Source organism: Chinchilla lanigera, unplaced genomic scaffold, assembly GCF_000276665.1.
Source record: "Chinchilla lanigera isolate Chin_1 unplaced genomic scaffold, ChiLan1.0 scaffold00103, whole genome shotgun sequence".
Classification (NCBI taxonomy): domain Eukaryota; kingdom Metazoa; phylum Chordata; class Mammalia; order Rodentia; family Chinchillidae; genus Chinchilla; species Chinchilla lanigera.
Window position 1 is genome coordinate 281,607 of NW_004955504.1, and position 70,474 is coordinate 352,080.

At 48.4% G+C, this 70,474-nt stretch overlaps 2 protein-coding genes across 20 annotated transcripts in view; one reads left to right on the forward strand and one right to left on the reverse strand.

Moving 5' to 3' along the window:
- Positions 1-23,574: 23,574 nt before the first annotated feature.
- Positions 23,575-54,185, forward strand: Cep72 (centrosomal protein 72kDa). 8 transcript variants are annotated; one of them, XR_001231552.1, is made up of 15 exons: positions 23,575-23,726; positions 29,695-29,822; positions 30,838-31,030; positions 35,159-35,267; positions 42,182-42,357; positions 44,221-44,430; positions 44,565-44,851; positions 45,850-45,985; positions 47,010-47,206; positions 47,345-47,419; positions 49,904-50,030; positions 51,914-52,025; positions 52,659-52,759; positions 52,876-52,931; positions 53,706-53,790. XR_001231552.1 is itself a non-coding variant. In XM_005407003.2 (13 exons), the coding sequence occupies exons 1-13, from the start codon at positions 23,648-23,650 to the stop codon at positions 53,910-53,912; spliced, it is 1,932 nt and encodes a 643-aa protein (XP_005407060.1). In that variant the 5' UTR covers positions 23,577-23,647; the 3' UTR covers positions 53,913-54,185. The 8 variants fall into 8 exon arrangements, 6 of the variants coding, with proteins under 6 accessions (XP_005407060.1, XP_013361364.1, XP_013361367.1 ...); XR_001231553.1 differs by having other exon boundaries at positions 51,914-51,921; positions 52,659-52,931; XM_005407003.2 differs by lacking the exons at positions 52,659-52,759; positions 52,876-52,931 and having other exon boundaries at positions 23,577-23,726; positions 51,914-51,921; positions 53,706-54,185.
- Positions 54,186-59,548: 5,363 nt separating this feature from the next.
- The window catches only part of LOC102024592 (tubulin polymerization-promoting protein), a 74,896-nt gene continuing 63,970 nt past the window's right edge, over positions 59,549-70,474 (reverse strand). For all 12 annotated transcript variants that reach the window (XM_013505879.1, XM_013505871.1, XM_013505880.1 and 9 more), the window contains 2 exons: positions 64,520-64,673; positions 59,549-64,195 (listed from right to left, as the gene is read on the reverse strand). In XM_013505879.1, the coding sequence (XP_013361333.1) occupies positions 64,001-64,195; positions 64,520-64,673 (349 nt within the window). In that variant the 3' untranslated portion in view covers positions 59,549-64,000. The remainder of the gene's footprint in view (positions 64,196-64,519; positions 64,674-70,474) is intronic.

Here is a 70,474-nt window from a genome sequence, read left to right on the forward strand (position 1 = left end):
GAAGGCTTATGTTTCCCTAGGAAACTGTGTATATTCACTAACGACATATTTATAACTAATATGTATCTATATCAGAGTGCTGCTGGATCTGTTATGTTCCCCTCTATAATGTCAGTTATCTGTATTTTCCCTTTTTTCATGTCAGTGTGTGGTTCATTTTCAAAAAAGCCAACGCTTGGTTCTGTTGTTGTTCCCATTACCTTGTTTTCTCCTTCCTTCCTCCATCTGTCTCCTCTTTTCCTCTTCCTCACTCTGGTAGGGTTGGGCCAGAGCCAGGGCTGAGGTGTCATTAGCTGCAGATTCCTTGGTGCTCTGGGTGCTCTGTGTTCTTTCTTTCTCTGTGTTTCCTTTCCTGTCCTTTGGTGGTTTTCTTTGTGGAAATCAGCCTCCTGGTTTCCCAATGGAATCATTAGAACAATGAGAACCTTGCCAGGCCTCTGGGTTCCAGTGGTCACTGCCATAGCATGGGTGCTGCAGCAGCGGTCTGACCTTGCAGGCCCTGACCAGGATGGGCTCAGCACCCTTGTCTGGGCTTGATCTATAGCCCACTCAAAGTTTAAAGAATAAGTGAGTGTTTTTCAGGCATTAAGTCTTGGAAACAGAAAGATACTGGGTTGGTTTATTATATCTCTTCTGGGTTTTAAAAAGAAGCAGAGAAGTAATTCTGTGTGGAGGAGTTGCCAGGGGGAGCACCCCCACCCATGGTGGCCACAGGCTGCCATCTGATCTTTGTCCAGGCGTGTGTGTGTGTGGAGAACATATCTTTCTGCAATGTGCACTACCCAAGACGTCTTGGGAAGTTTTGCATGTGAGGGATACAACTGTCATGGTCTCTGTCCATCTATCATCTGTCCCTCTCTGCCCCTCCATCCATCACCTATCATACCTTATCTGTCACCTGTCTGTATCCATCTGGAACTCTCTCCCATCTTTCTATGCATCATTCATCTGTCTTCTACCATCCCTTCTGTGTCTCTGTCTCTGTTTGTCTCTCCCCCTTTCTCTGGGTTTTTATATCTTCCTATGTCTCTCTCTAGCTGACATCTACCTACCAACTTATTATACATCCTACCTATCTTCTTTCTGGGTTTCTGTCTCTCCATGCCTACCTCTATCTCTAGCTAGTGTCTATCTAATGGCTGCAAACTCTCCCTGGTGGGAATGTTTTGGAACCTACTATGACTCACTTCATTGCTCCTCAGCCTGTGGTGGACCCTGCAGCTTCTTCCAGCTCCCAACTATGGCCACGGCTCTGTCTCTTCTTGGTTGCTGTGTCTTCCTGTGGCAGGAGTGCCAGGCTGTCCCTGTGGGATGGCAAGGCAGGGCCCACACCGTGCAGAGCTGGAGAGGAGGAAGCCAGTGGAAGGCCCCAGTGCTAGGTGGTTCCTTCACAGATCCTCAACTTGGAAAGCATGTGTTCTCTTCAAATCTCTCTTTAAAGAACATTATCATCTTTGTTTTCACTGGGCTCTTTCAACGGGGTTATAAGAATAACATTCTGAAGAAATATGATCTCTATCCAATCCTGAGATTCCAGAAAAGGAATCTTTGTTGTTTTGATAATAGTCATTCTCACTCATCTGAGATGGTAGATCATTGTAGTTTTGATTGCATTTCTCTGATGCCAGTGATTTGAACATTTCTTCAAATATGTGTTGGCTGATTGTATTTCTTCCTCTGTGAAGTGTCTATTCAGATCATTTGCCATCTTAATTAGATTTCTTGTGTGAATTGGTAGTGTGGTGAGCCTCCTGTGTGTTCTGGGCAGCCTCTGTCAGATGAATAGCTGGTTGACCTTATCCACCACTGTGCAGCCTGTCTCTTCTCTTTGTTGATTATTTCCTTTCCTGTGTAGAAGCTTCTTAGTTTGATGTGATACCATTTGTCCATATTTGCTCCCCCATCCCCAGGGCCTGTGGGGTCCTCTTCAGGAAATCATAGCCTGTTCCAATGTCTTGAAGTGTTTCCCTTACCTTTTCTTCAAGTAATTTCAGAGTTTTAGGACTCACACTGAGGTGTTTGATCCATCTTGGGTTGGTTTTTGTATAGGCTGAGAGGTAAGGGTCACATTTTAACCTTCTGCGTGTGAATATTCAATTTTTCCAGCATCATTCATTAAAGAGGCTGCCCCTTCTCTGATGTATGATTTTTGTACTTTTTTTGAGAATGAATTGGCTGTAGAGGTGTGGTTATATTTCTGGGATCTCTATTTTGTTCCACTGGCCTGTGTCTGATTTTAAGCCAACCCCATGATGCTTTGGTTACCATAGCTTGGCAGTATGTCCTAAAGCCAAGGATTTTGATGCCTCCAGTTTTGTTCTTTCTGTTCAGGTTTGCTGTGTTCTGAGACTTTTGCTGACCTATAAATTTTAGGATTTTTTTTCTAATTCTGTAAAGAATGTCACTGGTTTTTTTAATGGGGATTACATTTAACCTGTAAATTGCTTTGGGTGGTATGAACATTTTATCAACATTAGTTTTTTCAACCCATAAATACAGAAGAATGGAAGGTCCTTGTGCATGTGTGTGTCTACTTTAAAGTCTACTTTCATCCATGTGCTGTAATTTTCACTGTAGAAAGCTTTTATTTTCTTGTTCACAGGTATTTTATTTTAGCTACTGGAAGTGGGAATAGAATTGCTTTCAAGATCTTTCTCACCAAGTTCATTATTGGTACATACAAATGCTACTGATTAGGATGCAAAAGAAAAGTGATTCTTAACATGCTACTGGTGGAACTGCAAATTAGCACAGCCATTGTGGAGAACCACATGAAAGTTCCTCAAAAGACTAAAATTGAAACTTCCATATGATCCAACTGCCCTATGCCTGGGTGGCATGTCCACAGGAAATGGATCAACTCCCTAGAGTCACCTGTACTCCATGTTTACTGCTGCACTGCTCACAACAGCCAGGATATGGAGCCAACTGAGGTGCCTATTGACAGATGAATGGGTAAAGAAAATGTGTGTATACACAGTGAAATATCGTTCAGCCATAAAAGGAATGAAATCCCGTCATTTGCAGCAAAATGAATGGAGCTGAAGGACATTGTTAAGTGAGCTAAGCCAGACACAGAAAGTCAAGTACAGCATGTTTTCTCTCATATGTAGAAGCTAGGAAAAGTCAGCTGGAAGTGGAGTACCAGAGGCTAGGAAGTGGGCAGGTGAGTAAGGGAGGCGTGGCACTCTGTATGCATGGATAGGAACACCATGCTATATGCACGTTTAGAGGACTCCATGGAAAAGAGCGTCTTTAAACAACACAGGGTCAGAGCTCTTTCCTTGAACCCCATCCTGCCTCTCTGGGGTCTGGGGAACACTGGGCCTCAGTTTTCCCATCAGTAAGATGATGGTCCCTGGAGTCTCTTCTGACATTACAGGATGTGCCTGTGACATTGGCATTCATCTAGTTTCAAGAGGATGATAAGAAGGGGACCCTTCTGTCCTTGATGTCAGCTGCAGGGCAGGACTTTCCCCTGCAGGGTGGAGCAGGAAGACTAGGTGCACTTGCTCCTGAGAGTCCAGGCTGATGAGGACATGTGCTCACTCTCCGGTCATGCTGGACCTGGGGTGCCAACTATAGGGCCCTGAGAAGGGCACCCACATTCACACAGTGGTGCCCCTCTCCGTGGTGTCCTCCTGGGATGGTCTAAGCCCTGAACCCTTGAAGTGACTGCCTCTGAGTACACCAGTGACAGAGGCGCTGGTGACAGAAGGTTTGCAGACTCAGGTCTGCAATGCCTGGGCCAGACTCCTGAAGAAGGACAAGGTGCTGGAAGTCCCTGTGTCCTGGTGGCTGGGAGCCAAGGCCCCAAGGACAGGGTATCAGACACTTAACCACTAGCTTATAATTGAGGAGCCAAATGCAAAAGTCTTCAGGGGAGGCTGATCAGCTGCAAAAAAACATGCAGGAACTTTTAAAGACTTGAAGGACAGGTTCTACATAAATTAGTGCCAAGTATCCCATACTTCCTTCCCAGAAAGTATATGTGAAATGAAAGAAAAAGATGAAAGAAAGAAATAAAGGAAGGAAGGAAGGAAGGAAAGAAAGAAAGAAAGAAAGAAAGAAAGAAAGAAAGAAAGAAAGAAAGAAAGAAAGAAACAAGAAAGAGAGAAAGAAAGCAAGAAAGGAGGAAGAAAGAAAGAAAGGGCAAGCTCAGAAGAGGGCATTTGCAATTGGAAAACCAGACACAAGATTTATTGTATGTCCAGGAAGACAACTCTGTAACTCAATGTGAAAAAGATAATCCAAACTTTCCACTGGAAGTGAGGGTGTGATATTGTACCTCTCCTGTCCCTGAGCCAATGCAACCCTGTGTGTGAGATTGTACAGAAACCCTGGCAGTCTCCTGGGTGTCTCCCCGGCCTTGATCCTGGTCACACTTATCCTGGATCTTTGTACTTTAGGTTTGTATATTTTAGGACTAGCTGGTTAATTTCTATTAAAAAGCCTCATCAGGATTCTGACTGGAATTTTATAAAACTTATAAGTTATTTTTGGAATTCATCTCCAAGGAGCAAAGCAGGACTCACAGCTGATTTTCAGTGAAAACATGGAAGCCAGAAAAGAATCCAGTGACATCCGAAAACTGGTAGGAGGAAAGAAACCCTTAGTCTGGAACCCTGTCCCACTGAAAATATCCTGCAGACATGAAAGTGAAATTGAGATGTTTCTGGTGCAGACCTCTCTATCCCGCACAGGAATCCATTACAGGGCATTCTGCAGGCAGAGGAAGACAGCCCAGATGTGAGCAGGTAGGAGGAAATTAAGAGATCCAGACAGGGCGTCAGGAGACGGAAGAACACATTGCATACAGGGCGAGGCAGGGGCAGTAGTGGGATGAAGGCACAGAGGGGCAGCGTGGTCATCCCTTGGAAGATGGATGGACACAAGATAAGATCACTGCATTCGCTAGGCAGAAGTAGGTCTTTAAACTTAATCCGTTGAAAAGCACTGACTAGAAAAGTGGTTTCTTAAATTTACTCTAAAACCATGTGGCACTCAATGGGGAGCAGATGCCACATGAGCCATAAACTGGGCTTGGATCATCACTGCTCTCTCTTCTTCTCTATATCTTTGTAATCTCATAATATATTGTTAAAAGCACTGAGTGATTCATTGTATTGGAAAAAGACTGAACCCTGAAAATACTGACACAGTGGAAGAGTTGAGTGACAGGAGTGCTCCACACAGCTGAGGAGATGGAACGGCCAGGGCCCTGTATCCTGGCAGGGTCTCGTACCTCTGTGATGTCTTCTCAAAGGACCCCAGGCAAAGTGGGTCAGGACCCACCCACAGTGACCTCATTCAATCAACTCTCAAAGGCCTGGCTTCCAAACTGTCCCATTCCAAGTTTCTGAAGGTCAGGACTCAATCCACAAGTTCTAGGGACAGTTCAGCCCACTGCACTACCCAGGAGAAAATTTACCCACGCACACCATGAAATACAAAAAATGTCCGCAGTAATGTTGGAAACAACTGGACCAACAACCAACAACAGTGTGAATGAGTAACAGAGCCAGCAGGGGCGGCTGCAGCATTGTGCCCACATTCAAGGGTGTAGCTGACCCATTGCTGGGTTGGACCACTGCAGAGGATAAACTCACACGTCATCCAGCAACATGTCTCAACACACATGAAACCACATTCCCTGTGCCTTGTATGCCCACAGGGAGGACCAGTGTCAGGGACTGGAAAGGGAAAACCATCAGCTCAGCAGGGTGTCATCATCTGGGTGGGCATGGGAGGAGTGGGGGTGATGTACCCAGCTCCTCAGCCACTTGGAGACCCCACCCCACCCCTCAGCAATGTTCTGTGGAATGGCCTGTTGCAGATGCTGCCAGGATTTCCTCTCCTGCCCCAGCATCCGTCCAGGTCCCCCTCACCGCCATCTCTGCTCCCCCAATGCAGAAGGCTTCTGTCCACATCACAGTTGCATCAAGGTCATCCTAGGCTTCGTGGGACCCACCCTGCAGCTCCCCACTGGTTCTCCCCAGGTCCCACAGCAGACTGAGAGCTCCAGAAACTCCAGGCTTTTCTCTTCCAGCCCGTGAGGCAGGGAAAGGACAAGGCCAGCACCCAGAGCCCTGCACTGACTTTCAGGAGACCCCAGACCTCATACCTTGTAGACACTCGAACACCATCCCTGCCCACCCAGGGGGCTATGCTCCCCTGCAGAGGTCCATTCTTCCTGGGAGCCAGAGGCCACAGGCCAGGCTGATGGGATCCTCCTGCCTGCTGCCCTCTCCTGGGACCCTGCATCTTCCTTCCATGGGTGTCCTGAGCCAGGAGCCATCTCCCTAATCTCAATTCTGTACCCTTAATATAAGCCTGGACCTCAACTCCTCTGGACTTGGAGTTCTGCCCCTGCCTACTGCAGGAGGCCAAGACCCGCAAGCAAGGAGCTGGAGGGGCGAGGTTCACTGCAGGAGAGCAGGAAGGACAATCTCCCATTCTGAGCTCTCCCACATTCTCTTCTGAAAGTTTCAGTTTCACAGGGAAACTTCATTTATATTTAAGGACTAAGCTCTTCTCTGATGTAGGAAATGCTCTTTCTTGCTCCCTTGATACTGACTGATGACTTTGGAGTGTCCAAGCCCTCGTGCCTGCCCAGTGCCTGATCAGCGGTTTAGAGTGCTGATTCTGCAGGCCTCAGGGATACCTGGTGGCACGCTCTGTGTGTCACATGATATTCAGCAGCTCTGGCCACCCAAGCCACCTCAATCACAAGCACATTCACAGAGAGAGATGAGCAGACTGCGGTGTAGCCTGGCTTTGCCCCTGGTGATGGAAAACTAAGTGTTCGGCACTGCTGGGTGTCAGAGGGGTATGTGAGGGACAGAGTCTGAACTGGGGTTCCCTTGACTGGTTTACAAAACCCCAGGAAGAGAGAGTCCCAGGAGGAGGACCATGGCTGCCCCAGCAGGTGAACTGGAAAAGCAGATGGCCACATGTGGGCTTCTTCCACCAGGTGAGTCAAAAAACCCAGGCTGCAGGGTGATCCCTACTCTCCACTGCCACAAGCCAGGTCCCCTTGCAGGCCCAAGTCACAGGGCATATTCTAACTGTACCAGGAGGTAAGGACAACTGTGCCTTTTGGGGGCCTCGGGCTCTGTGCAGCCTCACGTGCCAGGTGACCCCCTCATCACTCTCCCCAACATGTCCCTGCAAGTCAGCCACTCCTGCCCTTAAGGTAGGACACAGACTTCTGTGGCCAAACCAGTGGACCAGGCCTTGCTCCTGGCACTGGGCGCCACCCCAAGTGGAGTGGGTCCCTGTGGAGGGTGGCAGCTGGAGTCGGGCTCCATCACCAACCCTTGCTCTTCCTCCTCATGAATTCCTTCTGCGAGACTGGCTCCTAGCTAAACTTTGACACCACAGCCCAATCTGCCTTGCCCTTCAGGGTGCACCCTGCCCCACGCACATTGTAGATTTAGCGCTGAGGTAGGTATGTGAAATCCAATGTAAAAATCCATACAGCAGTACCCAAGGCTGCAAGGGGACAGCTGACCACTATGCAAAGGACGCACCCCAGCCCATGGAATTTCTGCACAGACAGATGGAGCCAGACATCAGGGCCTCTTCCAGCTGCGGCTGCCACAGCGTCTGGGGCAGCATCATGGTGTGTGCAGGGGGCCATTTCATTTCAGTGACCCCGTAAAAACCCAGCAGGCTCAGGGCATGGCCTTCCTCCTGCTGACCTGTTGGCCGGCTAGGGACTAGAAACTGAGAGGGTATCCAGTCCCTGCAGCGCCTAGTGAAAGGGCACTAAATGAGCAGGGGGCTTGATGGCCCGTTTTCCATGTGGGAACAGCAGGGCCTATTGGAGCACTGTGATGCCCAGGAAGCATGAGATGAACCAGAAGAGCCCTGCTGCCTCAGCAGGCTACGGGCAAGGCTGTAACTCGCTCTGTGAATGAGAACAGAAGCCCCAACCTGACAGGGGCTGCTTACCTAGCTGGGCCGAGAGGGCCACCAGTGTCCACGCTGCGGTGAGGAAGGGGGCCTGCACGGAGAGCCACTGCAAACTGACCACCTGGAACCCGCTGCCATTCTGGGGGCTGGGAGCCTCCAGTCCTGGGCCGCGGCCCCCAAGCATGCAGGGATGGGCAGCATCCACCAGCCAGGCCAGCAGTGTGAGGGCACACAGGCCTGGTGCCCGCATCTGCATGCCAGGGTGTGCTCCTGATGAGGCGGAGTGTCCACAAAGGTGCCTCACCTGCACAAGGGCTGCCTCGGCCTCTGGTGCCTGAGTGGGGATGGCCAGCCCCTCTGCTGTCCCAGCTCCTCCCGCCCACACCTGGCACCTCCCCTTCGCTGACCACAGCCAGCCCTGTCCTGGGCAGCCAGGACCCCGCCATCTCCTGTAGGTCATCCTTGGGTGCCTCACTCCAGCAGAGTTCAAAGCCTTTGTCCACTGTCCTGAAATGGGAGATAAGCGGCCAACCACCCCAGAGATTAGGCTCAGCCTGTCACACAGAAGAAAGCTGGTGAGGAAGCAGAGTTTAACTGGTTCTTTATCAGGTATTTTCTTCTCAGCTGGGAACACTGTGTGGATGAGAGCTTGGATACACCCCAGCCACCCAAGGGCAGCACCACTTGGGGTCATAATGAGGGTGTATTCAAGGCGCCCCTAAGCTTCAGAGTGACCTCAGGGCCCTTGCATTAGGATTGGTAACCCAGAAGCGAGAGTGGGGGTATCCTGGGCAATCAAGCCAGAGCACAATGGCCTGGCACATGGCCTGTGGGGAATGGGTGCCAGGGAGGGGTGGGTGGCCAGAGGGTTTGGCCAAACATGCCCTGTGTCGGGGAACATATGGGCCTCTTACAGCCAGGGAAGGAGGCTTTCAACCTTCAAGGGGGAAAATGATGATAAGTTGCTGGGGATTAAACTGGAAGCTGCGATTTCCAAAACTACATAATGGAAGGAAGAAAGAAGTAACACTGTTGTTGCATGACTTACATGGAAAATTGCTGCCAGTAGGCAACTGCTTGGAAGATTTTAAATACTTTGCTAAATTCTGAGTTGGGAAAGACAGGCTGATCGCAGCCTGTGCTCTTGCTGTAGAAGGCTGGGGTCCTGGGGGTACTGTGACTGTGGCTGAAAGGGCCAGCAAGGCAGATGGATGCTCCAACCACAGCCCTGTGACAAGAGACTTAGACTCATCCTCTGGGGCCTGGTCCTCTAGCCTCTGTCCTCTGGGAGTCACCTTGAAGCTGCGAGGAGGACATGTGACACAGTGACCTTCCCTCCCTCGTCCTGGGGCGCTCTGGCCTCATGTCCAATGCTGCATGTCTGCCTGTCAGCTGTTTCCATAGGGTCAGAGCTCTTTAATGCCAGGAAGAATCTTCTGGCCATGTGGTTGCCTTGGGCCAGACATGGTGCTAGGCAGTCTGTGCTGGACATTGGAGCTTGTGTCTGGTGTTGCTATTGCTCCTCTGAGCAGTCAAGCACTGTCGGTGAAGGCCAAGGCCTCTGGAAAGCCTGCAGGGCCCAAGGGAACTCCCGGGAAGTGTGTGTGCAAACACAGAATTTAATTGAGTGCATGAGCAAACATCACATCCTTTTAACATAATCCTTAAATTGGCAGCAGAATTTCCTCCTCCGATAAGCTCTTCCTGGCTTTGAATCGCATCCAGTCTTATGTGTATCTGAGAGGTTTCTCCACATTCACCGGGCCCTCTTAGGCCCTCCCATGATACCTGCGAATGGTGCTCCTTTCTGTGCTGAGACCTCCCCTGGTGCTCAGTATCTTCCATTCCTAAACCTTCACACAGGTATCTCACTAATCTCCAGCAGCCCACTTACACTCCACTTACCACAAGATTAACTCAGGAAGGGTATAGGTAAGTGACGTGTCTCTGGCAGGCTCTGGTGGTCTCTGGCCATCAGCTTTCAGCTGCCCATCTGGGCCACCTGGGCTGACCAGCCTGGTCCTCTCTGCCTGCTGGAGCTGTCCAGGTCCTCTGCTGACCTTTTTTTGTTTTTGTTTTTTTTTTTTTCCCGGTACCAGGAATCAAACTCACAACCTCGTGTTTGCCAGGCAGGCGCTATGCTGCTGAGCTAAATACCCAGCCCCTCCCCTGACCTTTCAAGTTATCTTTGATGGTTATGGAGCCAGAACCTTCAGGGAAACAACCCAAGGTCCAGAGGTCTCAATCCCTGACTCCAGCCTGGCATGAACAGGTGAGAAAAGAGAAATAGACGGGGCTGAAGAATGCCTTACCACTGCCCATAACCTGAGATTTCCAGAGGGTCTTTCCATCGACTTCCAGTTCTGTTTTATCCCTTGGAAGGAAACTGGCTCAAACTTTTCTCTAACCAGGTCAACTAGGTGCCAGGAAAATATACTCAGAGTTCTTCCTGCAGCTTCCTTTCCAACTTCCCCCTACCATGGAACTGGTGGTGGCAGCGTCTGGATGCAAGGACCCACCTCAGCCAGCCCGGACCAGTGTCGTGGTGTCCCCGGCACTTGCTCTTCTATCCTGCAGAGCCTGTTGCCCTGCTATCACTTATGAACAGATGGGAAAACATTATTGCTTTAAGATCTGATTCCTCAGGAACACTCTGAGATGTTGGTGGGTATTGGATCTAAAAATAATGTGAAACATTGCACTGTCCCATGTCCTAAAAGTGCCACGGGGCAGCTCACTGCTGAAGTGTGGGCCAGCAGCCTGTGGCCACTGCTCTCCACAGCAGTGACAGAGCTCTTATCGGAATGTGTCTCTAATTCTCATCTCTACTTCATCTCACACAGTTCTAAAGAAAAACACACAGCCTTTGCCTTTAAGAGAAAGTATTCTCACAAAGATAAAGGCTCTTTAAATGAATGAAGACTCGTGATCTTGTAGTTTCCAAAACATTTCAGTCTCCAGTGAGCAAGCAAGAAAGTGTTAGGTATAATTAGATGTGTTCCTCTCATACCAAAAAGGGTAACTTTTTTATTAAGAATGTGGATTTCTTGTAACATGTTATAGTGGAATTTCAATTTATGTTTGTAGGTATGGATTACCACTCGGCCAGTGATAAGTAATTGTAAACTTCGTGTGTCAGAGATGGGGGCAGAGTCAGTCAGAAGCCACAGCAGTTGTTGAAAAGACAGTACTTAACAAAGGATTGTTAACTGGGCTTGAAGCTCACCAGGAAACAAGGAGTCATTTTGGAAGCAGAAACCACAAGAAGCTGCCGCTGTGCCTATGGCTGGGGGAACCGACAGCCATCCTGTGAGAAAGAACATCTTCCCCATCCACGTGCCACCATCCGACAGGAACGCATGTGCTGCATGTGCTCAGGGTAAAACCCAAAATCAGTGTGTCACTTGAGCCCGCAGGAGCCATGAGCAGACAGTCCATCCGTCCCTCTGTCCAAGGCCCGAAGACCTCATGCCCTGGGATTGTGGAGAGGAGGCCTTGCATCCTCAGTTCCCACTGGTCAGAGAACTCTGCACTGTGTCTAAATCCACAGGAAACCTTCTCTTTATGGCCAAGAGGGGACGCTGCATTTTTGCTAGGAGTAAGCCTGTGAAATTTGTGGGAGAAGAGGTTAAACACAGATGCAAGGACCATGTGTGGGTCTCCTGGAGTTGCACAGCAAATCAATGAACTAAGCAGCTTCCTCTTTCACAGTTTACAGTCATGGGGCTGGCAGGACTATGCTTCCTACAGCATAGTCACCAGGTTCACCAGGCTCCTGGCTCTCCCAGCCATGGAAGCTCTGTCAGCCTGTGTCCACTGGCTGTCTGCCCTGTCTGTGTCCCTCTTCTCATAGGGATAAGAGCCATGTTCCCCTCCAAGTGCAAACTCCTCTGAACTTAATGTCCACAGACCCTGCTTCCAAACAAGGCCAGGGTGCTGGGTGCTAGGACTTGGACAGACAAACTCCATGGCACAGCCCCATGCAGCCAGTTTCCTCTTTTGCACTGGGGTGGCTCTGCCTCCTTGGGACCTCATTCTGCTTTCCCCGAAGGACACTGCTGGACTGGCTGCCCCCCGGTCCACATGCATCAGAGAGGGCTATGCACAGTTGACAGATGTTCAGTGGAGCAGTGTTGGAAACTGCGCATCTGTTCAGGTTGTCTGACTCAGTGCCATGAAGCGGTAGGAGAGCAGCAATGTGCTCCCCATGGGAACCAGACCCCGGGGGCAGCACTTCCTCCTCAGATACTACCACATCTCCCCAGGCAGAATGTTTGAAAGGCAGAGCAAGAGAACTGGCAAGCCAGGACACACATCCTGCAAAAATACCCATCAGAAATGAACCAAGCTGGGCATGATGGCGCATGCCTATAATCCCAGCACTTGGGTGGCTAAGGCAGGAGGATCGCTGTGAGTTCAAGACCAGCCTGGGCTACAAAGTAAGCTCAAGGCCAGCCTGAACTGCATAGCAAGACCCTGTCTCAAAAAAGACAAAAAAAAAAAAAAAGTGGGCTGGGGATATAGCTCATCGGCACAGTGCCTGCCTGGCAAGCCCGAGGTTATGAGTTTGATTCCTGGTACCAATAAAATAAAAAAAAAAAGAAATGAAGTCAAGTAAAGGCACTCTCAGTAAAGAAACACAAGCAGAACCTTTGCCCCCACACCCACTGTAGAAGAGGATGCGAGGGTCTCCAGACAGGACATCGGAGGGGACAGAGCACCCGAAAGGAAAAGGCACAAGAAGTGGAAAGTGTCCGGTAAGCATCAGGGACGGCTTTTCTCTGCCCTTCCCCTGAGAAACTTCTTTGCTCCAAATTCTGACAGAGCCACTTGGGGTTTATTTCATTGGTGTTTGCCTGATGTATCATTTTTCATATTTTGTCTACTTTTGGTTTTTGAGACAGGGTCTTTCTCTGTAGTTCAGGCTGGGCTTGTATTCACTCTGCAGCCCAGGCTGACCTCAAACTCCCAGTGATCATCCTGCCTCCGCCTCCCAAGTGCTGGGATTATAGGTAGTGCCACCATGCCTGGCTCATCCTTTTATTTTTAAATGACTAATGTCACTGTATTTAAAATGATTTCTTGTAGCTAGCACATAGATGTGTTTGGAAAATACTTGGTGGAAAATACTTGGTGGAATGCGTAGTGGCACAGGGCACAACTACACATGGTGGCAGAAGAGCCTGTGTGTCACAGGCCTCTGTGCCAGCTCACAGGGGCACATGCTAGCTCTAAGTGGACTAAAGAGCAGGGAGAAAAGGTAATGGGTATAACAACCCTCATAATAATTGCTGAAGGAACCACAAAGAGAAACGGTAAAAACCAATCAATAAAGCAGTTTGGTGAAATAATAAAAAAAAACTCAATAATTCATAAAAAATCACAAAAGGAAAAAAAAAACAGAATAGAATACATAAAAAATAGCAGGCTTAGACTCAGATAGGCCAATACCGGACTCCAGTGAATGATCAAAACCAATGGAAAGATAGAAATTGGACTGCACAAACACAAGGAGTTCGATCTACTTGCTGCCTACAAAACCCACTTTAAATATAAAGCATGGGTAAATTAAAAGTGAAAGAATGGAAAGAGGTGTGTTGAGCAAACACCAGCTACAAGAGCTGGAGGGTCGCAGCAGACACTAGAGAGGCAAAAGGTACTGGAAACACAGGGGACACCACACAGCACACACAGGCCAGCTCACAGGAAGACCCCTCATCTGCCATGCAAACCACCTAGCAACAGAGCTGCAGGTGCTGCAGGATGGAAGGAAATGGATGCCCCCATGGGACTGGACCCTCAAGCCTTGAAGGTCTCCACAGGTTGCCACCCAAAATGTCCCAAATGGGCTGAGACAACACAAGCTGAGTCCTCACAGTTCTGCAGCCCAAGCCCAAGGTCAAGGTGATGGCAGGGCGGGTCCTGGGAAGGCCTCTTCCCATGGATTGCAGACACCTCCACTCACTGTGCCTTGTGCAGCCTGTCCTCAGTGCTCATGTGCGGAGGTCCTCTTCCTAGGAGAACTCATCCTCTCTTGTCAGGGCCACCCTTCTGACACACAGTGTCCACTGCCTCTCTGAGGCTCTGTCCCCAAATGCAGTAACTCTGGCAATGAGAGCTTCTGTATAAGGACACTGGGGACAACTCAGTCCATCCCAACTCCCCTCCCGCTACTGACAGCAAGATCGACCAAGAATCAGCTTACACACACAAGCGACCAGCACACAAACCAGCTAGATACCTGACACGTATGGACATTCCACCAAAGCACCCTGGGTCAGACACAAGACAGACCCACCCCAAATCACAAAATACACCTGGACACACCTGAAACAAGAACCCGTAGTGGAACTAAATTGCAAACAAGTAGCAGAAAACAATCCTGGAAGCTCCAAATATGTGGAAATTAAACATAATTTTAATAAGGCAGGAGTAGAGAAGAGTGTCCTAGAAGACTAGAAATTACCTAACAGATGAAAATAAAAATCCAACTTATCAAAACTAGTTAGTTTTACAGGAAACATATAGAATTAATTGTGTATATTGGAAGCATTTAATTAGGGAAGTATAAATGTTTATATTTAAAACAAAAGAAAAAGTTAGAGCTGGGTGTGATGCTGCATGCCTGTGATCCCAGCACCTGGGAGGCTGAGGTAGGACAATTGCTATGAGTTTGAGGCCAGCCTGGATGACACAGTGAGTTCAAGGCCAGCCTGAACTACATAGTGAGACCCTTTCTCAACAAAACAAAACAAAATTTGAAATCAATTCAAGTTTCTACCTTAAGAAAATATTTTTAAAAGGGAAAATTAAACAGAGCAAGAAAGAACAGATAAGAGAAATCAATCAAATTAAAAACAGAAAGATAATAAAGAAAAAATCAATGAAAGTAAAAGCTTCTTTGAAAGATCAATAGAATTGATAAACATTTAACCAGACCAATGAGAGAGAAGATGTACATAGCTAAGGCCAGCAAAGCAAGGAGACATGATTATTGACCCCGTGGACTCAGCAAACCTGTGTCAGGAGGCAACTTCCTTATCCTGAGGAAGCTCATCTCCTAAAAACACCTGACATCGTCCTTAGAGGAAAAATTGGGTGCTCTCTCCATGAGATGGGAGGAAGGTAGCTACTCACTGCTAACACCACATTGAGAGTCCCAGTGACTGCACCAAGCAGAGAAAGACACAGGCTTGCAGGTTAAAGAGAAGGCCATAAAGCCATCTGTCTGCAGATGGTCCATTGTTTATGTATTTTTAAAGCAAAAAAACACAAAAAACAAAAAAAGAAAAAAGAAATTCCAATGCATCAGCAACAACGCCCCCATGCTGAGCCAGTCCATGATCTCAAGGTCACAGAGTACAAGATGAGAACATGGAACGTGCCTTGTGTTAACACTCCAACAGTGAGCTCGAAGAGACAAGAACTGAACACCAACCACCATTGCTCCATCGAAAGCAAAATATGGACACCCTTAACAAAACATGGTAAGAAAATAATGGACAAAAGATCTGAACCACACATTCATCAAAGAACATAAGGTCAGCCACGAGGGAGATGAAAATTAGAACCACAGTGTGGTGCCACTGTGCATCTGAGAGACAGCACAAAAGGAGAAGGAGAAAGCCATGGTGAGGTTGCTGAGGCACTGGCACTCACCCACACAGCTGGCACACCCTGCTACCAGGATAGGCGGCGCAGGACTCAGCAGTTCCCTGCTGCGATGTCTGCCCAAAGAAATGCGTATTTCTTCCACAGGAGAATCTACACACAACTAGATGTGGCAGCACACTTCAAGAATTAGAAAATGTGCCACTTACAGAAATCCAGGGGCTGGGGATCCAGCTCAGGGGCTGGCGATCTAGCTCAGCAGCACAGCGCCTGCCTGGCAAGCACAACGTCATGAGTTTGGTTCCTGGTACCGGAAAACAAACAAACAAACAAACAAAAAACAAAATCCCCCAGAAACCCAGTTAATACTTCAACAAAAACACGAACCAAATTATGAGCAAACAACAAAATTTTCACCTACTAAAAACTGAAAATATCTGCTAACATGTTTCAGTAATTTGTCTAGTCTACCTCCTTAGAGTTCCACACCAAATCTTTATTTATTCTTCCAATACCTGTGGCTATTTCTTTTCAAGGACATTAAATTCACCATTTGACATTTTTAAACACAGTAACTGATGTGGTATTTAATTTTTTAAAAACTAAAACTAAATTGAGGAAATCGTGCTCAATAGCTGCCAGTTGGCTTGGCACTGTGAAGGCCATTACAAAATCGGTGGAAGAAACCAGGTGTGGTGGCGAGGGCCTGTAATCCTAGCATTTGGGAGGCTGAGGCATGATGATCACTGCAAGTTTGAGGCCAGCCTGAACTACATAAGGAGATCTTGTCTCAAACCAAAGCAAACCAAACAAACAAGCACAAACACAGAGGAAGACCAAATGCAGGGAAGATTAGGCGAGAAAGGGAACCCAATAGAGATCAGAAAAAAATCAGTTTCAAGCAAGAAATGAGTGGCAGAAAAGGTAGAGAACCAATTCATATTTGCTGTTTGGTCAGTGCTCCCTCCTGCCTGCGTGCTGCCCAGGGCCCAGCAGTTGCTGCTGCTGAGTCCTCTGCTCTCTCTGCTGGGATACTCCTCAGCCCGAGTGGGCTGCTCCCTGGCTCTGCTCAGCCCCCAACCCTTGCAGCTGCACTGACAAACTGCAGCTTTTGCAAGAGGTGGCTGCTGTCTGTTCCCTGCCCCTCTCAGCTCACTTAGTGTCCAGCACCCAGAGCAGAACACAGGGCACACAGCAGGTATCTGCAGTGAACAGGCAGGGCTCTTCCCCAGGAGTGAGCAAACAGAGTCCAGGTCCCTGCCTTCCCACGGACACAGGAAGCTGAGAGAGATGGTGGTCAGTGAACAGGGCAGCCATGGGACAACGATCATGGATGTGGGGGCTATAGCAGGAAGCTGGTAGGAGTGGGTCCATGCGATGACTGCTCCTTGCTGGCCTCCTCTCATGGGATTCCAAGCAGTGGGACATGCCGGCAGATTGAAAGCCAACTTCCAAAGGTTCCGCGGAGGTGGTGGGAGTTTAGGTGTGTGTCCCCGCCCCACCCAGGACCAGGTGCAGCTGCCCCAAGACTTCAAAGGTCCTGAGGAGGAAAGAGGCTGTGAGCCCAAACAGGTGCGTCAAGCCCATTGTTCTGCATATCTGAAAAATCAACTAGGGCCAAGTGAACACATTTATTCAATGAACAAAAATGTGTGCTAATTGGATTTTGAAAGGATATTGCTTCCGTCCAGCTCCTCAACACTGAAAAGGGGCCTTAGGAAAAAGTCCTTTGCAGGAAGTGAGGTTAAGTACACAACCACAGAAGACAGTACAGTCTTTCCCTGCGATGACACAACCCCAGTGGGAGGAGGCTCTACAGGAAACCCTCCGGGGTGAGCCAGAGGGGCTGGCAGGCTGTAGTGGGTGGTCCTGACTAGGCCTCCAGGTGTCTGGCAAGGGGTCTGGATCAGAACCAGGAAGGTGACCTGTGAGGTACGCTTGTGGGAGGGCACCCACATGGCTCTCCACCTAGACAACACCCACAATGCACTCGCCTCTGGAAACCCATGCTCAGCAAAGGCGGTGGCTGAAGTCAGCTGTCTTTGCAGTGTCCTCAGGGCACAGGCTCTGGAACCCTTGGTGGGTTCTGTGGGTTTGGTGCCTCTCAGGACAAATGTATCTTGACCCCAGTCATTCTCTGATTTTCCTGGCCCCAGGGACAAGGGCCAGCCACGCAGGTGCACAGGGCCTGTATGTTCCTGGCCCAGGCACCTGCTGGTGGCAGCTCCTGGGAAGCAGAGGGTCAAGGGGTGAAGCTGTCTGTCCTTGCCCACAAGTAGACCCAGGGCTCCAATACATGGGCTAGAGGAGAGCTCCTAAGAACAGCAGTTCTTGCATATGGAAACATAACCAGACCAGCTGTGTCTGGAACTTTGGGTGAGACCTTAACATCTGAGAACAGTTTTCAGTTAGGGCTTCGTCAAACTGATTTCGGTGGTCTTGTCATATGCTATTGGACTTGGAATGCGTGAAAGTTGTTGGAATCAAAATGGACTTGCTTGTGTCAAACCTAACAAAAATAAATTAACAAGCCAGATGGATGTAAAAGCAGCATCTCATGCATCTGTGCTTGATCATGACTATTACCATAAGGTACTCGGAGCCAATGTACCATGCACAGCCCACAGACATTTCTGCAGCAACATTGTCTTAGTTTTTTCTCATTACTGAAACAAAATACCCAAAGCCCAAAATTAAGGAAGGAAAGGTTTATTTAGCTCACAAGGCGAGGGATGTAGCTCAGCAGCGTAAGTGCCTGCCTGGCAAGCATAAGGTCCTGAGTTCGATTCCCGGTACAAAAAAAACCAAAAAACAAACAAAAATTTAGCTCAAAGTTTGTGGAGGTTTCAGTCCATACTCCAAGGCAGAGTAGCACATGGCTGGCTCCAAGGCTGGCTCCAAGGCAGAGTAGCACGTGGCTGAGGGCAACAGTTCATGGCAGTGGAAAACAGCAAAAGCAGCAAGAGCAAAAAGAGAGGAGCAGCAGCAAGCAGCCTCTTTCCCTCCCTTACATTGTATGCAAACTCTCCGCTCCAGGGCAGGTGTAGCACTAACACCCATAATCCCAGCACTGGACATGAATCAATCGTAAACTCTAGAAGCCTGCCCCATGACTGCATGAGGCTTTGCAGGGACATCCAGACATAAGCCATAACAGATGTGAAGCTGACTGTCCCACCTCTACACAGCCCATGTAACCAAGAATTACTGTTTCAAAATGTCCTGTGTAGTCCTCCTTGTCTTGCCTCAAATTCCTCGATTACGTCCTGAGTGTCCCCTTGTAACGGTCAGTGTAAAAATGTATATTTAGTCTTTGGAGGGTCTCTGCTGTTTATTTAGGTTGATAGGTGTGAAATAATACACACCTGCCATTGCTCAGCCCTGGTGGCCCCAGGCCTGATGTCCAGATGCGGACAGAGTGTGTCCCCTCCACAGCTCCAGGGAGAATGCTTCCTTCCTTCCTCCAGCTCCTGTGTCTCCAGAAGCCTCTTGGCTTTGTCTGTTTCTCTCCACCTCTGTCTTGTCTCCTTAGACTCCTCCTGGTGTTTTCTCTGTCTCCTACAAGGGCACAGGTTGAGATGGTTAAGCTGGGAGGTCAGCTTGATTGCCTTGGGAGCTGTCCAGGGGATTGATGGAACACACTTGTGGAGTGTCTCTGGGTGGGTCACCGAAGCATAACTTTGGGTACTTCCTCTGGTGGTTGGTACCTTCTTCTCAGGTGCCCTTCCCTGCTCTGCTTCCTGACCACCATGAACTAATGATGTATTGGAGCCAGCTGACCATAGACTGTATCCCCTGAAGCCACGAGCCAAAGTAAACCTCTCCTCCTTTAGATAGTGGGTGTTGGGTATTGTGTCTCAGTGACAGGAAAGCCAATCCACATGTGATGGCACTCAGGGTTACCAGGATAACCCAGAATAAACTTCTTAAGGTCCTTAAGGCTACCAAATCTTCAGTCACACAAGGTGATAGTCTGAGTTGCCAAAGATTTAACATGGTTTTTACTCTGGTGGTGGGGTGTCTTGGTTCAGGCTGCTATAACAGTGCCACAAACTGGAGCTTAAATAGATGTCCTTCCTCACAGTTCTGGAGCTGGTGTCCCAGATCCAGACACACAGAGATCTGGATCTGGCAAGAGTATCCCCTGCTTCCCCACTGGCGGGGGGAGAGGTAGCTAGCTCTCTCCTGTATCTTCCTTTGGGCAGCTCTACCTCACCACTTCACCACCAGAAACCCCTCCTCCTTTCCCTTCCCCGGGGTTGAGACTTCAACACATGGCCTTTTGGGGACATAAGGAGCCCACACACAGGGGCATGTCTGGGTTTCATGAAAGCTCTCACAAGGTAGTGAGAAGGTAAAATGATGTTATGTTTTAAAAGACAATACCTATGCTTCTACATCCAGGCCCTGCTAAGGCCTAAGATCTCATCCCAATTGTTGGTTTAAATATTGAAAACTGGAGTGACAAAGTATAGCCATGGATGTCCTGCTCTGTAGCTGGAAAGCCACGTGTATAAGCTTCAAGTGTCTGTCTGTTTTCCTTGTACTCACCCCTTCATCCACACAAAACTTGGGTGCTGGCCTGGGACCCAGGCAGAGGGCATGATATGCCCAGTGAACTTCTCATCTGAGCTAGGCATAGGGGCTCCCTGCCTCCCCAGTCCTCTGCCAGCTGTGGAGCCCCAAACCAAGCTCCAGCTGTGCCCCTCTTCAGGGCTCTGCCCCAACTTTACCAAGTGGAAAAGGACCCCACACCACGGGCTGGGGACTCCTCACCATCTTATAATCACACATCACCTATGGGGCTGCCTGGGAAGAGCACCTTGACAGACCCGTGGATGGGGCAGGAATGCTTCAGCCACACCAAAGGCCGATCAATCTGGTGCTTTCTCTCACTTGGCCAGGAGCCTTCTCGAGCAGGAAGTAGCACTGGTTTGAAGCCCAAGTTGGGAATGACTGTGCTGTCAACAGCATTCATCCTCCAGCCTCTGCATCTGGTCTTGGGGCTGAGGAGGAGCTTTGGACTGGGCTAGGAGCTGGAACAGGAGTGTGAACCTGTGCACCTGCATGTATGTGTGAAGGAGAGAGAGCTGTGTGCTTCCTTGAGATCAGGCCCTTTCTGTAGCTCCACATTTCCCAGTGGCAAGGCCAAGAGGCAGCTTCTACCCTAGGACAGACACTAGCCCAGAGTCCACTACAGAGCATGGCTCCTGCACACAGGCAAGACAGTTACGGCCGATGTACCTGCCTGGTCATGCTGGAAGGCTTGATCCCTCTTGACACCCTCATTCCACTTCACAGCTCCCCTCTTCTATGGCCACAGATCTTCATGGTTGAGAGAAAGGCAGAAACTCCCAGGTGCCAGCCCCACCTGTACCCTCCTCTCATGGGACTTCCTGCCTGGGACATCCTCAGGTCACCCTGCCTCCTTCCTGTGGCCTGAGCTATTCAGGGGTGACAGACCATGCAAATGGGATGAAGGCTTGGGTGTGGGGGCCCCTGCAAGGTTCTATAAACCTGTTGGGGCACCAGGTAGGGACAGTAACGCCCAAGGATCCCCTTCCACCTACATCCAGCAGATGCATGGTAACCAAGCTAGTGGGTCTGGGGCAGCTTTCCACTATTCCAGCCAGGCTCTCACCATCCCATCTCACATCTGACAAACACCAACTTCAGGAAACTGAGCAAGAGAGCAATGGGGCTGGACAGAGAATGTCCTAGGCTACAGGGTCACCTGCCTTCTTCTGGAGGGTGAGGATGGTAGGGGCAGAGCCAGAAAGGAACCCAGCAGTGGTGGCTCAGAGCTCCCCTTTCTGTGCTGCAGCATCACTCAAGTCTCACCAATTTAGCCAAGGTGACACAGACAAAGGGAAGAAGAACTTGCCCCAAGAAGCAGGACCAGAGCCTATGGGATGCTAGAACACCTGAACTGTCTCCTGCAGGTGGACACACAGAATGAGGAGAGGGCCTGAAGCTCCAGTGCTTCCTGGCTCCTGGGCAGCTCAAGGTGAGGCAGGCACGTCGTACTCTGCACAGCCCTGCCCTCCAGAGGAGATGGGTCAGGCTGCCCAGAGCCCTTCCTGCTGGGCCCCCCAGAACTAAATGAGGATCTGGGGGCCAGTGAAGTGCGAACAGCCTGCGACTCAGCTTTCTTGTCTCAGAAGCATCACCTGTGCCTGCCCCAAGGGGTCCTGAACCCAAACCTGGCAGAAAGACCACACGGTAGATTCTGCTGGGCCCAGTCCCCCAAAGCTAGGAGAGAGCCACAGGCCCATAGACGGTGTTGCTTCTGCTAGGGTGCCCCAGAGGGGTTGAGGGGTAGTCCCTGGCTTCGGCCAGTCCGAGAACCCAACTTCTGCCTGTACCCAGTGTCCCTTCCTTGCTCTGTGCTTTCATGGCATCAATTCCAATGATGCTGGCTCACTGCAAAGCACCCCAAATAGGACATTATCCAGCTAGACTTTCACCATAGACAGAAGCAGGTACAGAGTCCAGAATCAGATGGCACAAGTTAATCTGGTTCAGGATCTCATGTGACCACTGCGAATGATAACAAATGGTGTTAAAGAATATCTTGTGACAGGTACATGTATGACAATGTTCAGCACAACTTTGTTACTGCAGAATGCACACAGGCTTATAAAACTCAGTTAAAATGTGCATGTAAAGCTACTTTTCTGCAGACTACATGGCTAGTCTTTGTCCTTTTGTAGGGTGAAGATGTAGTCTTTTAGTAGAGCTTAATTCCAGTTGCTGTTTCCACTTCCATTACAGTACAAGGAAGGCCCCTTTGGCATTTCTGGGACAGGCCATCTACCTCAGGGCCATGACTCAGCTGCCTCACAAGAGGAAGCAGGAGAGAGTATTCCGAAGTCTGGGCTGTGCCTTGCAGTGTCCCTTCGGTGGTGGCCACAGAGGCCTTCTGTGCCTTGTTTGCATCTGAAAGGCAGGATATCTCCAGTCTCCTTGCTGCACAAAGTCCCACCCGGTGGACCCCAAGCATGGTGATGGACTCAGCCCTGAGTCACCTCACCCGTCACAGCCAGGGAGACACGGCGGACTTTTTCCTTACTGGCTATCCCCAACATCAGGGTTCAGGCAGGGCCCTTCCCAACACAACCTGTTATGGTTTGAGTCTAGATGCCCCTCCCCAAACCTCACACAGTCACAGGTGGCGTTTTTCAGAGGTGGCAGAACCTAGAGTGTGTGACACTGGGACAGATTCATGGTGCAATGTTAGGCTCAAGGGCACTAGAATTAAGGGTGTGAGTGCTGCCTGCCCTGAGTAGCCTGGATAAGATAGAAGGGATAGAAAGAGCTGTGGCAGGCTGTTGTTGCTTTGGTACTATTTGCCCATCACGAAATGTTTCTCCCCTTGGAGCCAGCTGATTATGGACTGAAACTTCGATAAACTGTGAGCTAAATAAACCTTTCTTTCTTTAACTTTGGGTGATGGGTATTTTGTCCCAGCAAAAAGAAAGAAACCTAAGACAGCTCCCAAGCTTAACTTGGGGGGTCCCAGGGATACCTCCTGGCATCTTTCCTTGGATGAAGAGAAAAGATTCACTGTTCCCCTGTGAAACGGCTGTCAGAGAGGAGAGGACGGCAGTGACTACCTCCTGCGGTCTACATCCAGGCCCCAGAACTGGCACCGGCCTGCACATCAGGTCTGAAGCTCCAGCATTCAGCATCCTGGTCTTCCACTCCCTGGAATCACCCCCCCCCGCCCCCCCGGGCAAAGCGTCTCCGCCCATAACTCCCACTCTCATCTCCTGCCTGAGCCATCCGGATCCCAAGAGAAGGAAAAGGCCTGGGGCATGTCTGAGGCCCCAGGTACATTGGGACACAAGGACACGTGGACGTCCTGGCCAAATGAGGTCGCCCACTCTGTAGGAGCGGGTGGGAACTCGTGTCTCCATGCCCTCCCGGCTTCCCTGCCCGGGCAGCGGAACACCGACCCGGCCCAGCACGAGCCCGCCCACTTCGGCCTGCCCCGCCCACCTGTGACACTGTGGCCACGCCCACTCAGTCTTGCTCCCGCCCACATGGGCCGCCCAGTCCCGAGGTCTGGCCGGAGCGACGCCTGCGCAGGCGCAGTGCTCGGGCACAGATTTGAACGATGGCGCCTGGCTCGCGGCTGCTGCTGAGTGAGGAGACGGTTCGGGAGCGCAGCGGCCTGGGGCCCCAGCGTGACCTAGGTGCGCCGCTGGACAGTCGGGAGGGCGGGGGCCGGACCGGGCTTCTCCAGGGCGGCAGCGTTGGCTGTCCGCGCGGCCTCACTGCCCCGCGGAGGCGCGAAGGTGCCCTCGCCGTCAGTGTCAGTCACCCTCAACGGTCGCCGCAGACTCGCGTTGGGGGGCGGGGCCTAAGGGAGGGGCGAGGGCAGTCGGCGGAGGACGGCGGGGGGGAAGGGCGTGAGGGAAGTTGGTGGGCAGCGAGGGGGCAGGGCGCGGCGAGGGGCCCCCTCCCGAGCCCTGCCGTCTTGCCTGGCCCCCCCTCGCTCCCCTTTTCTGGTTTTGGGAGCAAGGCTCCGAGGGTCGGAGCTCCCTCCCCGCGTGCCTGCTTCTCCCGCCCCGAGCATCTTCCACATCTTCAGAACTCTGCTTACCCGTTTTCGCTGAGGATTTTCGTCTGGTCATAAAGGATGGCGATGGGTGGTTTTCTTTGGGGGCTGTTTTTGGTAGCATCTCGTTTTTGAGAAGAGGTTCTGTGGAACTTGTGTTACTTCTTCGACGGTTTCATGGAATTTTTTAGCAAAACTATATGGTTGTGGAGATTTCTATTTATTTCTGTGGTGGTTTTAGGACGGTTTATATTGTCAGTATCGTCTGGGGTTTTTGCGAAATTGATTCATTTTATCTGAGTTGTCAAATGGAGAGTTGTTTATAGCATGCATTTACTGGCCTGTAATGACTGGAGTCTGTAACGATAGCCCTCCTTTTGTGCGTGATACTGATAATTTGTCCTGTTTTTTAGTATTGGTAGAAATTGATAGATGTTGATTTTTATTTGTATGTTTGTTTTGCAACACTGGGGAATTGAACCCCAGCCAGCCTTTGCACCGAGCTATATCCCAGCCCCTTTATTCTTTATTCTTTAGGGTCTCACTAATTGTTCAGTAGGTCTGGGCTCAGTTGCCCAGACTGGAATTGTCTAAACCTCCCAGTGTGTTGGGATTATGGATTTGTGGCACAACACCTGGCTGAACATTAATGGAAGGGCAGCTTTTGGGTTGGCTTTTCTCCATTGTATTTCTCATTTAAATCATTTCTCGTTTTCTGTCCTTCTTTTTGATTGATTTGCATTTATTTTGCTCTTTTTCTAGATTTAAGAGGCAAAAATGTAAAATATTCACTTGAGACTTTCTTATCTTAGTGCTGTAAATTTCCCTCTAAGCACTATGTTAGCTGTAACCTTAAGTTTTGTTAATCATATTTTCATTTTCATTCAGTTTAATTGTTTTTAAAATTTCCTTTGCAACTTCTTTGACCTATGGATTATTTAGGAGTGTGATTTTTATAAAGTTTCATGTGTTTGGAGATTTTCTTATCTTTCTATTATTGATTTTAGTGTAATTCCATTACGATCATAAAATATACAGTACTCTGATTTTAATTGCTTTAAATTTGTGAAGGTTTGTTGAATGTCACAGTATTTGGTCTGTATCGATGAATGTTACCTGTGTTCTTGAAAAGAATGTGTGTTGGGCTGAGTGAAGTGTTGACATCAGTTAGATCCTCTTGGCTGATGGTGTGATCTGTTAAACCAGGCAGATTTTCTGCCTAGTAGGTCTGCTGTCTTTTTTCATATGATTTGAAGATCTGTTATTTGGTGCTTACACATTTAGGATGTTCCTATCTTTTGGGGGGACTGACTCTTTAGCATATAATATGGTCCTTTTTGTCTCTGGTTACTTTTTTTGTTGAAGCATTGTTATGGCTTGTATCTAGATGTTCTCCTAAGCTTTATGTGCTCATAGGTGGGGCTTTTGGGAGTCTCTGGATCATGGGTATATGATACTGCATTAAGAGTTTGTGATACTGGATTAATCCATTGATTGGTGTAGCATAGTTCTGGGTATGTATAATGGGAACACCCACCCTTGAGTGTGGGTGGCACCAATCAATAGGCTTTTAGCCTGAATGGAATCAAAAGAGAACGAAAGAAGGAAAGTTGCTTCCTGCCTCCTTCCTGCCACGCCATAAACTGTTTCTCCTCTGCCTTGTCCCTCTACCATGCCATCCTGCCTTGGAACCAGCTGCGAACTGAAACTTCTACAAACTGTAAGCAAAAATAAACCTTTCCTCCTTTAACTTGTAGGTGTTGGATGTTTGTCCTAGCAGTGAGAAAGTAAGACAGACTTTTGGTACAAGAAGTGGGGTTATTGCTGTGACACTACCTGACCATGTTGTTCAGAAGCTTTTGGAACTGGCTTGTGAGAAGAGTTTGCAAAGGTTTGGAGAGGCTGGCTGGAAAAGCAGACTGACAGTGCTGTGAGCAGAGCCTGATGGGAAATTCTAGTCAGAGCTCAGAAGACTAGAATGTTGACTACAGTGCTACTGGAAAAGACCAGGCCCAACATGTATCAGTTGGGAACAAGGACTGTACTGGCAGTTGGATTCCAGAACATGTGTGTTATCTTCTGGTAAAAAATTTGTCTACCTTTTGCCCATGTCCAGAGATTTTGCAGAAGATTGAGAGTAAGGACAGTGAAGTAATTAATCTGGCAAAATAAATTTCAAGGTAGTCTAATGCTGACGCAGTGGCATGGCTACTATTGGGGGCTTTTAGCCAGCTCTACCTTGAGAATCAAGAACAAAGGGCCCAGCAGAACGATTTTAAAAGTTTTGAGTTTTGCCAGAAAGAAAGCTCTAGTAAAGTTGCCCACTGTAAAGATGGAGTAGAGGGGAGCTTGGTGGCTGAAAGGATTAGCATTAAAAAGCCAAGTTCTTTGAAACTGGACAATAGAAAAGATGAATGCATCACAAGAACCAGCATGATTATACCTTTTTCAGCCTCAAGTTGCAAAGATTAAAGACTTTGCTTTGAGAAGAGAACCCCAGAGCACAATGTTCCAGAATGGCAGCAGCCTAGAAAGTTTGTTGTTTGGGACTGGAGTCACAGTGCTCAGCAATCCAGGCACTCTGCCCCTATAAGCCAAGGGAAAAGAAAGCCTGGCTACCACACTAGCTAGCAACAGACCCTGGTGTCAGCCACGTGGTGCTGGTTTTAGGCACATGCAGAATGCAAGAGTTGTGGCATCAGGAAGATTTCCACCTAGATTTCAAAAGAAGGCGTGGAAGGCCAGGCAGTGTACCCCATGAAGCTGTGAGTATGAAGCTGCAGTGGAGACCCCAGAAAGTTGGAGAACCAAGGAATGTGAACCATCTGAGGAAAGCTGCAAGGAATGAGAAAAACTGGCCCAAGAGAGAAGACAAGAGAGCTGCAACCACCAATGATGCCATAGGGGCAGGGCTATTCCAGCCCTTTGGAGTTCACATCTTGCCCCTGATGCTGGGCATGGGACTAAGCGAGTTTCTTTCTGAAGCTCCAGTTGGAATGCTGTGAATATTATGAAGGAATGTTAGGTCTTTTTTCCCATGGGTCACAGAAGTTCTGCTTATTTTTATAGTCTTTTTTTCTGTATTGGCCAGACTGGACTGTTTCAGTTAGCCTATGTGTTCACTCCTTTAGAATTTTTTTCCCTCTGTAATCTCCAGTCTTCTTTGTATCTTCTGTTTGTCTGCCAAGATTCTGTTTTTTATTTGTTTTGAGAATATTCATAATTGCTCATTGAAGTAATTTTATGAGTTATTTTAAACTCCTTGTTAGAACAGTTCTGGCTTCCCTGTCATTCATTGCTGATATCTTTTTTTTTTTTCTTTTTGGTACCAGGAATTGAACTCATGACCCCACACTTGCCAGGCAAGTGCTGTGTCACTAAAAAATAAATAAATAAAATAAAAGAACTTTAGGGGCTGGGGATTTAGTTCAGCGGCACAGTGCCTGCCTGGCAAGCGTGACATCATGAGTTCGATTCCTGGTACCGGAGAAAAAACAAAAAATAAAAAAAAAAATAAATAAAAATTTTAAAAAAGTGCTGTGTCACTGAGCTATATCCCCAGCCCCTTGTTGGTGTCTACTGATTGTGTTTTCTCATTCATATAGAGATTTTTCTGGTTCAGGGTCATTTTTCATATTGTGAGCATTTTGTGAACTATGAGACCCCACTTCCTATTCACCTCTCTTCCATCACTAGTAGAGCCTGCTGTGTGTGTGGCTTATTGCTGAGCTGACAGCTAGGCTGCAGAAACAGAAGCCCTTGCTATGCTACCATGGGATAGAAGTCAGGTCTACTGACAGAGGCCTGTGTTCTCTGGCATAGCAGATGTAAAGCTGATGTCTGAGTCTGTCCTGCCTGGCCCCTCCTATGCCTCTGACCACAGAGAACAGACAAGGTCTGTGTCCTTTGGTGATTCTGGAGTGTTTTGGGTGCTTAGTTTGGAATATACAGCAGATACTCACATGTGTGCACACATGCTTGGTCATTTCCTGAGGCCTGTGATCCCAGAACAGTCGGCCTTCTGTCCCTCCCTCTAAGTCCAGTGCTGTCTTGTGCATTTCTGTCTAGGGTACCTGGTATTACATCAATTTTTTTTTTTTTTTTTGGTACCGGGAATGGACCTCAGGACCTTGTGCTTGCCAGGCGGGCACTTACGCCACTGAGCTATATCCCCAGCCCGGGTACCTGGTATTAAATTGAGAAGAACACAGTGCAGTGCATCTGGAACTAGAAGTCCTTAAACTATGTAGTAAAATTAATTATTTTAACACATAAGTGTTTCTGGGATAGTGTTTGCTTATTCAGACCCAAACTGTCTTTTTGATTTTAGAAACTTTTTGTAATGGCAGTTAGTTAATGAGTGTGCGTTGAGTGTGCCTTGTAGAGGCAAGCTGCTGTGCCAAGCACTTGATGTCTGCCCATGAAGTAGAGCTGGTGATCTCAGGTTGTGGTCTCTGTGTGGAGGTCATGAACGGCTGGAGCTGAGCAATTAATTAAGAGTACAGGTGGAGCCAGAGGAGGACGCTCTGGGATCAGGGCTCAGAGGAAGTCAGCTTGAAGGAGGGAATGGGCTAGAGTCAAACTGGAGAAAACATAAGCTGAAACTTTAAAATCAGCCCCTCTTTAATGTTAATATTCAAACTTCTGCTACTGCTTCTTCTATTATTATTATTATTATTATAAATTGTTATTATTATCATCATCAATACTGGAAGTTAAATTAAACACAGGGCCTTTGCACTGAGCTATATTCCCAACCCATTTTTATTTTTATTTTTATTTTTTTTTTTGGTTTTTCTCCGGTACCGGGAACCGAACTCATGACCTTGCGCTTGCCAGGCAGGCGCTTTGCCACTGAGCTAAATCCCCAGCCCCCCCATTTTTATTTTGAGACAGAATTTTGATGAGTGACTAAGTTGCTGAGAGTGGGCTTGAACTTGCTAACTGATTTTCTTTCAGATTATGTTATAATATCTTATTCTAAGAAAATATGGAAAATATAAAAATGTATAAGGAAAATGAAAGGAGTTATTCCAAATGTATTAAATGTGTTAATGTTTTATTTTATGCCTTTTGACCTTTTTATATTTGTGTACAAAAGGAAAACATTATTTAGTAGCATTTATTAAAGAATGCTAAAGGAGACTGTTCTGGACTATTTGGATAGGTATGAGGACTGCCATAATGCAATTTTGCAGTAGCGGAAAGGGATTGGATTCAACTCTGAATACACTGTATTTGTAGCCAAGTCAGGAGGGCGAGGGGAGTCAATGAATGGAAAATTACTAAAAGGAAACGAGGAATCAGAGGGAGTCTTCTGAAGACAGGCCCAGGGTGATGGAGAATGAGGAATCTGGACAGGTATTGAGGGTGAGTAGATATAGAGGGTGGGTGTCCTTGCTAATGTGACTTAAGAAGGTTCTTCTTAAATAACACTAGATTTTACAAGGAAGTACGCAAATGGGCTTAAGAAAAGATTCAATGACCTGACAGCAGTTTGGTCAGATAATCTTCATATCTGTTATAACTAATAATTTGGAGTTTTGTTATACTGTTTATTTTCAATCTAAAAGGATTATAATCTTATAATTGTCTGTTATTAGCTGAACTTCAGTCATTATCTATTCCTGGAACATATCAAGAGAAGATTACTCATCTAGGAAGTTCTCTGATGCATCTAACAGGTCTAAAGTCTTTAGATCTTTCACGCAACTCTTTGGTTAGTCTAGAGGTGAGTTTTGGGTTTGTTTCTTAAAAGAAAATTTATTGCTGCATAAGCAGTAGAAAGTAAACTCACAATAAACGTAATATATTTTATAACTGCATGTAACACTTGTAAGCTGTACACTTACAATGATGCATAAATATTGTATTGTTTACTGGTATCTACTGTGAGCTAGCTTTCTTACAGATCACATTTCATCTTTAAACTACTTTGAAGACCAAAGTCCTAGCTCTGAAGAAAATGGGTTCTCTTTAAAGGGAGTGAAACAAGATCCCAAAGATGCAAATGTGGGTGTTTCTACCTCTCCATCCCCTTATCAGCCCTGTCACCTTCAGTTTCTGTGCTTCATATCTGTGTATGGTCTGACTTTAGCCTCTGGCTCTAACCTAGCCTTCCATGGGCTTGGGACTTGTTGCAACATGGCCATGGGTGGCCATTCTGTCCAGATGTGATTCAGAAATCACCCTCATGACCCAAATGGGAAAGTTGTATAAACTCTGCTTATAGCTTGATTCAGAAGGGTGGTGCTTGCCTTCACAGAAATGTAGGACACTGCAACTCCAGAACATGACAGTGTATGGGCCATGCCTGACACACAGCTTTGAAGCTCAGCCAAGTCAGATTTCAGCTCCAACCTTGGCTGCACGCAATGTTGGTTCTTCCAGCTCCCGACTCATTGGTTTCCAAATCTGTAAAATGGGAGCATTAATAGTTCTGATGCTGATGAGTTGTGTGCAGAATAAATGAAACTGAATGTCTTCATGTGGGGCATACTAAGGACTCAGGAGATTGTAGCTATGCTTAGTACCATTAAGACTAACAGACATTCATTCAAACATCTGTGTGTGGTTATTTCACTTTGGAGAACATAGAACTTCACAGATGAGAACACCTTTTGTTTTTAAGCTTTTCCTGGTAACAGCAGGTGTTCATTGTAAGTGCATCTAAGTTGATCAGTGATGGCTTATTTTGCTGTTTATTTTTTAAAGCATGAACTGATGAGCATGCTTCCTGTTAACAGGGCATTCAGTACCTGGTTTCCTTGGAGAGTCTCAACCTCTACTACAATTGCATCTCTTCCTTAGCGGAAGTATTTCGGCTCCACGTCTTAACTGAACTCCAGGATGTAGACTTGCGGCTAAACCCAGTTGTGAAGAATGAGCCTGACTACCGACTGTTTGTACTGCACATGCTTCCCAGGCTGCGGCAGCTGGGTAGGCAGGGTAGCCTTGTGCTAGTGCCCTCACTCTGGAATTCTGGGCTGGGGGGCTGGTGCTGTTGAGCTTTGATTCCTTCTGGAAAGGGAAGTTGATTTTCTACTTTCTGTGAGGCCTAAATAACTGGAGACAGAAGGCACTGGGCCCTGTGTCTTCACAGGATGGTTCTGGTAGGAGAGTTGTCTGGGAAGGGTATCAGGGGCTGCACTGTCCTGGGCCAGGCTACTGTCCTGTTCTTGCAGACAATTCTACACTTTTTGCTGTTTCTCTTAGTCAATTTCTTGTCACTGGCATCCACATTTTAAGGGAAGAGAGATTTACTTTTGACTCACAGTTTGTAGAGGTTTCAGTTGGTAGTTAGCTGTTTCCAGCGCTGGCCAGCATGGCACAGGAGCATGCTGGAGAGAAAGCTGCTCATGGCAGGGAAGCAGAGAGAGCAAAGGAGGAGCTAGTAGGAAGACCATACCCCCAGTGACCCACCTTTTCTGATTAGACCCCACTGCCTAGTAGCAAATCAGCGATAAGCCCCCATAATCCAATCACCTTCCAAAAGCCCCACCTTTGAGCATGTGAAGCTTTTGGTAGGGGACATCTAGATGTATATTTGCTGCTGAAGCGAGAACAGGGACATCTAGATGTGAACCACAGCACCATTTGACTTGGGCATATTTCTGAATTTGCCATTTCTTCACATGCCTCTCAGACGTCATCTTGGACTCATTTTGATAGCTGGATTCTCCCTGGTTTTACATCCATCTGAAACAGCCAAATAGTTCAATTCTAGAAAAATAAACACAATGACAAGTATATATAATTCTAGAAAATTCAATAGTCCTTTTACATTTTAGCATCAGATATTGTTATGGCTAATGTTCCCTCATATGTCATAACAAAATCTGATGCTAACGTGCAGAAGGACTATTCCCTCAAACAGTTCATTATGTCACTGCAAGTGACAGATGAGAGGGAACAAGGTTCAGTAACCACCTTGGCCTCACCACCAAGTATTCCTAAAAGATGTGGGTTTCCTCCACAGATGTATAGGCGGGGCTTCCTGGGCCTCCACAGCCATATGCAGTTAGGGAGAATCCTTTAGCTGGGACAGCCACAGGTCACCTCCCCACCTGCCTCCTTGGTAGGCATCCTCATCCTCTGTGGTATATTGCTGGCTGCGCTGATGCTGCCACATGCTATGCTTCCAGAGGAGAGAACGGGACCCTAACCTGAGGGCACATGGACCAGAAGCCATGGAAAAGGGATGGTTTGAGGTCTCTGAGCTCCATTCTGCTCTGTGGAGTAAGTAATACGAATGCTGAGCTTACGTGGTTAGCTCCCAGGATAGCACCTGGCAGAATCAGGGCTTTGTAAATGTCCCTTGACCTCTTTCATTATTGGAGTCAGACTTCCCATTTACAGTTGCTTTTGGAAACATGACCCTTTTTTGAACCCAGAAGGTCAATCAAGAAAATGAAAGAATCAATAGAGGGCAGAACATTTCTCCCACAGCAAATGCCCACATGAGGGAGCATCCTGCAGTTGTGGTAGTATGAGGTTCTTTTGGGAAATGGAGAGTTAGATGTCAGTATTAAGCTTATAGTAGCAGAGAGGCTGATATGGTTTGATGATGTGCAGACTTGTCTGGCTAAGTATGCCTAGGTCTTGTGTGTGGACATTCATGGGCTGGGCATGGCTGAGAGCACTAGTTTTATATGCATGAGATAAACCCAGGGTTGACGTCCCATCAGCCAGCCTTATAAGGGAAAGTCGGCGCATACACTGCCTTGCACAGTCCTTCCACAGCCCAGGAGGATGTTACTCTGTGAACCCCATGCTGCAGGTGGGACAGTAAGCCAGGGAGCCTCTGAGTGCCTTGGCAAATGGTTGCTGAACTGACACTGGACCAGGCCATCTAGGCTGTTGTGTTGTCACAGCAAGGACTGGGATGTTTTGATCATAAAGTGATTTTCTTTGTGTGAGTTGTACTAACATTTTAAACTGCTCTTTTGCAATTTGTAGGTGTTTTTGGAAGTGCCAGGAGAGGCTGTCTGTCAACATGAAATGCCCAATACCTGTTATTTCAGCCCATTTTTATAAAAGCATAGATTAACAGCAGGAATGCCAGCATCTCCACACTTTGGTTGTTTACAGAAACTCACCTGTTTATAACTCAGTCAAAGCTGTTTTTTTCCAACCATCCGAAAGTGATTTGAGGAACTAACATAAGAACCCAAGCTCTGACTACCTCCCTAGCTAAGTAGGTTCCATTCTGCATGGCAACTCAGATTGGTGGAGAGTGGATGAGCAGACACATCTGATTGGATTGGTAGTCTGTCTTCTGCCCCTGTGGCAGTGACCAGCTGCCTTTAGGCCTAAGCATGCATTCATTGTTTGGCAGGGGCTGAAATGTGCTAGATGTCTGCATCTCCCATTGAGTGACCTAGCAGCACTCAGTGACTCCAGCACCAATATGCTGTGTGTAGACAATGACTCTTCATTGCCCACATAACAGTGCTGAGGCTGTGGGCTAATAGTGTCTGGAGACCTCACGTCCTACAGTGCAGTTGAGATGACAGTCTCAGTCAAAGCACGTGGCACTGGCCTCATGGGAGTTTGGCAATGCTGTTAGATCATAATGATGGGCTCTGTGCCTGAAGTACACTATGTAGTTTGAAACCTACTTGCAATTTCCTTGTTTGAAGATACTTGGGTGGAATAAGTGCTTGTGTTCTAACTTTTATTTGATTATTTGAGCAAGTAATTTATAAATCGTTAGTTTTGGCTCTTTTTAAAAAACATTACAGTCACTATGGGTAACTTTGAGAATCTTCAGTTTTAAATCATTATTTTCTCTTTGTCATAGTAATGCTAAATTGAGAAGGTTATAGTGTTCAAGATAGAAAAGGAATATGAGTCTCCCTGCACATGAAGACACAAAAGAAATGTCATTGGAGTCAAAATCATTTTAAAAATCTGTCCAGATCTACCCTGCTACCAGGTGCCTCAGAAGGGCATTCCGTATCATTTGGTGGATAGCTAGAAGACCCTAGAGGGGTATGCAGAGGAAGTGAGGGTGGTGGTGCAATCTGGTCAGCTCTGGGGAAACAGGAGCTACATCTGGCTTTGGATGTTCTGAGTGGCTCATGGAGATAGTCTTGGAGTCAGGGACTTAGAGCTGCAAAGAGTAGAGTTGGGTCCCCAGCACAGGGAGGATGCTCACCCTGTGTTGCAACTCTCGTGGAGGTGGGAAAGGCTAAACACTAGATCTAGGGGTGCGAGAAGAGGGCTTAGGAAAGCAGTGGAAGCAAGTGTCACATACCTGGGGCATTGCATGCAGAGAGAAGAGCAGTCCCGGTTTGCAGGTCCTCTGACCTGGCACTGGTTTGTGATCTTCAGAACTCTGGTTTTTCTGCTTTGAAAACTGTGTTGCACTATTAAATTTATGCATTTCTTACTAATTGCATAATTTTTAAGGTATGCAGTTGGGTAAATGTTCTTTGGAAGGTAGCATGGGACTTTAACCACATTTATAGTATTGTCTGTGCTAAAATGTATGGTGAGTTCTGACAACTGGGGAACTTTTTATCCTTATTTGCGTAAGGAGGCTTCAGGAGTTTTTGGGAGAAGCCTCCTGAGTCTCCTACCTACATTTGGGGCAGTTGAATGTCTCATGTCTCTTTGGACCTAGGAGTGCATGCCGTAAGGGCAAACACACTATTACAGCTTTTTTCACTGTGTTTTGGGTTCTCCACCACAGAGATTTTTCAATGTGCTGTGTGATGAGAACCTCATCTGGCACCTGATGTGTGTGTGTAACGTTGTGGGTGTATGTGCACCTTACACATGTGCTGTTGTTCCTGCAGGCAATAGCCTGCCCCTGCAGCAGGTCTGAGCAGTGACCATCCAGAGAGCTGGCCAGCCTCATGGTGCTGCCCTTGGTATCTCTGTCATGGGAACCAAGCACAGCCCTTGGAGCTCAGCATCCCTGGACTGGGCCTGCCTCATGCTCACAGGGGACGCTGTGCAAGGTCAGTCCTGTGGGTACAGAAGCTTCCTGTGTAGTGTGCTTCAGGAGTAAGGCACCTGTCACCTGCTGGGCACTGCAGTTCTCTGGAATTTTCTCCCTAGATGATCGTCTTGTGAGAGAGAGTGAGCGGAAGGCTTCCCGACTGCATTTTGCTTTGGAGGACTCACTTGACTCAAAGGAGAGCTTACCAGCTGCTTTGAAAGTTGGAAGGTATGGACAGGTGATCTGAACACTCAGACAGTTTTCAAATTGGCCTGTTGACAGGACAGCCAACCGTAAGTCATAAAAACCCGTGCATGCCAGCCACCCTTAAGGGGCAGATTTGCAGGAACAGAGGCAGGAGGTTTCTGCCATGGCTAGGGCCCCAGCAGACAGGACAGGCCCTCTGTGCTTGTTTTTCACATTTCTTGTAAGTTAGCTTTTAATATTTAAAAGTGGTTATTAGAGTGGTACGTGTAAAATCAAACAGTGAGGATGGCTCACAAAGAGAAACAGCAGTCCTCCTCCTGGTCCTCAGCTACTTTTTACTTCTGTGACTGCTTGTGCTTGCAGGGTCTGCTCAAGTAACTTCTTTATGTCTTGTACCACCAAATTCTGCTTCTGCATGTGAGTGTTTAAATATAAACTCCTTCCAGGCCAGGCATGGTGGCGCGTGCCTGTAATCCCAGCACTTGGGAGGCTGAGGTAGGAGGATCACTGTGAGTTCAAGACCAGCCTGGGCTACAAAGTGAGCTCAAGGCCAGCCTGAACTGCATAGTAAGACCCTGTCTCAAAAAGACCCCCCCCAAAATAAATAAATAAAAATAAAATATAAATAAATAAATAAGTAAGTAAGTACAAACCCCTTCGTAGATGGAGATTGGGTGTCTTATAGGCAGCTCCTCCCCAAAATAGGTCATAGATAATGCCCTTGCCATCCTCTCCTCTTTTGTGGCCAATCTGTCCTTGGTCGGGTTCTGGTTGCCACACCTGCCTTATCCCGCTTCCCATACCACAAATACTACCATCTGAATCTTCATTTCATTTCATGTCATCAAGCTGATAGTATTGAGTATACTCTACAATCATAAAGAGCCTTTATGCTTTCTGTGTGGATTGCTTCTGAAGAGCAAAATTCCATAAACCATATTAAAGTTACTGAATGAAGAGTTTGAATTTTATCCTCTTTCTAGTTTGCCATTTTGTTTTTTCTGTAGCTTTTAACAGTGTTTTTTTCTTCTTGTATTATATACCTTAGCTCATCCTAAATTCCTTTAATGCAGGGGGTGGCCAGTTTTTTATGAACAACCAGAAGAATGTTCTAATCTCTGTGAGTCAAATAATCTGTCTTAGCTTCTCAAATCTGTGGTGTGGAACTAGCCATATATGATATGGAAGGGATGACAGTGTTCCAATAAAAACATACAGTGAGCCAGATTTGGCCTGTGGGCCACACTTTATTTTTTTTGTTGTCTCAAGAATGGTTCTAAATCCTTGAGATCTGCTGAAATGCCTCCCCTGCACCTCTGTCTTTCATTTCAAACCAGGCTAATTGCTGTGTAGACAACTGTACCATGGTATGTGGTAAGTGGGGAGTGTCTTTTTGAGACTTGGGGTGGAGATACTGTTTGGATGTCACAGTGTCTCTTGTCTCAGTTTTTATTTCATTTTGCTGTGCACATGACAGTTCAGGGAGCATCAGCATACTTTCAGGATGCTTTGGCCTAAACGTATGGTTTATGGAGGAAATCTTAAAAGCAGAGAATTAGTGGAGTACATGTGAGCCAGCTGTCAAGCTCTCAGCCTACAGAGAGGCAGTCTAGACATGAAGAGAGAGAAGACTCAGGAAAAGGACTATCTCTGCCTTCCTTCATCATTGCAGGAAGGGGAGAGGAATGGGGTATTGGTCACCAGGAAGTGACCTTAGGGGAAGGGGGCTCCTGGAGCATACATGGCTTTGACTTCCTCTGTCTCTGGTGCGGAATGAGTGAAAAACTTGCCACATACCACATACAGCTATCAACACAGCAATTAATCGCCTAATAGTCCACCTCTAATATCACGCTAGAGATTAGGACTTTCACATAGAAATTTGAGAGGGACACAAATAGACTCAGTCTTTTGCAGTAAGCTTTCTGTTTGATAGTGGTTTAGGGTTACAGAAGAAATGAGTGTGACATAGTTCCACCTCTTAATACTTCGACGAATGCATGAAGTCATGTACCCACCTTTACAGTGTCTCACAGGTTAGTTTCCCTGCTCTGAAAAATCTCCTGTGTTCCACCTATTCTGTTCCTTTCCTCCTCCCAAACCTCCAAAACCTCTGTTCTTTTTATTATCTCTATAGTTTTCTCTATTCCAGAGTGCCATAGTTGGAATTTGCAGTGGTTTAGTTATAATTTATATGTGTCCCATAAGGTTTCATTTTTTTGGAAGCTTGTTCCTCACTGGTGTTACTGTTAAGAACTGATGGGGCCTTAAGAAGTGAGGCCTGGTAGGAAGGTGTCAGGTCATTGGCGGCATGTCCTCAGGAAGGGTGAGAGTGAGTTGTTACAAGGGAGCCCGAGCCCTGAGTCACTCTCTGGCTTCCTGTGCACCTCCACCATAAGGTGGCACAGCCTAGGGGCTGTCACCAGAAGCCAGCATCACAGTGTGTGGACTGTCATACTCCAAAACCATGAGCTGAATAAGCCTTCATTTAACTGCTGAAGGACAGCTTGGTTGCTTCTTAGTTATGGCAGTTGTAAATAAACTGCCCTAAACATTAGTTTGCAGATTTTTATGTGGACAAAATTTGTCATTTCATTTGGGCACATACCAAGGATCTTGATTGCTGGATAGTATGATATGTGTAGTTTTGTGGGAAGTTGTCACACTGTCCTCCACAGTGGCTGTACCACCTTGTGTTTCATCAGTGGTGAATGAGAGTCTCTGTTACTCCACATCGTTATCAGCCTTTGTTGGTGTCAGTGTTTTGAACACTGGCTGTTCTGCTGAGGATGTGGACTTATCTCAGTGTTGTTTGAACTGCCATTTCCTGCTGATGTGTGCTATGGAGCATCTTCTCATGTGCTCATTAGCATCTGCTTATCTTCCTTGGTGAGAAGATGCTTCAGATCATTTGCCCACTTTTGATTGGGTTGGGTTTTAAGACTTCTTATTTTGGATGTAGTCCTTTGTCAGATACATGCTTTAGAAATATTTCTTGCAGTCTGTGAGTTGTCATTTTTTTTGCGTAACAGCGTGTTTCACAGAGAAGAAGTGTTAAATGTTAATGAAGTCCAGCTAACCAATTATTCTTTTCGTGGATGTACTTTGGTTGTAACATTTTAAAGTCACTGTCAACCCCCAAGGTCCCCTAGATGTTCCGTGTTATCTCCTAGAAACTTTGTAACTTTGCATTTCATAATTAGGTATGTGGTTCATTCTGAGTTTATTTTTGTGAACATTGTGAAGTGTGTGTTCAGATTCATTTTTATACTGTCCTTTGATTGTTCTTGGCTTCTTTGTCAAATATCAGTTAACTGTATAAGAGTTTTCTGGGGTTGGGCTGGGGATTTAGCTCAGTGGCACAGCGCCTGCCTGACAAGCGCAAGGTCGTGAGTTCGATTCCCGGTACCGGAAAAAAAACAAAAAAAAAATAAAACAAAACAAAGAGTTTTCTGGGCTCTATTTTACTCCATTGATGTGTTTATGTTTTCCCCAATGCCACACTGTCTTGATCCCTAAGGACCTCATATTAATTTGACTACTCTGTAGAGGCCTTATTTCTAAATAGGGTCACATCCTGAGTAATGAGGGTAAAGACTTCATATCTTTGGAGAGGTTTGGGTTTGGGTTTGTTTTTGTTTTTGGAGATAGGGTCTCACCATGTAGTTCAGGCTGGCCTTCAACTCACTACATAGCTTAGGCTAGACTTGAATGTGCAGCGATCCTCCTGCCTCACTTCATATCTTTTTGGTGGGTGTTAGCTTTTCATTGCTGTGACAATACCTGAGAATAAGAAGTTACAGGGGGAAAGGTTTATTTTGGCTCACAGTTTCAGAGGTTTTAGGCCATGGGCCATGGCTTCATTGCATCTCAGCCTGTGGCAAGACTGAACATTATGGTGGAAGGAGGTGATGGAGGAAGCTACTCACTTCATGGTACCCAGAAAAGAGAGACAGGGAGAGGCAAAGAGAGAGGGAGAACACGTGCTGGCTAAGGTTCCTCTTCTATTTTGGTTCTTCTGGGCCTGCAGCCCTTGGATGGCGCTACCTCTACTCAGGCTGAGTCCTACTTGCCAGTCATCTCTGGAACCACCTTCAGACACACCCAGAAGTGTGCTTTACTAATTTCCTGAGTGTTTCTCAGTCTCATCAAGATGACAGTGATACCGTGTATCCTGTAACTTTGCTGTAATCACTTATTAGTACCATGAGGTTCTTTGGGATTTTTTTATTTAGACGTTCATTTAATGAACAAAAATAGTTTTATTTCTTCCTTGCCAATTTGTATACCTTTTATTTCTTTTACCTGTCTTACTGCATTAGCTAGGACGTACTGTACAATGTTAAAGCAATGGCAAGAGAGCACCTCCTTACCTTGTCCCTGGTTTTAGCAGGAAAGCTAGTTTTTTGTCATTAAGTATGAAATGGGCTGTAGTTTTGTAGACAACTTTCTCAAGTTGAGGAAGTCCCTTCTACTCCTAAGTTAGTGCAGGTTTTTTTTTTTTTTATCATAACTAGGTGTTGGATTTTATCAGATGCTTTTTCTTTATTTATTGATAGGATTGTGATTTTTTTCCTTATTGTGATATGTTGTGTTTTTTCAGTTATTCATATTTTTAAATTTCTCTTGAGATTTCATCTTCAACTCATTATCTAGAAGGGAGTTGTTTAATCTCAGAGTATTTGGGAATTTTCCATTTACCTTTCTGTTACTATTTCCAGTTTAATTCCATTGTAATCTGAGGTATACATTATATGATTTCTATTCTTTTAAATCTGCCAGCATGTGCTTCATAGCCTCAAATGAGGTCTATCTGTTGGATGCTCCATGAAGTCTGGAGAAGAAGGTATACTCTGCTGTTGTTTGATGAAACAGTTGTGTCCTAATGACTTCTGTCCAGTTCTGATGGAGTGGTGTGGAAGACTCCAGGACAGTGGGTTCATCCACCATCCTTGAAGTTTGTCACATTTGTCAGACTTATTTTGACCCTTTATTGTTAGGCACAGACATGATGAGGCGTGGTAGGTCTTTTTGGAGCTTGACCCCTTTCTCATTACATAGAGACCTTCTTGCAGGACTCTCTACCTGAGGTTAGCGTCAGATCCCACAGGTTGAGGGCTGAGTCCTCAAGACCAGTGGTCCCCAACCTTTTTAACACCAAGGACTGGTCTCGTGGAACACAGTATTTCCACAGAACAGGAATAGGGGTGGGGGGATGATTTCAGATTATTCAAATGCATTACATTAATTATGTACTTTGTTTCTTTTATTAGAATATTGTAATAGATAATGAAATAATTATACAGCTCACCATAGTGCAGAATCAGTGGGAACCCTGAGCTTATTTTCCTGTAACTAGAAAGTCCTTCCTGGAACTGATATGAGACATTGATACCAAAGTTTATTGCTCATGTCCAGCCAGGCCTATAATCTCTATATTGGTTGCTGTCACTGCAGAAAACCCTGCTTTACAAAGATGGGATGTTGAAAATGGAAGTAGGCTTTTAAGTGCTGTTTTTAAATTCTCAGGGTATTCTACTTCTACTGTAATCCAGCACATGTGGAGATTTAAAGTTGTCTCAGACATACTTTTAAGGCCAGTGTCATTTGTAATCTGAAGCACCTGATCCTTTTCCATTGTAAAGAAATTCCAACTCTTTTGAAAGTTAAGATAGGTGATCATGCACCACCTGGGAGAAAGAAGGCCCTGGCACAGTCTGTTTCAGAATCTCTGCTGTTTGAAACACATTAAAAATCCCAGTGTTTACTCATCACCCTCATAATGCCAGTATGGCTTTGAAATTAGCCACTGTACTTGCTGACTTGAACACAGTAGTCATTCTCCTCTAAAGTGACAGATTGAGTTTGTTGAACAGGTTGAATATGACCCACAAGTAAGCAAGTTTTATGACCCACTCTGGGCCATTGAAATGTACTGCTAATGATAATTCTTTTTCTAAAAGAAATCTCTAGAGCAGCCCTTATAACTTAGTAACTGGCCAGCAATCTGCCTTTAGAAAGCCATCCCTTTCCACCTTAGGTTGGGCAGAGTTTAAAGTCTAACCTAATCCTGCCAGAGTCTTTGGTGACAGGCCGCTCCTGTCATCAGAGCCCAGTCATCAGGCAGCTTAGTGCACACATAGAGTGCACACATGGTCACCCTGGAGATCCAAGGGTTTGAGGATCTGTGTGTGAGGAGACTGGGTAAAGGAGCAAATGCATGCTTTATGATGTCACACTGACAAGTTTTTTCACCACAGTTGAGGGCTGGGGATATAGCTCAGTGGCACAGCGTCTGCCTACCACAGTTGAGTATTGAGGGAAAGCTTTAGTTGGGGATATTGTCATTGTAGATAGTCAGTGTCATCTGTCCTTGATACTTCCAAGACTGGGATGCCACAAAGGCTAGAGTTAAGGACCGAATAGGTGACCTGGGCCAGTTTGCTAACCATCTAGAGAAGACCATGGACATGAGTGCTTGTGCTTTGCTCAGACATCAGGTGTCTGTGGGCAGCCCCAGACTCAGGCCCTGGGTCCCATTCTTTGGACCACACTCTCCAGAAACCAAGGCAGTGACTGGGCTCTCAAAGCAGAGCAGCAGTGAAGCATCATACATGTGAACTTCCTCCTGAGAATAGTCTTCACAGCATGTGCATTGGGTTTGTTTCAGAAAGGACCCCTTTGAGTGTGTTCACCTTGTCTAGAACATACAGTGCTGAAGTGTTATGGTAGCATCTCATGACCTTGCTGTTGGTCACCAGTCATCCTGGGTCATTCCCTCCTCCCAGGCACCACCTAGAGTGGTGAGGGTCATTATCCTGCAGCATCACCAAGCTACTCTGACAAGAGCTGTGTAGATGTACCTGTGGGTACACCACAAGCTGGGACGCACCATGGAACAGGCGACGCTGATGAGTAGTCTGCTTCCCTTTCAGGCCACACCGCTCTAGGGTCAGGTGTGCTGAAACTTCAGCCAAGAAGTGCTTGGTCATGGATGCGGATGACGAGGCGGTCCTGAACCTCATTGCCGAATGCGAGTGGGACCTCAGCAATCCTCCTGGGAGCACGAGCTCCAGCCAGGAGCAGGAAGCCACCTTCCATCGCACCCAAGGTGTGCTGCTGAACCCACAGCGAAGACCAGTGTGCATAGTTGTGCTGTTGACAAGGCTCACTTCAGTGATAGGACCTTCATGAAGTTAGAGTGGCCTTGGAATGGCCAGCAGTGTGGACTGAGGAATTATGAGAGGAAAAGTTAGCATATTTAATTTGAATGTAATCATATTGCTCAGTTGTCTAGATTACCAGAAAAGTAAAACATCTAAAGTACAGAAGAAAGTCAAGTGACTGGTGGCTAGTGAAGCTGGCGTTAGCATCAGCCACAAGCAGTGTGGCCACTCTGCTCCTATCAGACTGCTGTGGTTAGGCCCTCTGACCCCACCAAGAGCATTGTGAACTCCACACTTGGGGCAGGAGCTTCACGTGGAATCTCTGCTTTTTACTAGGATTATTCATAAGCTTTAGCTTCATTTCTTTCAGTACATGGTATTTTTCATGAAAACAGCAACATCACATTGAGGCATGAATTTGGGCTTAGAACCCAGATTTGCCTGCAGCCCAAGGACATCTGCCACATCCTCCCAACGTGACTGTCCTCAGGATTCTTAGTTCTGACTCATGACAGTTTTAATCTGCATTTTTCTGCAGACTAATGCTGTAAAATAATCAGTCATGTGTGTATCTTCTAGGCGCTTCTGTTCAAGTCTGCCCAGTTCATATCATGGAGCTGTTTTGCCTATTGGTCTTGAGCTGTAATAACTTTTTATGGTTTCTGGATATAAGTCCTTTCTCAGATACTGTACATGTCCTGAGGATTTTCTCACATACTGTGGTATTGTCTCCATCCTGTGATACTATTCCTGTCCAGTGGCATTGTCCCTTCCCTATGTCATCCCCATCCCATGGCTTTATCCTCATTCTGTGTCCTTATCACAGCACCACAGCATTGTCCCCATTGTGTGGCATCCCCATCCTATGGCATTCCTCCCCCATGGCATTTCCTCCCTTGTGTGGCATTAGTCCCATCCTGTTACATCCTTACCCTGTGGCATTATCCCTGGCCCACACCGTTATTCCCATCCTCAGGCTCATCTTTTCACTTTCCTGTTAGTACTTTGAAGAGCATGTTTTAACTTCAGGGAAGTCCAGATTGATGTTTCTTTTTCTTTAATGGTTTGTACTTTTTGTGTCCACTAAAGAAATCTTTGTCCACTCATGCTTAAGAAGATGTGCTGTGTTTCCTCACAGACATCCTGCAGTTTCAAGTGTGTGGAAACAGAGTCTATTTCTTGGAGGTAGTTTTTGTTTGTTTGTTTTGGTAGTTGTTTTGATTTGCTTTTTCAGACAAGGTCTCACTTTGCAGTATAGGCTGGCCTTGAACTCACTATGCAGCCCAGGCTGGCCTCAAACGAATAGCAATCCTCCTTCCTCAGCCTCCCAAGTGCTGGGATTAGTGGTATGTGCCACCACTCCCCACTGGAGCAAATTTTTATGTATGGTGTAAGTTAATGGGCCAGGATGCTCTTGCTCCCTTTCTTACAGATCTATTTGTTCTGATACTATTCATTGGAAGGAGTGTTTATTATTTAATTACCTTGGCATACTTGTTTGAAATCAGCTAGCTTCTTCTCATTCTGTATTCTGTTTTACAGACCAGTGTAAATTTCTCCTGGTCTGCCATGTATCTTGTCCCTCTCTGGTGAGTGTTGAGGTCAGATTTTGTCAGCCCTCAGCTCTGCTCTTCCACCCACCTGCAAAACTGCCTGTTATTCACTGCAGTGTTGGTTGCTACATGATGAACCCGCTTAGGCATTTTAATCATTTTACAGGAAGTATGCTTATAGATGTTATACACTATCAAAAACTTAAAATGTAATTTTAATGAAGTAAAATCTTAAAAATATTTTTAACAAAATAGAGTCCAGACATCTGCTGAGCCCTCCATCTGTCCAGCACCAGTGTGGGGACCCCTTGAGGAAGGGTCATGATAAGAGGAGAGCCAGCTCCAGCACATGCTGCCCCGAGCAGCCACCTCCACACCAGCACTGTGGGGAGCTGTCCCCACAGCATGGGAAACCTGAGGCCTGCTGTGCCCACAGCCCACACATTGATGTCATCACCCACCCAGGTAATCACCCTCCGAACCTTTCTGAGCAGGCATCTTCCACAGGTTGGCTACAGCTGTAGTATTTCTCCTGCTGTCTCTATATATTTACTTACATGTAGAATTCCCTAAAGTAGCTCTGTTTCTCTGTATCACAGATTCCACAGATATTGAGGACTCTTCCTCTTCTTGTCAGAAGCCAAGTTTGTCATCACAAAAGGTGTTGAATCCTTTGCCTGTTCCTGAAAGGTATAGGAAGCGCAGGATGCATGGTGGAAGATTCCAGATGCTTTCAAACCAGAAGTGCCTGAGCCATCTGGAGAGGGCTAGTGGACTCCACAGCCTCACGGAGAGTTTGAGCAAGCAAGACAGCTCAGGGGGCCCGAGCCAGAGGGCATTTTCTCTTCCCAGGGCATCAGAGGCTGAAGAGCAGACATCTCACAGCGTGAGTAACTCCAGAGTGATGAGTTTGGGGCCTTGGTGTTAGCCGCCAGTGCCTTGCCTTTTTTCCTTGACTGAGCAGTAGAGTGGAATGGTCATTAGGTCTTTGTAGTGCCACCTTGTGCCTTTCAGTACTGACCTGACCACACAGTGAAGCAGCTAGTCAGTTTAGTTTTCCCTACCATTTGCTCCTGAGCTCTACCCTTATCTCTTGTAGTATTCTGTGTTTGGGGTGGAGGCATACCCAGACATCAGAGGTGTTTTTATCTCATTTCTTTACATTGATCTCCAAGGTTGGAATCAGTCACCATGACCACCTGGAGCCATCACTGACACTGTCATGTGGAGGAGTCCTGGAAGTGTATTGAGTAGTTTTCCAGTAGGCTCATCCCAATTAGGTATTGAGTTCTTTTACCCCCAGAGGAAACCAGAGGTCCCATGGACAACATTGCCATGAAGTTGGAGGCTTTGAAACATGAGCAAAGGACACCTGGATGAGCACAGAAAGGCATGGACCCAGAGCCATTGGAGCAGGGGGTTGGCTGCCATCCTTGTGTCAGGTAGAACCCTGGAGGCAGGCTGAGGAGTAGAGATGCTTCTGAGTAGAAATGGTGGCTCCAGGGAGCACAGGTCCTCCTCCTAGGAGCTAGAGATGCTCCTGGGAGGGCTCCTGGGTGGTCAGGGGCATGTCTCACTTTCCCTGGTTGGCCCTGAGCTGGACAGGTGAGAACCAGGGAGGTATTACATTGACCATATCCAGGTTGTTCTAAGCCCACTGTTGGGAGTTGCTCTTGGGTGTCCTGGACATTGCCCAAGATGGTGGTCTGACAGCCTGTCAGCTTCACAGGTGGCTGTGAGGCACACCTCCTGGGGCCAGATCCCCTCACGGCAGGAGTCGTGAATTTGGGCTTGCAGATGTGCTGGTGTTAGAGATCTCATCTTTGCAGTGATTGGTCATCTTATGAGCTGAAAGTTAGTTTCATGACTTTGTCTCCATCACAGCCATCCATATCACACTTGACAGCTCCGCTAGGGGAGAGGGCTGCCCTGGACATGGTGTTCCTGGAGGCGCTCCTCAACCTGGTAGATAAGTACTGGAGTGGCTGCAGGTCTCTGCATGGGAACCAGGCATTCCTAGGTGAGTCCTGAGGTAAGGTGGTTCCACCTTCCTGGCAGCATCTCTTGACAGGTACTTCTAATCTGCCATGTGTTTGGGGACCTGGAGAATCAGGTGAGTTGTCCCAGCATTTGGATATTAATATGCTTCTGTAGAGGTGACGTGGTCTCTGCTTTAGCAGGGTAGCCAGGCTTTCATCAGGCCCCAGGCAGGCCAGTGGCTGTGGGCTCCCACTTGCCCATGCCAAAGTGCCATCCATAGTGCAAGACTGTAAGTGATGTGTCTTCATGAGGGGGTTTGGAGGGCTGGAAGCTAACTGTGGTCTTCTCTGAGTCTGCTGTGAATGTTTGGTTGTGTATAGGTCCCAGGGGAATACTGTGGGCCCAGCAGGGCATTGCCTTCCTATAAAGGGTTTGGGTCCCTGCTTCCGCAGACTGGACCTGGTACAGGAGCACACTAGGGCCTCTGTCATCAGGTTTGCACTTAGAGCCCAGCAGCTGGCTTCTCTTTCCCCTGCATCCTGGGCTGTGTGCTAGTGTTCTCTAGGAGCTCACTGGCCATTGGCAGACCCTGAACAATGCCCTGAGTCCCCAGTCCACTTCACTCAGTGTTGTGGCCCTTCAACTCCTCTAATTCAGGACACCCTAAGGAGCTGCAGCCCCTGACCCTGCATGTCTAACCCTCGTGTCGGGGCCAGACTCTTGTTTGTGACAGTGGGATTGGTTTGTATCACCTGGGCTCCTGCCCATCATGGAGCTTCCAGCATCGCCCATACCATTCTGGATGTGGCTGCTCAAAGGTGTGGCCCTCACATCAGGGTTTCCCTTTTTCTGTTCTTCTACACACACATACACACACGCGCGCGCACATGCGCGCCCCCAGTGATGGCATATAGGAGAGCCTGGATGAGATGACTTCGAGGCTTTGATAGCCTTTGTCCTTGTGCCCCACAGTGTTTCTCAGCATATAGCCACATGTTGGACATGTCTTGTTTACAGCCCATCCTTCATTGGTAAGTATGTAATGGAGTTCATTTTCCTCCTAGCCCAGGCGAAGCATGTTTTGTCATCTGTCCAAGAGTTGGCATCAGCTCAGGGGAGCACAGCACCTGGGGATGAAGAAGTCAGCTACCTGGTCCTTGAAAATCAGTCTCTGCACATGCGGCTTGCCGAGCAGCAGCAACAGTACACCACAACCATGAGTGAGGTGACAGCGGAGCTTAGTAGCACCCAGCGGGAGATGGTGAGTAAGCCTGGCACTGTTTCCATCTGTTTCTGGGACTGTTCTGGAATGGAGTGAAGGTAGACTTGTGACTTCACAAACCCACACTGCCTCTGGCTATTCTCAGGGTGCTGCCCATGCCCTCTTCTTCCCTTCCAGGACCTCGAAGGCCTCCCCACCCAGGACTCTGCCACCTTAAGAGCACTGCCTAACTGCTACACACCTAGGCCACAGGTGCAGTGAATTGAGCATGACACCCCCGGTCATCCCAGCTCTGCTCACTGGTTACTGTCTCTTACAGGATCTTCATGGGAGAGATGGGGGTTGGGGGTTGGGGGTTGGGGGAAGCCATGCTCAAGGTATCATATTTGGCCCCAGTCCTGATGAGTGAGCTTGCAGCAGGTTGCCCTGTGTGAACTGATCAACCATCTGTCACCAGGTGGCGTCCCAAGGGCAACCAGAGCTGGACAGGACCCTTGGAAGGTCCTGTGGTGTTTGGAAATATTAGGGGTACTCTTTTTTGTCAACGTGCACACCTGTGGGCTATGTCTTAGAGTGAAAGCTGGGCTGCAGAGCTGCTGCCAGGCCCACCAGGTAAAGTACTGGCCCACTGGGTCAGCTCTTGATGGTTGTACAGCACTGCACTTCAAGGTATATATTAGGGACCTGCAGATGGGAGGGCTCCTGAAAGTCACTGAGTGGAGGCCTCTGCCACAGGGCTACTGTGTAACCCTCCAGGAAGCCTCATAGTGGAGGGGAGTGCTCATGATGTGGGCAGTACTCAAGATGGCAGTCCCTGTCTTTGTGACCTAATTCTTGTGTCCTCTCCTATGGAGGAGGGCACGTAGGGGTTTCCACCACTGTAGCAACTGTCTGTCCTTCCCTCTGGATCAGTGACCTCATTTTTCAGACAGGCTGAAAACACCAAAGGATTTCTTGGGCAAGGATCTGAAATTGCTAGACAGATAATTCCTTTATTTATTTATGAGGTACTGGCAATTGAACCCAAGCCCCTTACACTGAAAGGCCTTTTTAAAAACTTTTTTGAGAGAGTCTTACTAAGTCACTGAGTTACCCTGGCTAGTTTTAAACTTGGGATCCTCCTGCCTCAGCCTTTCAGAGTGCTGGGATTATAGGCCTCTGCTACCATACCCAGCTAAATCCTTTATGAGAATCTTTGTGAGATATCCTATGTGAAGCTTCATTTTTAGAGAAAAAAATAGAAAAACAGTGAAATGATATAGAGAGCCTGTGGTCCTTGCCCACACCATGAGTCCCTGCATACACTTATGGGCCTCTTCCTTTGGAAAGGGGCTGAATCCAGTGTGTCTGGACCACAGCCCAGGGCAGAATGTAGTCTGTGTGGGGCAATGTCAATGTGGTGACATAGCTCTGCCTGCAGTGAGGCGATAGCCCACGATGCCTATCAGGTTGGTGCAGACTGGAAATCTTGTCAGATCGGGATCAGTACATCCAGATCCACAGAGCCCGTGCCAGCTTGGCACTGCTGCCGTGTAGAGTTCAGGCACAGAAATGTGGTCTCTATGGGTGCCTGGTCCCTCACCTTCTTTGCAGGCAAACCAGCACTGTCTGAGAGAGCAGTGTCAGCTCCAGGACAGGTGTGGACCAGAGTTCCCTATCTGGGCAAGTGACCAAGCCCTGCTCGTATGTCTTCCAAGTTCACCCCTGGATGGCCCAGGTATAGGAAGGAGCAGCTAGCTACTGTGGTCAGGAGCCCATATGGTGACAACACCTAGGGATAGCTGGAAAGGTTGAGTGGCATGTAGACTTGTCATCAAGCCCGAGTGCCCCCTGTTGAGTGAAGGTGCTGGCTCCATGGTGTGTATGCCTGTGTGGTGGCTGCTGGCATCACCTCCTGAGGCAGAGGCCCAGGCAGCAGTAAAGGTAGAGGCTCTGATACTAGCTTTGTATATGTGGCTTCCAGTCTGGGCACAATCTGTCCCCTGCCACCTGTGCCCGCCAGCCTGGACTGTAGTCAAGAGCTGGGAGCCAAACATGGCCACCCGTGGAGCTTTTTGTGTAGCCCCAGGGTGCTCAGGGAAGGAAGACCTGTGTATTGGCCTCATCACAGGGGGCATTGAAAGATGTAGGCCAACAGGAATGCTTTTGGGTCCAGTGACCAACCTTCACCATGAAATGTCAGAGTCGGCAGGCATATGTGCACCAAAGGTGGGCTTGCTAGGTAGAAAATAAACAAAACAGAGCGTCCTGAAAACTAGGGCTTAAGTCTTGGCAAGGCACAGGTTCTCCATTATAGAAGCAGGGGGGCCCCTGTGTGGAGCCCCAGGCCAGCTGTCTGGCTGTGCCTAGATTGGCAGATGAGACTGCAAATCTGTGGGAGCTCTGGACCACCTTGGATAGCCACCTGTCACAAGAGACTCTAGGCATAAGAGAAACTCTCATCCTGGACAAAGGCTGAGGGCTTTCAGAGAGGGAGGACCCACATCACCCAGTGCTGTTCCTGAACAAGGCCTGAGGCTCATTGGGAAGGTAGCCTTGTGTGTCTCAAGGATCTGGCACACCTGTTCCCCTCCCTCTGGAAGGAAGTCACATTGCTCAGGCACGGGTAGCTTTTCTCATTTCATTTAGAATTATGTAAAAAAAGAAAACGCTTGTCATCAAAAAGTTTAATTCCTTTTAATATATATATTTTACTGAGTTTGACTTAATATTTAAGTGTGTTTTCTGTGCCCTTAGGATACCTTGAGACAACATTTAGACAGATCTTTGGAAGAGAATAATAGCTTAAAATCTATGTTGTTTAACATGAAAAAAGAAGTGAAAAATGGAGAAACTTCAGCAGCATTAAATGTGCAGATCTCTGGTGAGTTTGTTTACTTGGTCATAGTGCTTGTTGAAGTTGAGTGTTCAGATGTGCACTGGAGACTTCTTTCTAAGTCCTTCTTGCCAGGAGCAGGAGGCAGCAAGTGCTGTCCAAGCAGGATGGGCCGCCCTGCCCCACTGGTCCTTATGTTGGTGGCCTGGGCCGTGTTGGCAGAGCACACAGGCACCGCTTGCCAAGACCAGCAGGGTGTACTCACAGTTTCCTTTGGCTCTTAAAACCTCATATGTGTCTTCCATGGCTGTGGTACTGAGCAACTGGGGAGGCATCCTGGCCCTGCTATGGGGGAGCCACACTCTGGCTGCATTCGTGACCCCAGGTGGGCACTTTGAGGTCCGTTCTGTGATCACTGTTTCCTCAAGGTCTGATAGTTTGCCCTCCTGCTCTTCACTTACTTTGGTTCTACTTTGCCATTTTAAGAGGAGTGCATTTCGTATTTAGGTTTCAGACCATTGGTGATGGTGTCGTACATTTCCATGGCAGTGTCTCTGGGTCAGTTTGTACTTCATGTGGATGGGCAGTGTGCATCCTCTATTCAGGTCTCTTAAAGGGGACTTTAAAGGGCAAGAAGGAAGTGTACAGGACTGATGCTCTGCCTTGTGCTGAGGCCTGTGCAGCAGGAAGGACCGTAGATGGGGCATGCCACCAAGTCTGTCTTGGGCACTGTGGTTGGACCTCTTGCCCACTTTTATGGGGGTGTTTTATTGGTTGGTGAGAGTTCTTAGAGTTCTTTATATTCATTTTTGTTTAGTAAATGTAATTTTTTTTCCCTTTTTACTTTCTGTTTCTGGAAGACATTATTTACATTTACTTGTGCCTGGGTTTCTTCTGCCTTACCCTTCATTTCTAGTGTGACTGTTTTTCTTTATTGCTAATTCTGTCCTGAGTTTTCTGATTCTGACTCAGGCTGCTCTTTAATTCCTGTTTGTTCTTTCTCGTTCTGAAATGGTGAGTGGTGACTGGGCCCCCCCGGTGGCCTGGCTGTCAGCATCTTATGCTCTTATAGTGCCTGTGGGACTTTATGGCAGTACTTTTCTGTTATTTGTTCTATATGACATTTGTTCCAGTTTCTAAAAGGACGCAGGGTCAGGATGGCTTTTCTGCCTTCATAGGTCAAAACTATGGCAGCCTCTTTTTGAGGATTTTTCAGGCCCTATTTCCTCCCCAGCCCTCTCTTTGATGTCCATGTACTGCCTGACTTCTCTTTGTTCCTGCGCTTCTGGTTTCTGATCTCCTTACTTGATGTTTGACTGATGTGGGGATTCTGGGAGATGCTGTCACTGCCCTTTCCCAGAATCCCTTTTGTTCCTGCCCTTGAGGAGGAGTTTGAATAGACAGATCCTGAGGCATGTTGCCTGCCCGAGCATACTAATTGTGCCCTCGATTGCTGTTGGGTTTGTTGGTCATTCTTTGCCTTGACTTGCTCTCTCCAGCTAGCTCATCTCTGATGATGTGTGTTATACAGTCATGTATATAAAGGTGGATTTCAGTTTATCCAGTGTTTGGATTTTAGGATATGTCTCTTTCCTTCTTGAGTTGGAAACTCAGAAAGGCAGGATCTATGTGGAAGGAAACCAAACATGTGCTCTGTCATTGATAGGTACCATATCAGAGGACAATCATCAGGACACGTGGCCACCACAGGCTTCTGAATGTTTATCCCCAAGCCACAGACCCCCTCAGGCACAGTTTGTTTCCTGTGGGAGAGACACACTCCAAAGGGCAGATCCAGTAGAGGAGGCACATGCTGGTCATCACTCCAAGCTGTGTTCCTTTTCTGATGACCCAGATCCAGTTTAAACTAGCATTGCTGAGAATATAGGAAGGAGTTTCACTAAACAGTGTCACTTCTTGTTTTCCTTCAGGACTTCAGGCAAGTGTCAAGCAACTGTCTGGTGAGGTTGTAGAACTAAAGCAGCACCTTGAGCACTATGACAAGATCCAGGAGCTCACCCAGATGCTGCAGGAGAGCCACAGGTGTCACCGGGTTGGCCTAGGAGCCAGGGGAGGGGTGGGGGCATGAGAGGGTGGGGCTGGCCTATGTCACCCTAAAGAGGCAAAGAGGTACATCTGGCATTTGTCTCAGTGGTTAGCATCCAAGACCCACATGTGTCACAGTGTGGACTTGGGACTTCTGTGATGTCCCCTCCTGGCTAAAAGTGAGGCCCTTCATGGTACAGCATGTGTGAAGTGTGACCAGGAAACATGGCCAGGGGAGATGAGCAGTAAGGGGCATGTGAGTGATAATGACGTGCAGTACAGTGTCAAGTTCCCAGGGCCATGGTTCCTGTGCAGTTGTACCTGTCCACGTAGGAACATGGAGATCCCATCTTTACTCTCTGGCTGTGTTTGGGTATCAAGAAGTGGACTAGGAGTGTTCGGATGGTCCAAGCAGAGGCTCAGCTGTTATTCAGAAAGGTGTATTCTGGGAAGCAGGTGGAGGCTGGGTATGGAGAGAAAGTCAGCCATGGGTAGAGAAGCAAGTTGCTAAGCAGGGAGGGCTATCACGCTATGCTTTGTGGATGTAGCATGTGAGTCCAGGCTCCCCGGGCTCAGCAACATTCTCACTCACTTCCCTCACGTTCCCTTCTCCCCTTTTGTCTTGATGAGGCGACCACCCCTCCTTATATTTAGGGGTCATCTGGTCACAAGCCAAGCTGGCTCTTTAAGGATTAATACAGGCCACAGTTCCCCATGACCTCATCACAAATGTAAGTTATTGGCAAGGGAGAGAGAGGAGATTGAGCTGAGACTGGGTGGAGAGGAGCAGAAGGAAGAAAAACCAGCCATCTCAAGGCCAGGCAGTGACAAACCGATTCCTCCCTAGGACCCACTGGCCATCTCTGGCAGATCAGACAGCTTGATGGTCATGCTGTGGCCCAGGTATGGGCAGGGCAACGTGTGGAGCTTCTAAACGCAGTGGGATCCAACTTTGGCCTCTGAGGGTCATGCTGACTCTGTCCAGTAGCTATTTCTGTAATCCAAGCAAGCAGGTCCAGTACCTGCTCAGTGGATTGGTGTGTGGTATGGTCATCTTTGTGGTGAAAATGGCAAATGTCAGTGTAGCCTGCATTGTCTAAACTAGTGCTATCCTAAATGTTGTCACTGCCGACTCAGTGAGCAGAAAGCAAGGTAAAAAGTGGGAAAAACACAGTAGCATTTAGGAATTACTTCTCCAGGGAAGGTTGTCAGCAGCATAGAGAGGGGACTTCTTTATGACACTGTTTCACATCCATGTTGTTACCTCTGGTTGGGAACTAGAAACACTGCTGTCTGGATTCCTTCTAGAGTTAGTATTATTTTGCTGGCTCCTCTTCTCCAAGAGCCATGTAGGGTGGGATGTTGAGGGGGGCCATGCATCCACCCATTTGCTCCTTCAGCTCATTCATCTGCTCTCGCTGAGGCGGAAGCTTAGGCAGACCCAGCCCTGCTTTTGTCTGGAGGGGTAGAGCAGACAGGCAGCAGGAAGTAGTGGAAGCGATGAAGCCATGGACAGTGGACCTGGATGTCCCTGTGTGATGAGAGATTCTGACTGGGGTGGGGCTCAGGGATGGCTCTGTGCAGAACGCTTTGAGCCAGGCAGTGGGCAGTGGCAGTAGAGAGGGGCAGACTGAGGCATGAGGAAGAATCCATTGATTACCCGCATCTTGTTTCCAGCTCCCTGGTCAGCACCAACGAGCACCTCCTGCAGGAGCTGAGCCGGGAAAGGGCACAGCACAGGGCAGAGGTGGAACAGATGCGCTGGAGCTTCCAGGAGCTCAAGAAGACTGCAGCCCTGTTCCCGCCTCACAGCGCCAGCTTTGGGGGCTGCCAGTCGTGCTGATCCTGCTCAAAGCTATGCATCTCCTCTTGCCTTTGGCATAGCCCCTTGTGTGCATTTTTGTGCTTCTCTTTGCTGGTGAGACCTGTTCTTTGTGTTTGTAATTACATTTTCCTCATTGAAACACATTCAGGGTCTATAGCTCAGCTCTCTGAAGCATCCTAAACTGACAGGGTGGGCCCAGCCTTCGCCTGTTTGGAGACATACTGATTGCTTCGCCATCAGAATACCTGAGATGCAGGCAGCAAGGCACTTTCCTTCCTAATGTGATGCACTGTGTATGCTAATTAAAGGAAAAATTTCTTGTGTGGTAAGCAGTCCTTATTCAATGAAAAAGTGGCTCTTTGTCAGTTTTAAGTTTCTCATTGAATTCTTTTTTTTTTTTGGTTTTTCTCCGGTACCGGGAACCGAACTCACGACCTTGCACTTGCCAGGCAGGCCCTTTGCCGCTGAGCTAAATCCCCAGCCCCCTCTCATTGAATTCTTTTATAAAACAAGCTATGCACAATGGTCGATGAGCAAGAATAAGTAAGTTCCAAACTTACAAAAGTAACACTTAGAAGATGTAAGAAATATCTTTAAATACTGTTTTCCTTTGTTAACATATCATAGTTAAAATACCTACTGGAACCCTGCCTATTCTTTATAGTGTGTATCTGAAAATTATGTCATAATAGGGCTGAAAACTAGGCTTTTAGTTTGGAAACTTGTTATATATGTAATCTTTTATTGGTAAAGCAAGGTGATTTTTTTAAAACAAAGTTTGATTTAGGGAGAATGAGCAGGCCTAAGAAGGCAGTGCTTTGCCCATGCCTTGGGGTCCTGGCACTGGGGATGGAAGCTGAGCATTCCTCCCTCACTTTTTCCCTCTGTTCCTTGCTGTCACGGTTGTGTCCCTGTAACGGTTGTGTCCAACAGCACCAGTTTCTCTAACTTAGCAGAAAAACATGTCACTGAAGTTAGTGTTAGCACAGTGGGGTGGGGTTTTTTCATCAGACTGTTCATTTAAAAGTATTAAAAAGATTGTAGTTTTAATCCATTTTAATCTAGTAGACAATGATCATCGTGCCATTTCTTCATGTTTATCTCATTTGGGTCTTACTGAGCTTCTTGGACCCGTGAGTTCATATTTTCCATCAGATTTGGAGGTTTTGGTCTCAGTTTCTTCAGATTTCTTATCTGGCCAGTCTCCCTGTCCTCTCCTTTTAGATCTCCAGTGACACTCTGTTAGACCAGGATATTGCCCCCAGGTCTCTAAACTCATTTGGTTTCCCTACCCTTTGCTGTCTTGATGTATCACTGTTCTTGTGTGTCACTTAGCTTTCCTCCTCCATCCCTCATGTGATATAAGCCTGTGTAGTGACTTCTTATTATCAGTAATTACATGTATTTAGTCTTAACATTCCAGTTGGTTCTTTTGCATTATTCCTTTGTGCTTCTGTTCACTGTAGCCCTTAGCCATGCCCTTGATGGCTATACTGGATTATTCCAGACTGTTTACAGAGCGCCCCCATTTGCCCACCCACACTTGTAGTGCCTGAGCTGTCTTTTGCTCCATGTTTTGGTGCTTCCTCTTCATTCTGGAAGGTGTATAATACATACCCTTGTGGTTTTAATCTGCCTCTTCACACTGAGCACCTGCATGTGTTTATTGGTCATCTGGATTTCATTTTTGTCCAGTGAATGTTAAAACTTTTCCATTTTTCTGTTGGAAGGTTTGTCTTTCATTTATTTTCAGGAGTTATTTGTAGGTTGGGCATCCCTACTGAGAGTTTGCTATAGACCCCTTGCCTGGTGTGCATGAGGTCTTGGGTTCCAGCCCCAGCACTGAAAAAAAAGTGGATTTTTACATTAGGGATACTCAACCCATAAGTCTATATAAATATTCCAAAATCTGAAATCTGAAACACTTCTGGTCCTGAGGGTTTTTAGATAAGGGACATTCAACCTATAATTCTGAGCTGTGTGCTTTTAAATAGCTACTTTTCATTTTTAAATAGTGTTTCTTTTTTTATTTTAAAAAATAAAAGATGGAAAACATATTAATAGTAGCGTTTCTTAAGAGGAATTGCAAACTTTAATGTGGTTCAGTGTACCAGTATTTTTTTATGACTGAAGCATTTTGAATCCTTTTTTTCCCCCTTTGGTACCAGGAATCAAACTCAGGACCTCATGCTTGCTAGGCAGGCACTGTGCCACTGAGCTAAATACCTGGCCCCTAATTTAAAAACAAAACAACAACAAAAAAAAACCAACTCCCTTTTCATGGTCATTGTGATACTGTGAAATACATATTTAGTCTTTGTCCAGCTTTCTGACATACGTCTCCTAAAACCCTTAGAATCTCTGTAGTGATAGGGTCATTTCTGTGCTAATGAATACACTGTTGGCGTGGGTAGCTCAGGGAAAGACCAAAGAATCATCCCAGGGTTTCAGCCATACCATCCTTGAAACCTCCAGGGAGGGGAGAGAGTTGGACATTAAGTTGATCACCAGGGGCCAGTGATATAGTCAGTCATGTCTGTATAATGAAGTTTCCACAAAAATTGAGAAGGACAGAGCTCGGGGGCTTCTGGGGAGCTGAATACATGGAAATTGCTGGAGGGTAGTGTCAGGAGCAGACCTGAGAGCCCCATGCCCTCCCCATACATTGCCCTGTTCAGCTCTTCGCTTATACCCTTTATTACATGCTTTATGATCCTTTTCCCAAGTATGTTCTGTGAGCTGCTTAATTAAGCAAGTTAATCCAAACCAAAAAGAAAGGTTTGGGGGAACCCCAAATTATAGTGGGTTGATAAGAAACATGGAGAAAACCACCTGGGCCTTGCTGCTGGCATCTGCAGATGGAGGTATGTTCTTGGGGATGGGCCCTCAACCCATCCAGTCTGACACTGCCTCCAGGGGGACAGTGACAGGATTAGTGATTCAGGGATTCCCTATGCAGTCTGCTGCAGAGCTGCCTGCCTGGTGGTGGGGAGAAGTCCCCAGGTTTTGAGGTCATAGAATCCTCTGTGTTGATTATTAGGAGCATGCAAGACATTGAGCTTGTTTTTCGTGTATCTTCAGAGTTATGAAGATATCCTGCTGTTATCTTCTAGAAAGTTTTATAGTTCATTTTGAATTTTTGTACATGTTCTACCTGGAATTGATTTTTGTGTATGCTGCGAAGTTTAAGGATCTGATTGCATTGCTTTCCTCAGATAAGTCCAGTTAACCTAGCCCTGTTCACAGACAGGAACCCAGTTTCTCTCACAACCCGGTCCCTGTCTCCCTTCCTGCCAATACTATACTCTAGGCCACATCCTTTCACTCCACATTAGGACGTCTGGCTGGTTTGTTGTTTTTTTTTTTAAAACGTGGTCTCACTATGTAGTTTAGGCCGGCCTTAAGCTAACTATGTAGCCCAGGCTAGCCTCGAACTCACAGTTATCTTCCTGCCTCAGCCTCCCAAGTACTGGGATTACAGGCATGTGCCACCATGCAGCTGTCTGTCTGTTCTGGACCCTTTGCATTTCACAAATTTACTAAGCCCTGATTTCCTGAGTAGATTTAAGTGAAATTCTAGGACAGTATCTGACACGTTACAAGCACTATGTAACTACTTGCTTTAATAACATTAATGTGTTGCCTTCATGGGAGCAGCAACTTATAGTTTCCTTGGGGTGTCACCCTTAGCAGCCATGTATCAGTGCCATGTCATAAAGTGAGCTGGGGTACACGCCTCTTGCTCACCATGGATGTTTTTTAAACATCCATCATTTCAGCCCTGATATTTGGTGTTGCTTGCTGGTGACGTCATCTGTGCCTGGAACTTCCTTTGTGTGGAGATTCCTGACAATTGAGGTAGCATAACGAGTTGTTTAGGATGGGCAGAGCCTATTCTGAGACTCTACAGCCTCTGAGTCAGGCTGGGGCCATGTGGCTTGGCCTGAGCAACAGTCTGAGAAAGGAAGAGAGGGTGTCTATAGCGCCGGACAGAAGAGAACTGGGGCTACTGTGACAGCTGCCCTGCCCCAGGGACCATGGCAACTACACCTCAGGCTCAGAAAGCTGCCCATTCCTCTTTTGGAAAAGACCTTGTGTACGGAAGAGTAAGTTGTGTGCGTCTGGCTGCTGTGGTTTTAGGGTTCTCACTGTGGTTGGCAATATTTGCCCTAAGTCACAGGACTGTGCAGGCTTTCCATGTCTTGAGGTTTTCAGTTATGTATCTCTAGTAACTGGTTTATATAGTCTTACTTTTCAAAAATTTTTGGCAAAACTCTTTAATAGCATTTAATAGCTTTAGCCCTTGAAGGCGTATCACGTGACTACAGTTGCTTTCCTTCAGCGAATACAGGAAAGGGGGCAGCAGATGCTGTGTCATTGCTGTGTGCAGCTTTGGAGCTGAGCACGCGCTCAACCAGGCAGCTCTGGCCAGGGTCCAGCTTTGTCTGCTGTGCCTTGAGAGGGTGGCTGTCCTGCCTTTGATCCCCTGCTGGTGTGGTTCATGGGCATTACCTGCCAGTAACCCTCTGCAAAGTAAGCCCCAGCTTCTGTTCTCATCGCCTTTGCCGTTCTTGAGAGTGGATGCTTGAACTTTCTTATTGGTCAGTTTCACCAAGTCTGTCAAGTTAATCTGTCCCATTAAGAAAAACAGCTGTTGTCCCCACCACCTTTTCATTTTAATTTCTGCTCTTTCTCTTTTTAGTCATGCTGAAATTACTAATATATTTGCCTGATTAAAAATATATATTATTTTATTAATTTTCCTGTTCTGTGTGTCTTTCTCTTGCTCTGTCAGCTAGGATAGTTGGTGTATCTTTGTGTAAATCTGCCGTTTCGTGTGCTGCTGCTTTACTTTTGAGTTTTCTCCTGCTTCAGGATTGCTGGGTTTAGGCTGTATCTCATATTGTGAGCGTGTTTCCCTGTGCTTACTCAGAAGCTGTGTGCCCTCTCTCCTCTCGCTGCGTTGTGCCTGCTTATCTCAGCAGCACTTTGCCACCTCTGAGATGATGCAGGAGCTGTGAGCACTTGGCGCCCTTTGCTTCTTCAGGCTTATATATGATTGCTTCTGAGTATTTTAATGAAATATATTTAACCTCACAGAAAGTATTTATGTAGTCACTATTTGCCTGTTCAGTCTATTTGCTCTTCACATGTCAAAACATTCTATTTGTGGTCACTTTCTTTCTGTAATTAGAATTTTTTCAATGTCTACTGGTGGCACATTCTCCTTTCATTGTCTAAAAATGTCTTTGTTTTATCCCCTTTTGGAAAACGACTTCCTTGGGCTGGTATTCAGATTGGCGTTGATTTTTTTATTTTTTGGCAGCCTGCTGATGTATACTTGTCTTTGGGCTGCTGTGTTACTTGTGGCACAGTTCACGAGTGATCCCGCCCTTGAACCTGACCCCTCCCTAGAGCTGTACTGGAGCCAGATACAGTCTTGAACCTCCACCAGCCCCATCCTGAGGTTGGGTCAGTAGTGCTCCTGTCTAAGCCAGGAAGCCAGCAGCTCCCTGGGGTGCAGGTGACCTGAGGCACTTGTTTTTTGAACTCCAACGCAGACCTTCCTCTGGCTGTCCCTTTTGGGGGTCCTATTTTGTTTATATGCTGTGCCTGTGTGTTTCAAGGCCCAACTGCCTGAGATGATGACTGCTAGCACTTACTGTATGTACTTGTACTTTGAGGAAAAGAGAAATCCACATTCTAACATCTTTATTCATCACTTTACCAATTTGACACACAATGTTAACAGCAAACACACGAGGAACGATATGCAAACAGACACGAGCTGTTTCACTAATGGTTTACAAGCCAGGCCATGAGAGCAAGTCCAACAGGTGACACAATGCCTCGAACTCTGTGGGAGGGACAGTGGGGCCACTGGACCCCATAGATGTTCCTGGTGAGTGTGGTTTGGACACCTGCAGAAGTGCCTTTCTGAGTTGGAACACCCAGTACATCAACGTTACCCAACACACTGCTGAAGTGATGCGCTCTGTATTCCCTAACATTAATAAAACAGTGTAAAAATATATTGCATATATATATATATAAATTTGTTTCCCTTTCTTGAAAAAAACTTAGTACAAACTAGTAGCATATTATCCCTTTCAAGTTTAAGTTGTGCAAGTTTCCTTTGTTTGGCTTGGCTGAGTTTTTTAAGAGGTCTAAAAGAGTGAGTGAGTTAACTTAAGCATTTCAAAATGCCTGTCATGACTCCCTGTCACATGCCTACGAACAAGGCCACACCCTTGAACCACTGGAGTTCAGAGTGCTCAGTAGTAAGTCAGAGGAGGAAAGTTGTTGGGGTTCAGTGTTTGAAAGACAGTGTAGCCTTAATAATAGTAACTTCACAGTACAGCTGAATTGTCACCCTTGTACTGAACAGATGATGACAAAGTATCCCCATGTGGTGTTGTGTGCTGCAGGCCAGGGAGCAGCCAGCTCATGTATGATTCTGTAGGAGGAAGTAAGCCAGATGGGCGGGCACGTTTTCCCTATAAAGGGAAAGATGGTTTAAATACTGTTGGTGTCTGGGCCATAGCATCTGTCTCAGCCCCTCCCTGTTCCAGTCGCAGTGCCAAGGCAGCCATGGACATTGTAAACCTATGGCTGTGGCCATGTGCCAATAAAACTTTATTCATAAAAACAGGTGGCAGCCCTAGCAGCCCAGGGCTGCTGAGGGTAAGAGGAGTGAGCTGCCCATGCCCACCCCAACCCATCAGCCACTGGGACCAGGGCTAGGCAGCAGACAGGCATGGGTAGGGGCAGGAAACACAAGTGGAACCACCACACATGCCTTTCCAAACTCACCTATATCTGGCTCTCACCTGCCCCAAACAGAAGACTAGGGTATTAAAAGGTGTAAAAATACTCCAGTATAAATATAAGTTTTTGCTATATTTTAAACATGTAATTCGAGCTTCGCTTTTCATAAAACTATGTTATTGACCACTAACTAGTTGCTTATACTATAGCATTAAAAAAATATTCTGCTAGGATCAGTATTCCCCAACACTCCATCCTCCTCCTTCCCTGATACTTAGACACCATCTACATTGTCCCCCAACCCCCGTAATCTGTCCGTGTCTCCTGGGTGTCCTCCCCACAGAATCTGTCCCTGCTCAGAGATGTCACCTCCTGACAACCTTTCCCTGTCTCCCAGGTGTCACCTCCTGACAGAGTCTGTCCCTGCTCTGGGGTGTCAGCTCCTGACAGAATCTGTCCCTGCTCCCAGGTGACACCTCTTGAGCGAACATGTTTGTCTTGGGTTTGCATGCTATGCAGTTTCTCTTGTGGATAGACATTTATCTCTACTGAACCATGTAAGTAGAAGCTGATTGGTATGACATAAACATGCAGCACACACTTTGCCTGTGTGTTGGTAATATTCACGGACTGAGAGAAATGCATGTTTTATATAGTGCAGTTGGAGCCCACGCAGATGTTCTTTGTTCAGCAGATACGCACAGATGCCATGATGAATTCTACAATTTAAACTGACAGTGTGGTGACCATTGAGTATTCACAATTTAATTTTTACTACCACTTCCTTGCTAAGTGATGGAGATGGAGTATGTGTTTTCAAAGCTATGCTTTGAAACTGACTGGAGAAGGATACCGTCCTCACCCACACGTGTCTGAGGAAACCTTGGGACCTGTTGGGGACAGGGAAGGGATACAAGGGAGACTGTCTGACACATGCACCTCATGCACTGAGTGCCATGTGGTGAGAGCCTGGACTGGGGGCTCTCCTTCCAGGAGCCCAAGGGCACTCAGGCTCTAGGCCAGGACAGGGAGGGCCACCAAAGCACAGCAACTTGATTTTCATCATAAAACCGAGAGGAATACATTCTGGAAATTCTCTAGATGTGAAGGGTCCTTTCCTGTCAAAGAGCTCACCTTAGGGGCCTGAGATGGACCCAGGACCTGTGGACCAGCCACTCAGCTTCTCCATGCGGCTCTGGGCAGAGGGCCTTATGAGGTGCTGACCACCAGGACCAGGTGACCAGTCTGATAGGACCTCATCCCCATGAGGCTGGTGGGTGCCCTCAGGATGGGCACTTGTGTTGTTTCTTTTGCTTAGATTCAACTTTCTACTGTCCTCCCAGGCAGCAGCCCTTGATGTGGTCTGGGTGCTCACATGGAGATCACTCTTGCCTGATGACAACCCACTGAGCAAGAGATAGGTTGGTGCCCTGCACCTCAAGTTCTGCATCTTGCTTCTAGGGGTGTATCCATAACTGTTGCACGGCATGGGGCTCCAAACACCACCCTGATCCAGGCACATTAGCCCAGCTCCTGGAGCTGAGTTCCTGCTGGATTCAGGTCAGGTTTGTGTGACTCAGCTGTCAGAGAGGATCAGGCTGTGGATGGGCAGAAGAGAACAGCAGCTTCACACCGAGAGATGTCAGCCAATGGGGCCTCTTGAGGACCACAGTGCCAGAGAGAGCAGGAGCCATTGGGGTGTGGGATGGGATGAAGTAGATTGGGGCCCTCGTAGTGACCACTAATGAAGGTCACTGGCATTGAACACAAGGGCTTTTGGGGGTTGTGAGATTAAACACTGCACCTTCAGAGTTGTCTCAAATGTTTCCTATGCATTATTTTTGCCTCTAGCTTCTACACAGGAGCCCAGCCTTGGTCAGTGAGGAGCACAGCGCGAGGTCTGTGGCCTGCCTGTCTTTCCCCAGCCCAGTAAGCTGGCATCTGTTTGAGAGCCATGACTCCTCAGTCTCATATGCCAGACACCATGATCTCCCACCTCCAAGGGAAACTGCCTGCCTGCAGGGCCGGGCCTTTCCAGATAGCCCCTTTCTGGCGGGGTGTGGCACCCTCAGGACCCTGCTTCACTCAGTGGGCCAAGCACTCTTGGGAAGGCAGTTGAATGCTGTGGCTGTGAGGAAGGGTCAGCTGCTGCCTGTGTTGTGGGACAGGCCCATGTGCAGGAAAATGGTGCTCACCTTGAGCAGCCACCTTCCCTGGGTGGAATGAGACTGGCTAAGGGCAGGCCAACTCCCGTGAGGAATTTCTGAGGCCATGTGGACCCTCTCCAGGCCCAGCCCCACATATCACAGCTGAGGCCATGGCTGCTCTGACTACGGGTGGCCCACACCACAGCCTCCTTGGGATAGAGGACCATTTGGCCGTCATGGAGGTGCAGTGCTGAAGGCAGGCTACACATGGTGCCCTTGCAGGGTGGATGAGCGGAGGCCCACTGTGCATGCGGGTGAGTGGGCATAGGCGTCTTCCCTGGGCTGGGCATGCTGCCTAGAATGCTGCCCTGTAGGGAGCGTGAAACGGGGGGACTGTGACTTCCCTAGGGCCCAGGCAGTGGCTGAGGGAGGCCCATGAGCTCAGTAGGCAGCAGTGTAGGTTATGGCAGGAGCAGCTCTGCCCACCCTGCACCAAATGACTCAGCATCATGTGTCTCCCCCCCAGGGACACAGAGACAAGTAAGGAGGTCACAACAGCTAGACATTCTGAATCTCCCTGACAGCTCTGAGAACAGGCATGCAGTCACCATCTCTTGTCACTTCTTATAAAAGCAAACTGAAAACTGCCCTGGTCAAACAAGGAGCCTTCCCTTTCCCCTCGGCATGGACCTGGTCCATAGGCACAGATACTATGTGTGTGAGAGCACACACCAGCATGTGCCTGTGCAGTCTGCTGTCTGTGGCTACCAGGAAACTTGGCTGAACCCTCTGTTCAGAAAGCACAAAGGGCCCTGTGGCGCCAGATATGGGCCCAGTCTGATCTGTGCTGTTGGTTAGTTCATCAGCTCCTGCTGCCATAGAGGCTCCTGGACAGCATCTGCCTGCTGGGGTCAGTATGGCCTCCGACAGGCTCTGCCCACTGGTCCGACGCTTGGCCAGCTCCCACAATCCCTTTCACCTGCAAGCCAGGTGGCCAGTGGGATGAGATCCTGGGAAACAGTTTGGAAACTGCAGGCGCATAAGGAAGGGTCAGGTCTGAGACAAGTGTGGGGTGCTCCAGTGGGAGGCCTGGGTGTCAGGCCTGGGTGTCGTCCCCAGTTGCCTGGCCTCAGCTTCCTCTGAGTTCTGCCTGCTGAGCACAGGAATGTAATGAAGTGTGATGGGTGTGAGTTCCCGGCTATCACCTGCAGTGTCCACAGCATCGGTGTAGGCTACTTGGCTCCCTGCACCTTCTGGTCATAGGTGCCTGCATGCTTGTAGCCGGGCACATAGCCCGACTCGTCCACCAGGTCCACGCGGCCAGCCTTCCCCTTGCCCTTGCCCGATGGGTCAAAGCGCTCCTTGTGGGAGCCTGTGAACTTGGTTGTGTCTGTGAGCCGTGACACGGTGGGTGAGGACACGGCTTTCTGCAAGAGAAGAGTAGGGGGGCAGTGTTGCTGTAAGCCCATTGCAAGGGTGGGGTGGGGGTGCTGCCACCTGCCCCAGGACAGGTAGAGTGAATGAGGGCATGAGCCTCCTTGGCTGTATGTCCAGATGAGGCGCTGCCTCTCCTGACCCAGGTCAGCCCTGCATATGAGCTGCCACTCTGCCCATGCTGCTAACGCTGTTTATGCAGTGCTAACCTCCAGGTACTACCTGACTGTGGCCTCCCCAGGGCAGGGACAGTGAGGACAGCCAGGCCCCACCCTACCCTCCAGGGCCCACCCTCCCCCCATGCCCCCGCAACTCACTGTGACCCCTGAGATGATAGGTGACCGGCCCTCGATGAGCCGGTGCACCTCATGCACGGCCTCCTCTTTGCTCTTGTCCTTGAAGCGCTTTGTAGCCAGCTCCTCAAGTGCCTCCTGGAACTGCTCGAAGGTGATAGTGCGGCAGGATTTCCCCCTGTGGGTGGCAGGCCCGTAAGCCAATGACCGAGCCTAGGGAACTGACCCACAGCCTAGCCAGTGTCCTGCCCCATGCTTTGCTCCATGGTGACTGCAGTAGGCAAAGGCCATGGGTGAACAGCAACCACAAACTGTGTGGAAAGAGCTTTGAGGAAGCGTGATCTCGTAAGCCACCAGACACCAGGACAGTCGTGTTACAGGGAGGGCACTACTGCCCTCCACTTGAACACACAGGGAACTGTGGGAGAGGAGCCCTTCTCGCCCAGGGTCACCACAACTGGACCCGGGGACCAGAAGAGCCCAGCCATGTGCTGGGGCTGCTGATGGAGCCTGAGGGCACAATCAGGAGAGGCTGCCTCCCCTAGCCACTACCTGCACCCCCAGGCCCCTCCCTGGACCAGGGTCACTTCCAGCTGCAACAGCCTGAGCAGAGCTGCTGGCCCTATGAGCACCTGGCTACTACACATCATCCACCACATCCCAGGATTGCATAGACTCCTCCCTCTGGAGGTCACAGGCACTTTAAAAAAAAAACTCTGAAGTTGTCCTTCATCTTTGTAATTTTACTTAAAGAAAAGATTTCTACTTGAATTGGACCCACCCCAGCTAATCTACATTGATGTGTTTTCAGTATTTTGACACAAGATGATGTGGATGAGGCTCTGCATGGCATTGGGGTACCAGAGGTCCTTGCAGAGGGCTGGGAAGGGCCACTCCCTGGGCCTACTCGGGGCCTTGGCTGCATACAACCCCCACAAGGGCTTGTGCAGCCAGCCATGAGCAGAGGACCTGGCACAGCCAGAGTGACTTGAGGACTGATGCTATGGGGTTCCCAGATGTGCTGCAAAGCTCCAGTGATAATACAGTACTGACGAGGCCCAGTGTCCAGGGCGGCTCCACACTGAAGCCAGCTGATCTTCAAAGGTGCAGAGGCAAGCCAGAGAGAAAGGACTGTCTCAGCAAACAGCAAGACAGCTGGGGCCCCTGCATACACACACAGCCCACACTCTCTCCACACTCTGGCCTGCTTGCAGAATGAACCCAGAACAGGTCCCAGTCCTGGCGGTGGGGCCTTCATCAACTTATGGAAGGACACCTAGGAGAAAATCTGCTTGCCCTTGAGTTAGGCAGAGGTTTCTTTAGAAATGCTATCAAAACACCCCCGTATGAAAAAAATGGATGAATCAAACTTTACCGAAATTTTCAAACTATGCTGTTCAGACAGCATGAAGAAGAAGACAAGGCAGGCCACAGACTGGGAGAAAGTATTTGTAAAACACAAACTTGATTAAAAAATAAAATGTATCTAAAATACACAAAGAACTCTTAATACTCAACAGTTTAAAAAAAAAACACCTCAGGGTGAACAACAGGCAGTTACAGGACTTTCACCTCTCCAGAGAAGACATAAGGGAGGGAGGCAGAGGTGCCATGCTGTCTGATACAGGGTGGTCAGAACCATCGAAGAACTGGCCATACTTGAGCCGAGGATCAGAGCCGCATGCTCCATCCCAGGGTACTTCAGAAGACCCTGCAGCGCCACCTCTGCGTTCTTACTCAAGACAAATAAAGGTTGACGCACTCACATAAACCCACATAAGAATGCTGTCCTGACTTTACTCACATCAAGCCTGAAAACAACCTACATGTCCTTCAACTATGGCTGGATAAATGCTGGGTTCCGTGAGACCACTCAGCAACCCAAGGACAAACCAGTATGTACAACGGCACAGTGGACCCCAGACATGAAGATGCCACCACACAGTCCCCAGGAGCCCACATGTTCACCAGCAGCTGGAGGATTCACTTGTGTCCTGAAGACCTGGGACATTCTGACCAGACACCCCATGGCGAGGGCCAGGAAGAAAGCCGGGATGGAGGGGATGGGCCCCTGTGGAAACCCACAGGCCCTGGGAGGACCACGGAGACCTCACGCTTGGATCAGGTGGCCATGGGGTCGCTCAGCCGCCTAGTACAACGTGTGCTCCTAGAATACTCTAGAACCATCTGTGATGGGATGGAGGGGCTCCGTGGTCACATGATGTCAGGGTGGATCCAGTTTCTCGGCTCTGAGCCCCAACACACACCAGCTGCTCCCTGTGGCCACTGGGTGGCTCTCTGTTGGAGCAGCTGGTCCTGCAGCCCAGCGGTGCCTGGAAGTGACAGTCTTTTCCTCCTCTCTGGGCTCTGGGGTGGGGTGTTGACCCAAGGCCCCCAGGGACACTCTGTCCTGGGCCATCAAAGGCCTCTTGTCTCCTAGTCTTGGCCCTGCCCAGGCCAACATGGATGCCAGGCCCAGCAGCCAGACTGGTGACCCTCCACCAGGACACCCAGCCCTCGGGGCAGCCCCTGCACCAGGCACCACCAGGGGGGATGGGACCTTGGCAGGGGCTCCCCCGTCAGAGGTCACATTCAGAGCAGGCATCCAGCACTGAGTCCCCATGGAGCCTGTGTCCCCACAAGTATGTCTGTGCTGCTGGGGAGAGGGAGCCCTGGTACTGGCCTGGGTCATGGAGAGCTCCATGCAGGGCACAGAAACTCCTGCCCAAAGCAGTCCCCAGCGAGTTCCAGAATGACAATGCCTCTCTTTTCTCGGAGACATGTGACCTGCTATAGGCTCTCCTGACACCAAGCCTTTCTACAGTGCCTTTGAGATCAGAGGTGTCCCCAGGGCTCCAGCCTGGCCCAAAGGATGTGGCCTCGCTCGCACTGGGTGCTCCCTCAGCCTGGGCTTGCTCTCCAGGCCCTGCATCCTTGGGCCAGCATGGTGCCTGCTTGGGTTTTGGGGGACATGCGTCCTGGCAGGGGCTTCAGAGCACAGACCCTGAGGACAGAGGTGTGGCCCAAGGTCACCCACCACAGCTGCACCTGGCCTCCCACGGGCATCTTGCAAAGGGACCCAGCATCCAAAGACTAGAGGATTGAGATGACTTGGGAAAGATCTGGACCTGCAGAAGTGGCCCCCAAGTGGTTCCAGAGGGGAAAACTGGGGCTCCTGAGGGGCAGAGAGCAGGACTGCACCAAGCATGAACCCCAGGATGGTGGGGATGCACCTTGCGGGAAGCCCTTCTGGGGGGCTGGGGTACCTGACCTGGCCTTAGGCTGTTGTCCCTGACCTGTGGCTCTGAATTCTTACAGTGTTTCAGGAGGCCCAGTGAGCCAGTCACCCCTTGGAGTCACCACCTCTGCCTCCTGCCCAGTGGGCCCTGTCTGCAGCCAAGGGACCCTACCAGGACAGAGCTGACACTGGGGGCGGGGGTCCAGGGCCCTGTCAAAACCTCCTTGCTCCCTCTCAATAACCAGACCAGCCAGAGCACACAGGAAATGCAGGTCCTAGAATGTCCTCATCTCAGGAAACAGCAGGGGGATTCTCGGTACAGCTGACAGGTGGAATGTCCACAGGGCCAAGAAGCTGCGCAGTGACAGCCATGGCCCCACTTTGGCCCCAGGCACTGTTCAGGGGCCCTGTGATGGCCACCCAAGGTCCACAGGTCTGGCTTCCAGCTGTCACCAGCCTGCATGGAGGGACACCTGGTACCACAGCATTGCTTCCCTGGGCCAGGAGTGCAGACCCATCCTTAGGTCTTCCTAAGGTCTCATTTTCCTTGTGCCAGGGTCAGGATCAACACCTCCCCTAGGTGTCCTGGAGGTCAGCTGCCTTTGTCCCCACCCGACATCAGCCTGGGCAGAGGTGAGCCATGGACACACACCTGAGGTCATGCACATGACTCCCTGGTGGCTGGGTCTGCATGCAGATGGGTAGAGAGGCCAAGGAGCAGGAGATGGACACCTGTCACCAGAACCCGTTTCTACCTGGTCACTGTAGACTCACAAGAACCACAAGGCTACAGGCCCAGCCCTGATCCCCAGCCGAGACGCTCCACTTGGCCTGACTGGCGCCCAGTGGAGGCCAGAACCCTGGAATCTGGTCAGGCCGAAGCACTGGCTGCCCTGCACTGCCACTGTGGCCACCAGAGGGCACTGCAGAAGCAGAACCACAAGCTCCCAGCCACAGGACCACAGCACTGCCTGCGCCCAGGTCCCTCCGACTCAAAGCTGGGGGCAGCTTTCATGGGTGATCCTGGAGGCCACAGTGCTGTCCTCAGGGGCTGTACTGGGCTCTGAGGCCCCTCACCGAAAGGCACAAGGGTGCCCCAGGTGTTATGGTGGGGCAAGGCTGAGCGGACACTGCTCCCAGGGCCCTGGCCACGGTCCCTGTCACCTGGCTTTTCAGGAACCTCCTGACAGCTGACCTCACACACAGCACCAGCCCTCCCACAGCTGCCCATACACATGTTGGCTGGAGCCCTCTGCAGACCTCCACAATACTCTGCTCCAGGCGCAGAAGGCCGCATCGGCCGGAGCAGCTTCTGTACTGAGTTTCCCTGACTATCAGTTCCCTTTGGCTCCTGCCAGCTGCCTAGGCCTGGGTCAGCACTCAGCCTCGCTCTCTGCTGGTGGCTGTCGACATGGCTTCCTTCTAACCTGTGATCATTTGGCTGCCCACCCCCGGTGACCCCACAGGGTGCAGGGTGTCGGCAGAAAACCTGCGCAGTCACCACAGAGGATGTCCAAAGCTCAGCAGTCACACCTGGGCCCAGTGGCTGCCGCTGTCCAACAAGGCCTCCCCACCAGGTGGCTTCAGGTTGAGGCAGGAGGCGTGGGTGACACAGCACCCCCAGGCCCCTGTGTGTCCCCTCCCCGCAGCCCCATACAGATGCACACGCACACACAGGTCTGTATGGATACAGTGGTGCACACAGGCACCACACATGCACACATGACATGCCATCTGTGGCCCCACAGTCTCCATGGCCCCACTCAGGGCTGCCGCACACCCAGCTCCCCACAGATGTCTAGCACGGCCATCCGGCCGCTGCAGAAGGGGCAGTCCAGGTTAACAGTAGTCTTCCATAAAACTTGGTACAGAGCCACAAGAAATTTGTTTAAAATTTAACACATAGTAACATCAAAACAAACAAGCGCTGCCATGGCGACAAGGACCTAAACAAAGGCTTGCAGATACCCCAGCTGGCGCCACGCCTGCAAAGCCATGGCAACCTGCCCCGAAAACAGAAATAGTTGGAGTTTTTCTCCCCGAGTCCTGTCAGCATCTGCAACTTCCTGACAGTATCTAGGTGACTTCCTCACAGCCCCTGAGGAAGCAAGGCCTCTGTGATGTCCCTGTGGTCCTCTAGGGGCAGTGGATACCCACTCCTCAAAATGCAAGACCATTGGCCATCACACCCCCATTTTCCCAGAAATCGAAGGGAAATCCCTGGCGGCAAGCATCCCTGGCCCTTCCTGCAGGACCCCAAGGCCCTGAAAGGATCACCATTTCCCAGGGCCCCATGACCTTGCTGGAGTCAGAGTCCTCCAGATCCTACACAGGGACACTGTGCTCCTCTCCCTGGGGACAAGGATATGCATTTGGGTCTCTTGCTTCTGCATACCTGGAGGGTCAAGGGACCTCCCCAGAAGAAGAATCCCTTGGGGGAAATGAGTCACAAGGACCCAGGTCAGGGGACCCTCCCCTTGACCAGGTCGGGGGAGCCTTGCCCAGAGCTGGGGCCTTCTAGGGGGAGGAAGTCACAGGGACCCAGTAATCCAGGTTCAGGTAGGGCAGGACAAGGGTGTAGGAGGAGAGGGTGGCCACCCTAGAGAGAGCCAGGGTCCTACAGGAAGACTCCTTATCCTGATCAGAGGTTGCCCAGCTACACACATGCCCCACATGCCCACAGCCCACTGGGCACCAGGCCAGCAAGGCATAGCCTGGCTGCCTTGACCACATCATGGCCT

Excerpts from the sequence above, each read along its gene's own strand:
- Cep72 (XM_013505910.1), top strand. The coding sequence starts at position 23,648 with ATGGCGCCTGGCTCGCGGCTGCTGCTGAGTGAGGAGACGGTTCGGGAG. Across the intron at positions 45,986-47,009 it reads TGGGAACCAGGCATTCCTAG|CCCAGGCGAAGCATGTTTTG; the intron begins GTGAGTCCTGAG and ends TTTTCCTCCTAG. Across the intron at positions 52,026-53,705 it reads ATGCTGCAGGAGAGCCACAG|CTCCCTGGTCAGCACCAACG; the intron begins GTGTCACCGGGT and ends TCTTGTTTCCAG.